The 71,096-nt window shown below is 47.5% G+C and overlaps 1 protein-coding gene across 4 annotated transcripts; it reads left to right on the forward strand.

Moving 5' to 3' along the window:
- The first annotated feature begins 16,082 nt into the window (after window positions 1–16,082).
- Window positions 16,083–56,282, forward strand: EHF (ETS homologous factor). 4 transcript variants are annotated; one of them, XM_014851059.3, is made up of 9 exons: window positions 16,083–16,328; window positions 36,972–37,071; window positions 40,750–40,995; window positions 43,029–43,091; window positions 45,770–45,838; window positions 45,957–46,025; window positions 51,284–51,346; window positions 52,590–52,785; window positions 52,892–56,282. In XM_014851059.3, exons 2-9 carry the CDS (start codon window positions 36,975–36,977, stop codon window positions 52,989–52,991), a joined length of 903 nt encoding a protein of 300 aa, XP_014706545.1. In that variant the 5' UTR covers window positions 16,083–16,328; window positions 36,972–36,974; the 3' UTR covers window positions 52,992–56,282. The 4 variants fall into 4 exon arrangements, with proteins under 4 accessions (XP_014706545.1, XP_014706544.1, XP_014706541.1 ...); XM_014851058.3 differs by having other exon boundaries at window positions 16,188–16,328; window positions 51,287–51,346; XM_014851055.3 differs by lacking the exon at window positions 16,083–16,328 and adding an exon at window positions 18,947–19,002.
- The last annotated feature ends 14,814 nt before the right edge of the window (window positions 56,283–71,096 follow it).

Raw genomic sequence — 71,096 nt, forward strand, 5'->3', positions numbered from 1 at the left:
GATGGGCAGGGGACAGCAGGGGGACAGGTGTGGGATTAATGCAAGCGTTGAGCAGGGACCCTTTGGGCTATCCTGACTCTGGTTCTGATAAGCCAAGAGCGGGGTGGCACGGCGTGTCTGGGTCTCGAGAAGCAGAGGTGCCCTGGGCCACACTCTCACACACCAGTTCAAATGTCCCAGACGCCAGGCGCTGGGCCGCATCTGTGACCGCTTGTCCCATCAGCCTCTTTGGTCCTTCTTTAAAGGGACTCACTGATGAAAGGATTTACGTTTATTTAAAAAGCGACCCCATCACTACCTTTAATGGAAGTTGAGCCGCACACACGTAGGCATTAACTGATAACAAACAGGACGGAAACGGAACAACGGGATTCCCTTCTCACTGGATCCCGCAGCCAGGCCTTTTGTCAAAAGAGGCTGTCGGCGGACCGAGGCCTCCTTTGAAGTCTGCGGAGGACGAAAGGGGACTGGAGAGGGTGCGAATTTCCAACTATGCAATTCAGTAGCGTTGAAGTCCAGGCCCGGGTGTCATCTGAGATCACACCGCTTATAAACTCCACAGCCCCAGAACGTGAGCTCCACGATGAAACGGAGTTTTAAAATAATCTGTTTTGCTTGTTGCGCTATCCTCGGAGCCTGCAACAGTGCCTGCAGCACAGTAGGCGCTTATGTATTTATTGAAAGCGTGGACGTGGGGCGTGTGGGCTGTCTGCTCCATCCATTATCTTCTTTCCAGACTGAGATGCAGAATATCGAAGTGGGGCAGGTGTCAGACAGGTTCTTTGATTGAGCTTGCTTAGGTCTGAGCACTCTGGGAAGCCACCCTGCAGCCTGCCCCGGCCTCAGGGTCCTTGCGGTCCTGGGCTGCTCATGCCACCCTGCATTGTGAGAACTCTGGGAAGCCGCCCTGCAGCTTGCCCTGGCCTCAGCGTCCTCGTGGTCCTGGGCTGCACGTGCCACCCTGCGTTGTGAGGATCCCATGAGATCACGGCGCGAGCGAGGCCTCGGTGCCCCAGTAAAGCCCTGTGCACAAGGGAGGAGTGAGCCTCCGTAAATGGCAGGGAGACGCTGATCGCGGCTGGTGACTGTGCACCCACAGCCTGACCCTCGAACATTTTCTTTGCCGTCTTCGAAGGCAACCTGCTGCTCCCCTGCTCGTCACACTGGGCATCATGCTGATGGGAGGGATGCGGTCAGACCTCACACTGTTGAGACCCGTCCGTGTCCTGCTGACTCCCGGGAAGGGTGACCTGGGGAAGCCGTGACACCATCTTCCCCGTGTCTATTTTCAGTGGAACCATTCCTATACTGCTACTAATACTGATAGTAATATTATTCCTACTAACAATGTAAGGGGACATCCTGGTCTGTAACTAAGCCAGTCCTGCCCGGGGCAGAGAAGGGCCTCCCGGCCTCCTGACCCAGTTGCAGCCCTCTGGTTCCACTATCACCCGCTGTGTAAACCTGAGGGTGTCTTGCTTTTCCTCCTAAGGAGTTGTGGTTAGAACCTGCCATAAATTTCTCACAATACGCCTCTCAATTGTCACTGCCCTTTGCAACATATCTTGTCATTCCAGGCTTAAGATTTCCCAGACAATGGCAGCGAGGGACCGGCCCTGTGGATGAAGCCTAACTTCCAGGGCTACAAAGCTAAGTCCCATTGATGAAGTCTGATACTGTCGTCCACTGTGAGGTGCCAGCCATACCACGTCATTCCCCATTCATTAATGACGTATTTAGGGATTCCTATGATGCACCAGCCACTGTGCTTGTCCAGCCAGGGAGAGAGCCAGCAGCTCAGCCATTACACGCATGTGCAGTATGGTAAATGCTAGAGAGAGGAGGACCCGGGAGAAGGGAGCCAGCAGCTCAGGGCAGGGGAGGATGGTGGCAGGCTGAGCCGATCAGGAAGGCCCCGGAGGCAGCTGTGTTTGCATTGGGATCTGAAGAACGAGCATCAGTTCGCCAGCAGAAGGGGGAGTAAATGTGCTCTGGGCAGATGGTGCAGCATATGGAATGTTTGTGGGGTTGGTGGGGAGAGAGAGAGAGAAATGGGAGAAAGACCTGCCTGTTTGGGGTACTGAATGGAGTCAGTATGTAGAATGCCAGGCTAGAAACGGCTGGAGATGAGGCTGAAGAAATAAGTAGGGGCCGGATCCCGGGGGCCTGTGAATCATGTTATGGGGGCTGTATTTTCTTCTCAAGGGCATGGGAGCCATTGAAGCGTGTTAACAAGCAGATGCGTGTTCTAGAAAGGCTTCTGAGATCTCTTCTTCTCCCTCCTGCAGCTCTGAGGACAGATCCCTAAGAGCCTCTTGGGCAGAAGTTCATGTGACATACCTAGGATGGGAGTGGTCCCACTGCCACACTGAGTTTTAGGCCCGGCTCACATACAGCTTAGAGCAAGATGGTGACAGATGACTCATCCCCAAATGACACGACGGAGCAGTCATGGGAAGGAGGCACCTGTGAGCGTCAAGCTTACCTGGTTTGCTGGTGGACTGCACGTTTAATTGTGGAACAGGATGCAAGCCTCTTGTCCTTCTAAAACCTTTTTAAATCTCTCTTCTGCATCATGCCCTCCACCTCCTCTCCACTCTGCTCGTCTCCCTTCCACTCTCAGCTTTGTTATCCAAGCCTAGGTCTTCTGGTTTCCACCGTGTGCCAGAGAAGATCTGAGCCCAGCATCACTTGATTTTGACCAGGGAAGAAATACTGCAGGTATCAGCTGGGAGGGCTGGAAAGGCGCTGGTACTGGTGCTGGACAACCTGGGCCTCTAGTCCTGGTTCTACCAGCCTCCAGCCATCTGGCATGGCGCAGAACCACTTTTTGTCTATGAGCCTGTTTCCTCATCTGTAACATGGGGCTAATCTCACATGGATGGTGTGAGGATGCACTGAGGTTTTATTTGTGAAAGTGCTTTATAAACTGCAAAGCTCTGAATCAATGTTTATTCTGGGTTATTATGCACTGCTTTGCTAGAGGATTCTACCAGAGGGATGGCAGGGATAATAACAAAGAGATCTGTTGTCTGGGGATATTTCTGTCACGTAGATATAAATATAGATAAATATACACCTGTCACAAAATTTAGACAAAGAAGGATGTGAACTTTCCTCCCAATTTTGCCTCCCAGCAGCAACTATTGATTGTTGGTTATATATTCTCCAAGATATACACAAAATACATATATTTAAAGAAAAAATATAGTCATATCATAAGCCTTGTTCTTTAGGTTGTTTTTTTACTATATATGGACATTTTTTAATGTCATAGCAGGTAGATCTAATTCTGTCTTTCTAATATTACTTCGTGGTATCAATGCAACATAGTTTAAGCATTCCCCCATCGATGAACGCTAACATAATTTTCAATTTTGCATCATAAATTTCTGTGGGCTTGTGTACATAGGTCATCCACGGGAGAAATTCTGAGAAATGGGGTTGCTGAGTCAAAGGATGCAAACATTAAAGTTTTACAGGTCCCACCAAATTGCCCTCCATAAAGATTGCGCACACATCCCCTCCCACATGCAGCGCGCCTGCCTCCCCATGCCCAGACCAACCGTGTGCGTCACCAGCTCTGCTGGGGCTTTTAAAACTAGGAGGCCTCCCCCCGCGCTGGCCACGTGGGCCCCGGCAGGGGGACTGACGAGCAGATTGTCTGTGACGGCAGTGGGCACGGGCTGTCTGAGAAATGGTGGCCCGACAAAACAGTAGGACGTATATACTTGGAAATACCTGGAAAGCCTTCTCGAGGGTAAATGGAACGCCCGTACTTCCAAACGCTAAGTCTAGATGCAACGGCGCAATCTACTCTGAGCACAGCGCTGAGGCAGCACGTTATCGTCGTCGGTGTTGTCATCACGATAGGAGCTTCCGACACACAGATCTTTGCTGTGTTTGGAGGGAGGAGGAAGGTGTGGAGCAGATGTGAGGTGTTACTTTAAAAAAGCGTGACTTTGTCATTGTCAAGCTGTGACTGGTCACACGTCCTGGTCACAGCCGGGCCTTTGGTGTCACAAAATGCAAACCCCAGGGAACCAGATAGCATTTCTGTGGAAAGAGCCTGTGACCTCCGGGTGCCATGTGCAAGTGGGAGAGTGAGTGCTCTCAGAGGGGGGCGGGGGCAGAGGGCGGGACAGAACGGGCCTCTCCTGCCCCTGAAATGCAAAACGAGGGCCCACCAGAATGCGACTACTGACACTACAGGCCCCACTGCCAGCATGCCTGGGTTAACAAAAGACTTAAGAACCCAAGATGGGGTTGGTTACAATTCGACTGGTCCCGTATCCCAAAAAGCAGGCGCGACAGGGTGTCAGGCCCGATGGACTATAGGGAGATGGTGATCAATGGAACTTGTGTAAGACAGATGGCTGAGGACTGGGGAAGAAGGCAGAATTGACAATTGCAGAAATAATAAGTCAAATAACTGACAAAACTAGCCTTTTACATGTGTTAGCTAATTTAATCCCCTAATTACCCTACAGAGTTAGCACTGTTATAGTCCACACACATCTAATAAATGAGGAAGTGGAATCTCAGAGAGGTCAAGTCACTTGGCCAAGGTCACACAGCCACAAGTAGTGGATCTGGAATACAAACTTAGGTCTATCTGACCCTAAAAAGAAATACTGAGTCCAGCGTCTATTTAGGCATGGCAGGGCTCAACTTGGGGTGGAGGTCAATGTCAAACATTTCTGGATACGATAGTGCTAGGTTTTCATTTTTTATCTTGATGAAAAATGAGCTATTTTAACCCTTTGGTAAGACAACACGAAGAACCATGACTTCCATTTTCCCACCGTGTTGCTGATTTTTGTATATTTGACAATGCTATCGTACTTCCAACAGCACACCTTTCTCGCGCCCTTTCTGAGAATATGGGGCTAGTGGGGGCAGCGCTGGGGTCTTGGGCGTGGACTTGTGGAGAGAGGAAAGGCAAGGTGATACTGCGGTGTGCTAGTCGGGAGGCGGGAGGTTATTTTTAACATTCTAGTTGGGTCCCCAGTGGCCTGGTGCAGCCTCTAGAACTGCTCAGTCTTTGAGGTTGTGAGTCATGACAGTACAAACTGGCCAGCCCTTGGCCCGCGAGCTGCCCTTCTTCTGTCTGTAGTTGTCTTGCCTCAGGTCACCTCCCGCCTTTGTTCTGCAGTGAGATGCTCTTCGTTGGTCCCTCTGGCTCCTGAGTCACCCTCAGGCTCCTGCTGCTTACCCTGGTGAGTTATTTGCTATCAGCTTGGGGGACCATGCAGTTAGAGAAGGAGGAGGTGACCCTGTGGGGAGGGTGCTCCCGCCGTGACCCCTCGCTTCTTTCCAGGCGTGAGTAGGGAGCAGTGGGCTGAGGCTGCCGGAGAGAGGATGCTACCATAGGGTGACCCGTGAGTTGGGCACATTCACACATGGCGTCTCATTGAAAGCTTTATAGGACATGGTACGAGAGATGGGGCACAGGGGTGATGAAGTGCAGAGGGGTAGAAGGCCAATTTTGGCCAAATTTCCCAACTTCTCTGAGCCTCGATTTCCTCAGCTGTCAACAGAGTTAAAAACAATAACTGCATTAAAGGGCTTTGGAGAGGAGTTGGCACAAAGATGCAGGCATAGTGCTTAGCATACTTAAGCGCTCCACGAGGGGTGACGAGGATGACAATGATGATGATACTGGGACAAACTTTATGCCCATTTCATAGATGGGAGAACTGAGTCTCAAGTTGTCCAAAGTGGCATAGCTAGTAAGTGGTAGAGTTGGGATGAAAACTCCAGTCTGTTTCCAAGTCAAGAACCCTTTTCTCTGTGACTGACAGTCTACAGGAATGAATCCACATAGTGGACTGTTGGAGGCTGAAAACAGCGTGTCCAACTGCAATGGTTTGTTGGCCTGGGTTGGTTCCATGTGTTTCCTCTGTCTGAGCTGGAGAGCAATGCGATGAGATTATGTAAATATTTACCCAGGTTTCAGGAAAGCCATCTCCCGCAAGCAAGGGTCGCCTGCTAACTCCTCTTGTCTCCAGGGCTGGTCAGATTGCCCCGTGCCTAGTCAAACGCCAATTTCCTTCTCTTGGGAGGGGAGAATGGCGGCCAGCTCCTGCCGAGGCTCGGGGAGAGGATGTTTCCCCCACACGGTGAGATGGGGGTCAGAGATAGCGGCTCTGAGGTCAGGCAGCCCTGGTTTCTGTCTCTCCTTCCCGGGAGCATGACCTTGGGCAAGTCACTAAATCTCTTGGATCCAATTTCCTCATCCTTGAAATGGGGGTTATACTGCTACCTGGAGGGGACGCTGTGAGGATTAAAAAAGAAATTGCACGTAAATATTAGTGTCTGGCATATAGTAAGTGCTGAATAAAAATAAGGCAGAGCTGGGGAGATTGGGGGTTTGGTTTACAGCCCTTTGCCAGCAAGTCTCTTGTTTCCTGCCAATCAGAGAGCCTGGCGAGACTACGTGTTGCGGCCACGTGATCCTTGTCACGTCAGCTTCCAATAGAGAGCCACTCAGCAGGCATCAACCAGCTCACAGGTCCTTTGATTCAACCGCAGCCCTTCCTTTTTTGCTGCTCTCACTCCAGCTCCCAAAGGTATAGTAATAGCAATAATTTGTGGAACACTGGAGTGCTCCCTAATCACACATTACTTCTTTAATCCCCACCACAGCCCTGGGGATGGCGTTATTTCCCTTCACAGATGAGACAATAGGGACTCAGAGATGGTGGGTACCTGCCTGAGGACACACAGCTGTTAGAGATCGGATTGGAGCACAGTCTATGTGACATGCAGCCAGACCAACCAATCTTCCTGGTTTTCCCGGAACTGCGGGGTTTCCTGGGACGCAGGTTGTTTGGTGCTAAAACTGGGAAAGTCTGGAAGGAGTTGGTGACTCTACGTGCAGCCTCCCTGCTGAGGCCGGGCCGCAGTGCGAGAGTGGAGAGGAGGGAGGCACAGGAGACAAAGGCGGGTGCCCCTCCACACTGTTTCTTTCTGGAAAGGTGTTGGGGCTTCTCCCACTCTTGACAGTGTTCTCAGGGGTCCTCTTTCCAGCTGTCACTGCAGAGCCTCGCTCCGTCGTTGCTCAGTGTCACCTGTGGGTCTGACTTCCGTTGGGAATTAGGGTTGTCTGCGCTGGGAGGTGCCTCTCCCTGAGCAGCCCCTGGGGCCCATGAACTTGACCTCAGCCCTGCCTGCCAGGCTCTATCTGCATAATCTCTGGAGAGGTGACAAGCCCCATGGGGTTATCATTTCAACCATCTCGTTTGCATCACTTGTCCCAGGGGCATTGGGAGATCTAAGAAGATACACAGAGGAAGTAGTTTCTAAAATGCCAGAAACACACAGGATGTGTGTGGGTCATGCATAGCTTCTAGACCCCCGAGCCCCAACTCTGGGGTTTCAACCTCTGAAAAATGTCACTTCAACATCCCGCTTCTTGGGAGGAGTCATGTCTGTCTGACACGACTCCTTTTCCCCTTTTTCTGGGAAAAGGATGATGAAGACCCTGTCTGCCCGGGCTACCGAGGCCGGCTGGGGAAGAGCAGCACCCCAAAGCTGCCCCACGTGGCAGAATAGGCTATGTGCTGACGCCTCACTTCATTAGAATTTACATTCTGTGATGGTAGGAGATTTTGGGTTTTTTTTTCTCCTTTGGCTGAATCTGCATTGCCTATCACAGTGCCTGGCACGGAATGGAAGCCCAATAAACGTTTGTTGAACGTTGACCATTGAGTGGTTCCAAGTACAAGCAAACTGTTCTGGGAGATTTATACTCTGATGAAGCAATTGGGGAAGACCGAATGGAGAAAATGGGTTGGGTTTCACTGGGCAAAGATGGGGGAAAGGACGGTCCATGTGGTGGGACAAGCAGGAAGCAGGGCCCGTGCAGAAAGGACGTGGGTCCACCCATGTGTCTGGGATGCACCCTGTGAGGTACAGTTGGAGACCAGGGGTCTTAGGACATGGGTGGAGACCACGTGGTGGAGGACTGATCAATGGTGTGCCCTCAGGGAGTGTGGCCCGCCTTTAAGCCAGTGTTTCTCACATTTCAAATGTCAGTCACTCACATTTTATTGTCACCATTTTGCCCCGTCTGTATACCCGCCTATATTATTTACTCAATAATTTTCCTTATATTGACTCTCTTTTTCAGTTTACTAACTTTGTTTTCACATCAAAAACATATAAGTGTTATAAAAATTACTATTTGTACTTAAAATCATCTTGTGTGTGGCCCCTGGCAGGCGCACCTCCCTGTGAGGAGCGCTCTGGGAGTGAGGACCCAGCAAAGAGCTTGAGGAGGGAGTGACCTGGTCGCTTTCTGAGAAAGCTGCAACCACGAGGAATGGGAGTGAATATATCAAATTCTTTTTCAATTGTGACTAAAATGGTAAGAAATCTTACCCAGGTGAGTTTCGGGGGCATTTCACAGTCTCTCTATGGGCATCAGGTTAAAACATGCAGGAACTGCTCTTTCTCTGTTGCTTTCCTTCTTTCCCAGCAACTCTGCCTACTGCCTCGTGCTCGTGCCGAGAGCTCTGAGGAATGGAGAGGGCCTGTAGCTACAGGAAGGAAGGGTCCCCTCCGACCGAGGCTCTGGGTCGTGCAGGGAGCTGTGGTGGGTCTGGATGGCTGGCGACGGGTCCGTGTTGGAATAGTGCTGTAGCTTCCTGGGCTCATTTTACCTGGGCGTTCAAAGAATGTTACTCCCAGCCAAGGCTCAAGCTCACAGAGTGTTGACCCATCCTCTGACAAGCCCATTTTTCGCAGCTGTGTATGGAGCTTCCAAGTTAAGGTGACCTGCCAAGCTGGAAAGAAAATGAATTAGCAAAAATGAGACACTGGCCAAATGAACTCTCCCCTGTGCCCCCGCAACCGCACACAATCGTGAGATCTAAGGTTGGGCTCCCTGAGGTTTTCTGCTCTGGTGGTTCTGGCAACTCCTAGAGAACCACAGACTGGTGACTCTGAGGACCGTAAACCTTGGGCAGACTTCGAAGTCTTTTGGTGTTGACAGCAAAAGTCCATCGGTGTGGGACTTGGGTGCTGATGGGGAACTTCCGCAGCAAGCTGACCATGCCCTTCTTGCACACGCAACGTGTCAGGGGCAGCTGCTGCCCCTGGGCTCCCGGACCCCATTCTTTCCAGCATCACAGAGCTCAAGGGCCCTCATGTTTCTGCTGTAAGAGAGTGGGTACCCTGGCTGGTCCCTCTCACAGCAGGGCTGTCTTCTCAAGAGAAGTTTTCAGATGAACCGACTGTGCAGATTTTTAGTTCAGTTTGCAGAGAAGTTCCTTATTTCAGTTTTACTGTACATCCACCTACACAATACTTTTTGGTTCTCAGAATTTCAAAGATTTAACCTCCAACCTTAAATCAGGATTCTCATAAAACTTTCCTGGGGCACTGTCATAAAAGAAATAGTTCTCAAAATAGGACTGTTCGGCCTCCTGTCCTTGTCCAGGAAGACAGATTGACTAATTCCAAACCCTGAACTCACATGTGGTTGCTAAGAATGGGGGTGGGGGAGAGAAAGGGAGAAAAATCATAGAGATGCCATGCTGCATGAGGGGAGATTTCATCTGGATTTCCCCCAAATATGGAATTATTCAAAAATAATCCCAAGGGCTTCTTTCCTGACACTCCACCAATGTGCAGGTGCGTATATTTTGAATGGACTGAGTGGATAATTTATTTATGCAAATGAGTTTTTTGCTTAGTCCCAGTGGATGAGCTTGTCAACTCTCAGCTATCATTTCCAGGAGTTTTCTAGATGCATTCTTTCCAGAGGCACGAGTAGGTCCAGAATTCCTAATTTCTGTCTGGAAGGCATTTAGCAGCAGAATTGGTTGATTAACATTTTACGTTTTCTTGAGTCACTCTCAATTGCTTATGAAGGATGGGAATTGAGAAACTGATGGCAACCTCCTCCCTTAATGAGGCTCCACTCCTGCCCTCAACCTTCATGTCTAATGCCTTCAGCATTACTGCAACCCTTCACTCTATTTCTCTGCCATTTCTGGATCCAGATGCCTAAGGGCTTCTCACTGTGGCAGTGAGCCTCCCCAGTACCATTAGGCCTGGAGGGTGGCAGAGTGACCTTTGTGTCAGAAGAGTCTCATGACTTCCCAGGCAAGACCAAGTCACAACTTTTTCCAATGGGTTTCCCCTCAATTCTTATTCTGAGCACTTAGCTCTTTAAATATTTGGTATTAAAGGGCAGGGGCTGAGGACTGTCCTATAAGACCCAGACCTGTCTGCCTATTTCATAGTTTTTTCATTTCAATTTTACAATCTCACTCTTCTAAGAAACATTCACATTTCCAATTGGCTTCCAGAACCGAGCATGGTTTTCTACGTCTATGTAAGATATTAGTTCCAAATTTCAACACGCTGTCGAGCTTCTCTTTTTTGATCAGGGTTGTGGTTAAGAGATCTTGTTTTGGGCTGACACTGACTTCGGGCTGAGCTCCGGCCACACTTTACTGTGTGCCCTTGGCCAAGTTACTTACCAGGCTGGCGATGCTCAGTTTCCCCATCTGTAAAGAAGGATAGTAGCAGCACCTTTCTGACGGAGTTTTGTGAGGATTACGTGAGCTGATGCAAGTTAATTCTTAATTGAGTGACAAAGACATGCTAAAACTTAATAAATGCGACTAGACATTATTACTCGTTCTTTTTCCTATAACTTTTCCAGCTTCACCCCTTTCTCCTACTTTGTCTTGGAAACAAGGAGAGTTAGTTCTCTGACCACCCATATGTGGCTTCATATATCGCTAAGGGGATGTCTTGGGGTTCAACTCCATACTTAGAGGAGAGAGTGAATCTTTCCTGAGAGCCCACCAAATGCCAGGCTCCCGCTAATAATGGCTTATACAGTTTCTCATTTAACTCCCCAAACAGCTCACTGAGAACATTCATATTCTCAGTAAACAGATGGGGAAATTGAGACCTAAAGTTTAAGTAAACGTGACGAGGTTGTCCTGATCTGTCTGCCTCCAAAATCTAGGTCCTTTCCACTGTACCAGGCTGCCTCTGAGAAAGCTGGGCCATCTCATATTTTTTAGGGTGAGGGAATAGCTTCCGAACATCCCTAGTCTTCCAACACCACAGGTTCGCCCAAATAATTAGACATTTGGATGGTGATTTTACACATTTTCTACTTGGGGCTGAGAGTTCGCTGTCTCTCCTGGTCCCTGGGTGAAAGAGACCAGGCGCTAAGACCTTCACCCAAAGTCAGCTCCATTAACATGTCTGCTTGGACAGTAGGAACCGAGTCTTCTGGTTTATCATTACTGGAATAATATGGGAACCCACAAAATATAAATAGTGATGGACACAAAATTGATTATTGTTTCTTCTATCATCCACCCCTGGAGGTCCAATTTGATAGGTGTGGGGAGGAAGTCCTGAATGGCAAAGGCGATTCTGATGCTCCACTGGCTTAGAGAAGGACACTGAGTCAGGATGATACAGCAGAGAAGGCTGAGAGTCTGTGGGCACGGGGAAGGCAATCAATCAGGGGAGGCTGCAGCAGCCTCGCCTCCAACCCAGACGCAGCAGCATCTCTATTCTGTTTTATCTTTTGGGGTTCCATGATAGTGGAAAAAGAGATCTTATGCTTAAATAATACACAAAAACAACTGCTATAATTATTAAAAACTCTTCTCCACACAAAAAAAGAAGAAAATACTGGCTACAAGAATGTTGCCTGAAAGTGGCCAACCTTGGCCTAGCCTTCCCTCCAGCCTTGAGACTGAGAGACGAGTCTTCTTGAAGACCCTGATGAAAATGCTGTTTAGACACTCAAAGAAGTTTGATTCAGGAACCAAAGTGCTTATCACAATAGTTGAGTTGGCATCAAGTCAGGGCACCATGTAAAGCTGTTTGTGAGGAAAGATAAAGCCAGAAAGAGAATAATAAGATACAGGTGAGGCAGAAAGGGCAGGGCAAGGGTGAGTTAAGTTTGACAAGAATGGAGGTGTCTTGAGAATAAAGTGTGAAGGGGGAGTTCAGAAAATTCATTGTTGGTGCATAGGTAAGATTGGTGACATATTCGGATGCCCGAGGGGTATTTGTGTATTCACGTGCATGCGTATATGCCAGGGGTCGTTCTTTACAGAAATGGCGAGCCACCCTCTCCCATTCGAGTAGCGAGGTTGTCCCCCACCTCAGCAGCTCGGTGGTACGTGCCCTCAGCAGAGGACTTGCACAGCACGTCAGGGACAGATGCGATGGCAAAAGACACGTTGAGAAGGTGCCATGCAAATCTGTCAGGACAGCTGTCAATGTTAGAGCTCTCAAACAGAACGCAGGTACCACCTCTAGTGCCCACGAATCATCTCCTCAGAGGATTTGAAGATTCCCAGGAATTTAATCTAATCCAAAATGTACATCTTGGAAATGTGGCTTATAGAGGGGTGTAGGGTAAGAGGCAAGATGCTATTTATTAGCCCCAGTTCCTTATTTGACTTTAGCCAAGAAATTGATGATAATATTCTGCTCTAATTCCCCCCCATCCCTCCCCCTGGCCCCCCCATCCCCAGACAGAGGTTCTTGCTCCTGTCAGGCTGACAATAGCGTTTTTGTGTGGCTTTCACGGAATGGTCGGCATCTTCTGCCCTGGAGGTAACTCCACGTCATCAAGAGGGGATGACAGACAGAAACATACACAAACACACACTTGCTTTCAAAAATAAATATAGGGCCTCTATTTAAAAGGTGCTGTGTAAAGCAAGCAAGCATCCTCTTTCTTGCAGAGCAAGCACGCAACTCTCATTAATCTTGTAATCGCAGCCCGTGTTGGTACTAAGACTCAGACCCCTCAGGGCTTGATACCTGGCTTAGAGAGATTCTTTGTCTTGGCCTTGATTTAGGAATTAAGGTCCCTAGGGTTCTTTGGTTCTGTGATGTGGATCTTCCAGTAAACAATTCGACTGAACCCAGGGTCCCCAGGCCACGGCACACAGCTGGCTTGGTTTGCTCCGCCCCCCTTTTCCTCTGTGGGCATCAGAATACAGGGACTCCACTCAAATGCTCACGTCTTTGCCCAGGTCTGAGACAATGACAAGGCCTTTATCTGCAGGGAAGACCAGGAAGATTTCCGTGCAGAGTAACTGGGTTTGCAGAGTGGGTTCCAATTCCCAGGATTATCTTGACCTTGACTTGAGGGCAAGCTGCTTTGCCTCTCGCTTCAGTCTTCCTGTCCAGAAAACCCAGGCCAGCAGCCTTGTCTCCTCACTCTGTCTGCTTCCGTGTGTCCTCATCCGTCTCCCAGAGCATCTGGGGAGCACGGAACAAATGGAATCCGTGCTGGGCTTGGAAGCCTAACACGATGTGAGACTCCTGCCTGATTCCTCCGTGTGAAGGTTATGACTTTCAGGAAACTAACAATGTGCCCATCTAAAGGCTCTGGTGTGTTTGATGATTTTGTGGTTACATTTTTAATCTTCTTACCCAGGAGAGACATGCTTGATGTAGTCAAGACTCTTGCAGTAGAAGACCTCAGCATCAAATCCAACTTTTAGCATTCTCAGTTAAAATTCAGGACTTCCATCCATTCCATCTATCTATCTATCTATCTATCTATCTATCGCGTGATCGACCCATCTATCTAATTTGATGCAAGTGCTATCTTGTTGAAGTTGATCATAGGATAAAAGACCACAGACTTTGAAAGAATTTCTCTATAGATGTAACATGCCTAAAATTCTAGCTTTTTTAGGGGAGAGGGAGATGCTGTTTTTGTTTTTGTTCTCCTTCTAGGAGGTTCAACTAAGTCCCAAGTAAAGAAAAGAACCAATACTCAGTAAGAGCACAGTAAGGACCAGATCCATTGCTAGGTATTTAATATACATAAAGACTCCACGAACAAAGAGGCTTGTGAGTATGAGGTGACATCTTTCCATCCCCTTTCACCACCAGCATTCCAAAATGATTCTTCTCAGGAGGACTTTAGAGGAGCAGTCCTCTGATCTAAAATGGGCAGGACAAGGGTGGATAAAACAATGGAGAGGTAACTGGAACTCTTCAGCTAGAAATTAAAGGGCTTATAATGGGGCCAGCTGGCCCCGTGGCCAAATGATTAAGTTTGAGTGCTCTGCTTCTGTGGCCCAGAGTTTCACCAGTTCAGATCCTGGGCACGGACACAGCACCGCTCATGAGGTGGTGCTGAGACGGCGTCCACATAGCACAACCAGAGGCATCCACAACTAGAATATACAACTATGTACCGGGGGGCTTTGGGGAGAAGAAGAATGAAAAAAAAGGGCTTATGATGAAAGCTTGTTGGGACTGGACCTGCGAGCCACACCACTTTTGGAGTTGCTTTTGAAGTTCACCATCTCTTGACCACACAACTCCTTGCTCTCACCTACCCCCTTGCCCACCCCAACCCCCCACCCCCGCGGTCAGTTTATTCTCGGAAAAAATGATAAAGAAGGCCAAGTTTGCTTCCTGGAGTCACAGTGGTACTAACACCCACCCCCGCCCCCCTGCCCCCCCCTCCCCACAAACTCCCTGCAGTTGGTGGACCTGCTACCTCAGATTGCTCCTGATTCATCTCTCAAGCAAAATGTCACCAGTCTGTTCCCTCAGGGCCCTGCTCTCAGATTGGAAGCTGATACACTAATTGGGGCTAATGTGATAATGGGCAATAATGACATTTGCTGTTTTTATCAGATATTTGCATTTTAACAGGGCCCTGGGAAGGACACAGGTTGAAGACATGGCCTGGTGGGAACATTCACCGAAGGCTAGGGAGCCAGAGGGGCTTTTCAGAGCCTCCCTAAATTGCACTCCCCAAACCTTCAAAACCTTCCAGACCTTCCTGAGTTCCAAGACCCTCCCAAACCGCCCCCCAAGAAGCCTTTTGCACCTTCAAAACCCTCGGCATTCGTGTTGCACAGACTAGAAAAACAGCCAAGAAAAGAACTTCACCACCGCTCACTCACCATTCCACCTTAATGGGATAACCTCTCACTTTTTGTTCAGTGTTCTTTTCAGGCTTTGCCCATGTGCAGACTTTTCTTTTTTACACAAGGAACTTCTCGGTTTTAATCCCAAAATCTTTGTCTCTTTGCCAAAACTCAATTTCCCTTTCTTCTCCCACAGAGGGAAGGCCTGGTGAGTTAGAAGTCTGCTTGGACACTCAGCTCAGGCCAGGCCAATGTCCAGGAAGATCCAAGAGAGAAGTTAATGGTTAGGGGATGGCATTTTTCCTTGCCAGGAGCCGTCACTCACCTGCGTGGGTGGAAGTGCATTTGTGACCCAGTGAAGCATGCCCCCGACCCAGGCAGATGGGGATTGAACGGACATTTGAGATCCATGGATCCTTACCAGGATCCCACCTTCTTCTTACCCAGACTGTGACGCATGTCCAGTTTCAGCCTCTCCGTCTTTCCCTCTCTAGCACCCGTAGGGAGTGTTGGTAAATAGCAAAAAAGACCATGTATGTCTCAAGAGGAAGTAAAGAAGCTGGACAACCCACCAACTGGATAGTCAGCCCTTGCATTGCTGAGAGTTGACTGTTCCACCTGAACAACTCCTGGGACCCTCCCTTCCAACCTTCTCCCAAGGCTGCTACCCGGGGTGAGTGGGGAGACTGACTTTTCAAAGGCCCTTGAAATTGCCAAGGGTCACTGACAAAGAGGTGATCATGCGGCCTGGTGAGAGAACATGTGTTGCTGGCTACCTGGCCAGGAGCTCCTTCAGAACCTGGTGACTGCACAGCCAGGGCAAAGACCTTGACGCCAAAGCAGAGTGGACTAAATATAGATTAATACATGAGATAGAGATTTAAGAGGGCCCCTCTCCCCTCTACCGTCACCTCCTCCAGATGCGAACTCTGCTCACTTTGCATTTATATTTTCCCTTCCTGATGGTGTCTTTGGGGAGCACGCGTGGGCTTTTCACCTGAAACAGCCTCTAAGCTGAAAAGAACAGGCACCACCAAATCAATTCCTCATCCATTAACAGGTTGTCTCTGTTCTTGAGACAGGCATAACCTGGTTAGACCTGTTTTGTTTGAACACTAACGTGTGAGTTGGCCGCATGCAAATGAGCCAATGTTTGTAATCCTTCATTTTATTTTTTTAAAGGGCCCGGCAGCCAATCAGAAGAGGGGGAAGTGACTTAGGGAATTCCCGGTTGGTGGCTTATTGCTTAACATCCTACAAAATGACTTAAAATTATTGTCATATGCATTTATCTTCCCTCTGATGAGGGCTCAGAAGTGATAACACCCCTGGTTTCCGATCCCAGTGGGAGCTGGCGTGCGTGCTGCCTGCTGCCCCCCTCCATTAGCCACGGCTGTTGGATTTCCCACCCAGAATCTTTAGGTAAATGAGGTAAGTCCTTATTTTTAAACCTTCTTTTGAATCTGGAATTCAAACACCTGAGTGGAAAGAGAAGGCTGCCTTGAATCGGGCGGATGAAAATAAAGCAGACTCCCTGAGGCAGCTGGCAGGAAGTGGCGCTCCCTCACCTGTGCCCAACTCCCTGGGTCTCCTTAGAACTTCATTCTGGAGGGCAGCCGGGCTACTCCGGATGGTACCTGTGGATTTCTTGTGTTGAGTCTGGACTTCCAGTCCCTGTGAATTTGGAAGCCCCCTGGTTTCCCTCTATCTGTGTGACAGAGCTGTTGCCCTGGGTTGAATTCTGAAACAAACAGGCAGTGAGAGAGAGGTGGCTCTGAGAGAGCTGGTGAAGTGATGGTTGGCTACATAGCTGTGGGGCTCAGAGCACATGTCCTCACTCTCTAGAGATGTCGCCTGTTGGTGATTTTTCTCACTCATTAGTTGTAGGGAAAGGCAGATTCATCTTCAGCATATTCTGGTGTTGAAAAATGACTGAAAACAGGCAAGGTGTGCGAATGCACACTGGAAAAAGTGGTCAGGCAGCCCAGGTGGGCAAGGGCATTGAGGAGAGCTGCCCACCTGAAAATGACTCTGTCCAGAAAAAAGGGAAAAAACCCATCAATTTTGGCAAAGAGTTTCAACATCTCGTAAGGGGACAAACTAACCATTTGTCTGTCCCATAATGGGATACTGTGACCAGACAGGCAGACGTGAGTCAGCAGCACCACATGCCTTCTAAGACTCTTTTGAGTTTGTTTGGACACCATGGAGATGGTCCCAGTGTGGACAGAACTGAGAACAGTGGAGAACTAATCTTGTAGGTAAATAACAGCCCCAAGCTGGAAAAGCGACATTTTCACCATCTGTCTTTGCCAAGCTTTAGCATACGCTCAGTACTGTGGGAACATGTGTGTTTTCAAGAGGAAGTGTAAGATTCTGTGAGTGTAAGTGGACGGGTTTCTCTGCTGGTTACCTGCACTGACCTTAGGTGCAGGGAGAAAGGCAGAGTTTGGATTCTGAGAACTTTCTGATGGAAGGTCTTGTTCAGGTATTGGTTCTGTGGGCATGAGAATGAGGGTGTGTTCAGATGGAGCATTTCAACATGTAAAAGAGGACTTGGGGACCCTGAGCTTTCATATGCTGATTCCACTGAGGTCGAGGAAAGAGTCGATTTCCAACAGGAGACGTGAAGTCGCGTTAGTAGGAAGAACTTCATGGATAAGCGATACTATCAGAAAAGGCTCTTAAGAGATTTTAAGAATGACTTTAATAGCTGCATATGGAGTTTTGCAGAAGGCTCCACTAATCCTCTTTTTGAGACCTAGAATTCTGAGACTATGAAATTACTCATCAATTCCATCTTCTTCTAATCTGAAGTTGTAGGATCACGCCATTTGCACACCAATTGCTAATGGCTCATGGATAGATTTTAAAAACAATAATGAAACAAGACACGAGGATCGCTTGGAAGTCTGTGATAACATTTGAAAAAAATAACAATTATAATGAAGACAATCCTTCTCCGTGTTGCCAAAGTATTTCACAGAGGCGTTTTAAAAGAAAGTAACTTTGAGGGAACAGCTGTGTTGTAAGTTCCCTCGCGTTACTGTTCAAGATGGTGGCATTAGCCAGGACTTTTCTAAGGCGGTTGTGTGTGTGTGTGTGCATTTGACCTGGCCCTCTATACACAAAAGATCTCAAATTCAATTCTAATTGTTCTTTTGTGTTAAAAAGAATCTATTTGTTAAATTAAAAAAATCCTTTTTTGATATTCTTTCCATTTTTTAATATATTCTGAGTTCCCCCAAATGGAACTGCTATGATCCTTTCTGGATCTCTGAGAAGCCTTACGTTCACACTTATGATTCCACGTTTATGTTCCCATTAATTTACCAACTTTACCCAGATCCTCTTTCAATATCTTTTTGACTCCTTGAGAGACTGAGACAAAATGGAAACTGAGAGGTTAAAATATTTACTCAACTGGATTCAATTAGCTGATTGGAAAGTGGGGGGAACTCACATCAGGTCTTCGGTCAGAATGTGAGTGCTTTGGGCCAAAGTTCACTCATAGGAAGTAGAAGTTAGCTTTCTGGAATCTTGTAATGTTTTACTTCCTCCTAATTGCCCCCTCTGCCCCAAATCAGGGAAATCTATCCCGGGGTTGTGCTCTGCAGAGCATCTTGATTTTCTGAAAGCCCAGTGTAAGTACCATGTTTAATGTTAAAGCATCAAGCACAGTCATAGAGGTTTGTACAAATCATTACAAAGTTATTCAGTGTTTCCCCCTCCTCCAGATGGAGTCATGCCTCAGTCCTCTCAAACAGATGTGATTTTCAAAGACATCTGGGAGATAGGGTGGGGTGGATACCAAGAATGCCATGACGGAACCTGCTAACACACTTGAGAAGCAATGCCACAGTTTTAAGGAACCAAATATAAAGTTGGAACCTGATTTTCGGTGACACCTTTGGCTGCCGTTTCAGCCCATTTCTCTTGTTAAGATCGCTCTCTGGCAGAATGGAAGTGACAATCATTTCGGTTGTGGGTGGGGCCCTGGTCGGGAGGCATGGACTTCACTGCAGGCTTGGTGTTCAGAGACCACACATTCTCCCCCTGGCTTTGTTCCTGGGTAACTGACGGAGTGCGGTGGCTTTCAGCTTAGGTGAGCCGGATCTGTGGTGGGATTGTCATCTGGAGAGAGGCAGGAAGGCAGCCATATCTTGCCAGGGTTCTCTTAAATCTGTTGTTGAACAACTAAAGAGACAGGGAAGATAATAAACTTTATTTAACATTTTCTTATCTAATTTTGAACTGAGAACAGTGGAGAATTAATCTTCTTGTTGGTAAATAATAATGATTTCAAGTAATAGGATTTGTTCTAAGGAGCAGGCAATTATGCTCTTATTAGAAATATGTGACTATGATGTGTATTTAAATTGGACAGGATTTTAAAGGGCCAGACCATTAAGCTGTGCAGGAAACACTGCAGGGGGGAAAATGGCTCCCCACAGAAGCTAATATTAGGACGGGACATATGTTCAAGCCAAATGGTACTGATGTCAGGAAGCAGAGATGTGCTGGAGTAAAAATGTCTGTGGATCCCTCAGAGTTGATAAAAAATATATTGGTCTTCAGAGAAGAAAAAAAGGTCTTTCTTTAAGACTCTTCCTGAAGACTTTCAGACTCACGCTTGGTAGCAGGAGCACAGCATGCACAAGGCAGTGTGTAGGGCAGGGCTGGGACTGGCAGCCACGAGGCCTGGGGTTCTAGCCCTGGCAAAGCTGTGTGCCCAGAGCAACACACTCTGCCTCTCTGGGCTTTAGGAGTTTGAACCCGATCCTCTTTAAGATCCATTTCAACCCTCAGATTCTGATGACTGGGGGCGACCGGCTGTGCTTAGAGGTCAGCAGGTTTAGCTTGAATCTGTGACAGCTGAGACTAGGACGGGAGATGCCCTCCTAAGGACGAAACAGGAAAGATCAGTAGGAGCCCTTCAATGGCTTCCGTAGTGTCTTCAGAATGTTGGCTAATGGGTAGACCTTGTGGAGGTACTAAGATCGGATCCCTGGAGACTATTAGGGGTATTAGTGTCTGTTCCCATGACAACATCCCATCTTTATCAATTTGCCTCATGTGTCCAAAGTGAGTGAGAGTGTAGAAATGGATGAAGCCGACTGTTCCGTGGCCACAGGGAGCAGTCAGTGTACACGAGTAGGCACTCTTCATGACGTCTTCTCTAAGACACCAGCATAGCCTGCTGAAGAGTGAACATTCAGGCACCCACAGAGTCTACTTGGTTTGTGTGGTGCTGATCAGCTTGCAGGGCTGATTGTCCACGAATTATTGGGTAGATTGGATGGCTGTGGACTCATTATTCCTAGAAGAAGTTCTGAGGGTTAATCAGAAGGGGAACATGGCTGCCGGCCCCAGGGCAGCCCAACCTGGCGACTCCGGTATTCCCAGAGGGCCTCAGCCTGTATCTGGAGAGCGGGAGCTGCAACAGGGTTGAGCGGGGTGGCCCATTTAAAGAGGCTCCGAGGATTTTAATTGGCCTTTTTTTAAAAGAGACATCCTGTAAAAATACTCCTTTGAAAACTGATTTCACTAGCGCCTGACCACACTCTGCCTTTGGTTTGTTTTATGGGGCTGGGCCCCTTGTTCTGGTTCATTGGATTCACATTATCTCCTCTCTTCCAGTCTCCCCCACATCCTGGCCTTCAGAGCCTCCTTCTCTTCCTTTCTCAGAAGGATCTTAATCATTATTAAGGGTATCTCACTGTTTATTTCAAATAGGGCCAGCGTAGGCGTATTCAAAACATACTTTCTGAAGAAAACAAAGCCAAAAATAAAAAGAAGCCCAAATGCCTATTATAATATTGTGATTATTGGACTGTTAGATCACCTTTTAACCCCACCATTTTAACATAACTACTCATTTTTACTTCTGTATGACCTTATCCAGATGCACACTTTCTTTGATGTTGTTGTAATTGTGGTGAACTTAAAATTTCATATTCTGTCACTTCCTCCGCACTCTATATCATAGACACACACACACACAAAATCCTGGGGGCTGGAGCCTTGTTGGTTCAAATGTGGAGTTAAGAAATTTCAGTTGCCCTGCCAACCCTTTCTCAGCCTGCTGCAAACTTCCTCCAGAGTACCCTTGAGTCTTTCTTGGAATAGAAAGAAGTCTTCTACTTTCGTATATGACAATGGAGCTTGGAGAATATGGCTGTCTCATAAAGATCATTTTGGGATCCCTCTTAGGAACCTTTAAACAAAATTCCCTCAGGAGAGCTAATGATATATTCTGGTGGATGCGGTAGGTGGGGTCTGAAAGATGAAGGTATTTTCAGCCGTGTCTTCCTGGTGGCTACTGACAAGACTTGTTTTGTCTCTGCGGTGGGTTTTAGATTTGGCCCCAATTCAGCCTCTGTCTCAATTATGTCCAGTTAGAAAATCTGAGCGCACCTAACTCACCTTTCACCCATCTTAACTCCACTGACCAGAGGGCTGTGGGTTGAGAAACGCTGGTGAAGAGCAGACTTTGGCTGCTTATGTATCTGAAGGGGCAGGAGGCTATGAGTTTTTGTTGCCTGGAAGCAGCTGAATGTGGTGCAAAAAATACTGGGTTTAGAGTCAGAACAGCTGTGTTCAAATGTGACTCTGCTGCTGAGTAGCCAAGTGATTTTGGGTGAGTTATGTAAGCTCTAGAATCTCAGTTTCCTCATCTGGGAAATGGGGTTAATGACTTTTGCACCGGGCTGTCGTAAGGATTAAATTAGACAAAGAACCTGAAAGCAATGGGGCAAATGTTTGTGAATAAATGATTAGTAATTTGTGGAGTGGAAATTGAGGGTAAATCCCTAACATGGGTGTCTTCAGTGAGTGTCTGTTGCGTTGGAGTAGATGAATAGTTCTGGGATTTTGTTCTTCTAACGACTGACGTTGGTTTTATACTGTGACCCTGGAAAGACACACAACAGGGGTCTCTTCCCTGGGGAAGGTGGGCAGCAGGGAGATGAGGTCGACCACGTCGACAGTGGACCTCCAGATTGAGCCTTGTCTTGAGCTGACTGCAAACTGCAAACCATGGGGGTTCCGTGGAAGACTTGGGGTGAGTACACAGCATCTTGATGCTGCCAGATAGGAGTCTCAGAAGAAACTGGTCCCCTCCAGGTAGTTCTGTGACTACTGCCAGCCCCTCACTCCAGATGTCCACTGACCACTGCAGCTAAGGCATTACCCTGGGCACTCTGGAGGTTTTGAAAAATATTCATACTTAACTTACTTTTCCAAGACACTGTCAGGTCTGCCTCCTGGTAAAGTGTTCAAGTGAGGCTTCTGGCCACATAGACGTGGTTTCTAGAGGCTATTTGAGTTGAACAAGCTGTCTTTGCTATAAAACAGCACGGGTTCCTAACCCAGGATCCAAGGGTCTGTTGGTGTCCATGGAGAGAATTAAGGGGGTTTGTGAACTTGGATGTGAAGAAAGCACATTTTTATTTTCAGTAATCTAACATTCAGTAATGTTGAATCTAGAATTCAACATTTTCTTTCAATGCAAATATAGGCAAAACATCCACAGGAGCATTAGTTGTAACTGTGACTGTCACCAAGAAAAGTGACATTTTCATATCACATCACACTTGTTGCAGAATGTCTCAAAGTATCGATATTCCCCACTTCACTGATGTCATGGAGGGTATTAGATCTGCACTGGATATTCTTATCTGGTGTTAATAAAGAAGCACATATATTATTATGACATCACACACCTATTTTAAAAAGAATTTGATCATTGAATTTCAATATAAACTTCCCTTCTAATCTTTTGTAATTTAAAAACATTTTGAAGAGAGGCCCTTGGGCCTCACCAGATCGCAATATTGGTCCATGGTATAAATAAAAGGCTAAGAACCCCTAGTTTCTAGCATTTTCTCATTCAGGGCCAATGAAATGACCTCTGACCAGCATCAGCTAATAGATGGTCTCTGTCAAAAATAGGGCTCTGTGTTCTTCCCACTCATTGTTCCTGCTTAGGGGCAGCTTTGGAGTTGTGGAGGGACCTTGGCATGATGAAGATAATGACAATAATAATAATCGTAATAATGGTAATAATAGCTAACACTTGTTGAGTGCCTGCTGCAAGCCAGGAGCTATTACAGACAAGTTCAATGTCATATTTTGTTTAATGCTTCCAGCTACTTCAGGAGTCATTCGTGGGGCAAAGACAGAAAATCCCCCTCACCCCCCAACCTTGGTGATAGACATCGGGGCAGGTGAAGGTAGAGGATGAGGCCGACCTCCTGGACAGGACCTGTGTCCTGGGTTCGCATCCTGTGCAGCAGCTCAGGGCCCCACACTTAGAGAGGCCCTGTGCTTTGAAAAAAATCCTTACTTGCTTATTTTGCCAAAACACTATAGGGTCTGCTTCTTGATAAATTGAACGTTCTCTGTGGCTGTCTTGAAATTCTTAACACGTTTTGAACAGGGGGCCCCACATTTTCTTTTATACCCTTCCCTGCAAATTCTGTAGCTGGGCCTACCCCCGGCTGTGGAGAAATGTTTGAATACATGACAACTCCCCATGCTGGAAGCAGCTGTGCAGAGCCCCTGCCCGTTGTCACCTTGCTCGCCCAGCTGACCTCGGGTGGAAAGCTGCAGCCTGTTGAGGAGGGATGTTGTTGCTTTTGAATTGGTGAGTTTCATAATTTTGTCTGAGCATCAAAGGTTTCCTCCGAAGCAACTAGAGGAATGGCTGAATAATCAGCTGAATAATTGACTCCTTGGAAAACCTTTCTGGTAGGAGCTGCTTGCCTTGCTGATGGGTTTTTTCACTTTTCATTTTCCAGAGGGCTTACTCCATAGACCAGTGAGCTAGGAGAAGCCTTGCAAAGTGTGCTCTGGAAGGGAAAAGGAGACCCAGGGTGCCAAGAGTCTCCCGTTCTAGCAGGAAGGCGCTGGAAAGGAACGCAGCCTTCCTGCCAACTGCCGTGCAATGATTATCTGTACAAAAGAAAACCCTACTTCTTCTAAAAAGGAGATCCTCTAACTTGTGAGAAAATTCAGACATTATTTGCTTCGTAAGCTGCAAAGATGATAACAGAATAAGCCGTATGAGGTGCTGTCTGTCTTTTACAGTTACGTTTTTACAAACTGTTCAAAGGTTTCAATCAGGGTCATGGATGCGGTGGGCAAGGGGGAGAACGTTCCTGGATTTGTTTGTCAGAGTGATGGAATTCTGGCTACTGGAATGACACATCCACAGTCTTTCTCTTGTCGGTGTGCCGTCCACAACACACTGCTCTGTTGTCAGGACCCACCTGTGTATGATGGCTCAGACCTCAGGTGCTCTTCCAAAGGGGCCACAGTTTCCCCTTAATTTTTCAACAGTTTTTCCTTGTTATTAACTCTGCTCTTTTATCATGGCTAATAAGTCTGAGGTGGCTTCAGGCAGCCAAGCCCAACCCCTGAGTCAATCTGGGCCTTTCAACAGGAAGCCAGACTGAAGTTTTGACAGACGGGTCTGAGAGGCCGTGAACTGATGCTTCTGGAGCACCTGTGCTGACGTCCGCTGAAGGGAACTTTCCTATCAGGATTCAAGTGTGCTTAGTATGCCTCCTGCTCACATTTAGCAGGGAACTTATAGGAGCTATGCTTAAAGGATCTGAACTTTCAAAATAAAAGTATGAGGTCCTAGGAGATGTCCTCCTCTTTAGAAACACAAAGATCCACTTTCAAAGCTACGAAGAAGGATGTTGCTCTTCTCCCCCACCCGAGACATTTACTATAATGTATCCAGTCCATTTACTAGCTCTGTGTCTCTGAGTAAGTTGCTTAACTTCTCTGTGCCTCCTCATCTGTAAAATGAGGATAAAATAACCAATGTTGGGGGTTATTGCAAAGATTAAGTGAGATAATTTCATGCAAAGCCTAGCTCAATTCTTTGCACATCGTGAACACGCAATAAATATAAACCCTCCTCATCATCACAGTTTTGATGGTTGTTTTGTAATTACACAGTCTGTGAGATTCCAAATTGGTGTCTGTTGATCTTTCCGCGGCTGAATCATCTCGGTCTTTTCCTGGGAAGAAACTTGAGTCTCCAAATGGTCAAATCCATTGTCCCAGTCCATCCCAGCCCCTCCCTGGCTCCAGTCCCCGCCTCTCCCTCCCTCTACCCTTTCCGAATTCCTGTGCAGTTGGTCTTATTTATTTTTCAGTCAACTGAGGGTGTCATTAAGCCCTTTATTTTTCCGGCTGCCCGCTTCTCTGTGGAGGCACTTCTCTCCCTGCGCTGCTCAGACAAGAATGCCTGGGAACGCTCAGCCAGGCGTATCCCTCCGCGGTCGGAACACTCTGTTCTTTTTATCTTTTTTTTTTAAAGATTTTATTTTTCTTTTTTCTCCCCAAAGCCCTCCAGTACATAGTTGTGGGTTTTTAGTTGTGGGTCCTTCTAGTTGTGGCATGTGGGACACCGCCTCAGCATGGCCTGATGAGCGGTGCCATGTCCGTGCCCAGGATCCGAACTGGCGAAACCCTGGGCCACCAAATCGGAGTGCGGGAACTTAACCACTCGGACACCGGCCGGCCCCCCAACCCTGTTCTTAATGCTCCTTGAGAAGCGGCATTTCCCAGGCCTTTCCCGCTGTCGTGACTCCCCACTGAGCCAGTGGCCTGGTGACGCTGAAGGTCCGACATGAGGGAAAGCTGGGAGGGTGGGAGCCTGGGGGAACGCTGCGCCTTGCCCGTGTCCGCTGATTTCTTCTCAAGGCTTAAAACGAGACAGCAAGAGACTTCTGTGTGTGTGTGTGTTGAAGGCTGGGTGATGATGCCATTGCTTAATTGGTGTGGTCATGATCTCCACTCGAGTGATTTATTTAGCTCTTTGTGACACTTTTTGGCTTGCGCTCATCACGTGATATTGACAAACTGATGAGAAATGAGGGTGTGATGATGCTTGCATTAATGCAGTAATCACACCTTGAACATCTGAGGTCCTTTCCACCTGGGACCCGGGACCTCAAGTCACTTGCCAGGACGTGAGCAAGTATACCCAGCTAGCCCTTGAGGTAGGTGTGGAGCCTGCTGGGAAAACAATGGTCCAGGGACTGAGGGCTTTCCAGTTATGCTTGCGGCCCAGGGCTGGACATGGGACGTCTGTGAGAGAAGCTGGACTGAGATTCAGGCATGCTGAGTCTCTGCTTTTGGAGGTAACCCGTAGACCACACCTACTCCCTGAACCATATTGACTTTCGGAAGTCAACCGTCTGGAAGAGTATGGTTTGGGGTTTTGATCCTATCCTGGCAGCCCCTTCTCTGCCCTTGTTAATCTGATTCATGATCTTAACCTGGGCTGGCTGGAGGCTAGCCATGTCATTCTGCAGATCTTGGACACCCCTCAGCACCCTCACAGAGCCAGCCAATGGAAAAGTACAGTGTCTCCTGGCTTCTTGGCCCTGCCAGCTCTGGCTGGACGATGGATACCTCCTTTTCTTCTGAGGGAGTGGGAGGGCAGCAACCAAACTGAAAGCACAGGTTTTTCTTTGGTTTTTATAGGAAAACAAATTGGCATGAACTCTCAGTCGAACCAGCTCAGGCTGTTTGGGCAGATGCCTTTCTTTGCTTTTTTCTGTTTATTTTCCAACAAATCAATGCTTAACTGAGTTGTTATCAGAGCAGAGAAACAGGTGCAAAAAAATAACTTTGCTGCCAACTCAAATGAGAAGGTAGAGCTTATACCCTCTGGGAGGTATTCAGAAGACAACAGAAGCCCCTGCCAGCAACTGAATTAACAGCTCTGTTGACGGTGGGTTTATGTTAACCTACTCCTAACCCTCCAACACATAAACACACCATTGTCTCAGGGAGACACGTTCCACCATCCAGACAAGCGACTGCTTTATTTTGTCCTGAATGGAGGTTGGTTTTGGCTGAGGCTGCTTTGTGAAACCCAGGGGTATCACCCTGTTTGCCAACAGCGTGTCTCAGTAAGGGGGCTGCTAGAGAGAAGAGGATCAGTCTTGTGTTTAAATGTGGTCAAGTTCCTTCCAATACCAGAGCAGGTAACCTGGCTCTCTCTGCCCTTCTCCACTCTGCCCCCAGCAAGAGGTGGGGAATGAGCTCAGATGACTTCGGAGTGACCATGGTGTTGGAAGTGGCGTCCTTGCTGGATAGTCTGTCAGGGCCAGGCAGCATCTGGGTTTTGTTCACTATGGTATCCCCAGCACTGAGCTAGAGCCCAGCGTCTAGTACACATTCAATAAGTACATATTAATTGGAGGGAATGAGTACATATTTTCACTAGCGGGACTAGCTTTTCTTGGTGGTCGTTTCTCTCCACTGAAGGCTAAGACACCAATCTTCTTGGGTCTGAGGACTAAAATCCAGGGTGGTTAAGAAATCCTTTGAAGGGCTACGGTGGGGTGGGATTGGGTCAGGGGTGACTCAGCCAGCCATGAGATCTCTTGATGGACGTAGTCAACACAAAATTCCTCTGCAAGTGCTGTGTCCTGAGGCTGGGTCGGTTTGCTCGACCTTCAGAGACTCACACTTGTAAGTGGCTGAGCGTTGTTTGAATGTTAAAAATTTCGTGGCGCTGAGCATTAGGATCTGCTCTATTTCAAGTTGGCAAATAATATAGGGATAGCGTCTCCACAGATGGATTGGAGCTTGAGTTCTCCAGACGGATTGTGTTGTCTCTGACTTTACAAGGATTTCTTAGAATTTGTGGGTGTTTTCTTCTAGGCTGATCTCTCCTGGAGTTAGTTATCTTGTTGTAGGAAATTGAGGGAAGGCAAGTAGGAAGTTCTCAATGTGAGAATGCTTACGGACTGGTTGAGGGAGGGTTTTAGAAATGTAGATTCTGAATCAGAGGTGTGGAGTGGGACCAGGTTAACCCCTCCCAGGTGATGGTGATACCAGCGGTCCATAGACCAAACCTTGAGAAACACCTATATGGCCTCTTCAGCCAAGGAGGGAAATAAACATGGTAAGAGGAATCCCGAATTCTCCAGTCCCCATAACTGGGCCTTTCTGACCTACAAAGACCTACAGTTGTACAAAGGAGTGAGGCCTGGTTTTCTTGCTATACGTTCTTTACTTTATGATTATTTGGTTTTAGAATAGAGAGTGGGGATTAGCGGGGAGACAGATACTGAGGGTCAGGGTGGTGGGGAAAATGATGAATTCTTCACTGCATGGCCAAACAGAGGTCCAGAACGACCCTGCTGGATTCAGCATGGTTCCTACTTCAGCGGCCGACGGAGAGGGCAGTGGGGCTCTCCCTGGTATCACTGTAGGGGAGCAAGGCGATGCCCATGCCCAGTAAGAGAGCAAGACCAGCGTCTCTCAGGCCTTCTCTCATAGGTTGAGTAAGCTTGTCTCCCAATTCTGACCCCACTACAAAGTTTTCTTTAAATATCAATCCAAAATGAGTGCAAGAGAGATTTTTTAAAGATGATGGTGTCCGTGGATCTGGAGGGATCAATGGATGGTCTTCAGAGGGCCTGGGGCTCACAAAACACGTGCAAAACCAAGAGTGGATGTGCATTTTTGGTAGGAGAGTTCTAGTTTCTGTTGAGGTCTCAAAAGGCTCTGTGACCTTTTAAGATTCAAAGCTTCCCTATTCTTAGTTTGTCATATCTGAATGGGATTGATAAAGGCCCCGGGGGTCATGTAAGGAAATCTTGGCTTTTGATCAAATTTGGTGGCTGTCTGCTGTCCGTGTCTGTGTCTTGTCTGGGTCTGGCACCAAGAATGATAAAGATCAGCATAATATGTACATTTCCAAGTGGCTTATTGTCAGAAAAAGTGTATCTACAACGGGTCAACACTTGGCCTTCCAATACTGCATCATGGCTCGTGAAATGTCATGAAAGCCCAGGATAGCACCTCAGATGTTGCTCCTGGGAACGTGAAATGTCTGTTTCAAAACACACTGTGAGGGTAAGAAATTACCTGTGATGTAATCCCGAGAGGATCCAATACATTCCCCAAGCTGGATTCACATTTTGATTCATTTGAAAAACAGGAATTATTGTCTGCGTTACGTTCAGTTAGATTTCCCATGTATGTGAATTTGCCTTTCTCCTGCTGGGAGTAGGTCTACTGAAATGACAGTCATATTGAAACAGGAAGTCAGTAAGCCATTGCAACATCCTTAGGGCAAACACTGTGAATCCACCTGCTGGTAACTTTGATTAAGGACCGAGAATGGTCTGGATATCCCTGTCATCCCCAAAGTAATTATTTAAAATGTCTAATTGCTCCTCTGGCGGGACGAGTGAAAATACCCACAAGGCAGGCAGTTCCGTGGTGGTTTGGGGATGATGTGGTTGAATGAACAAAGGAACCGGGCAGAAGGCAGACCATGGCTCTGACTCTCGGTGCCCTGGGGCTGGGGATGCAGAAGGTAGGCACAGACTCTGCTTAGGGTCTCTCTGTGGCCCTGACAGCCCCCAGGGCATCTTCACCCTCACAGCAGGAGCAAACCATGTTTTGTGGCCTGAGGTCTAATTCGGATGAAGCGTAAATAATTGTAGACCAGTTTGTTTCTAAAACATATATTAAAAAAAAAAACTTCATTGAGTCACAGGGAGAAAATTTATATTCTATATGTATGGGTGCGTATCTATGTGTATATACATATGTATGTTATGTGTACGTATATTATATACACATAGATCTGTTTTAATGGCTAAAAGAGTATCATGGATAAAACTGGTCCAGCTTTTGAATCACTAACATATTCCTACCTGAGCATATCTTCTAAGTGGCAAAATGAAGGCTATTCTTTCCTCCTCAAAGGAGCTCTTGGATACACTGGGGAGGGGCGGCCTCAGGTTACTCTGGCAAAGAAGGGAAGGGTCTCAATTTAGGTCCCTAAGTTCCCAGGGTTTCTTGCTGGACAGTCCGATTTTGACTTCTCTTCCAGCTCCAATTCTTGCTAAGCTGTGTGACCTTGAACAAGTTACCTAACTTCTCTGAGCCTTAGATAGGCCATCTGTGAAATGACATAATGCCTTATAGAGTTATTGTGAGTATTGACTGAGATAATGCATTTAAAACTATTAGCACAGAGCCAGCACATTTCAAAGGTTCAATAAGCCCTAGATACTATAGTATAGTTATTATTATTATTATTATTTTTTGGCATTAGGTCCTGGGTCTCAGCAGACCCACCGTGGAGCGAAGACGAGCTTCCCTCCAGCTGACAGGTGCAAGCTGGGCTGCGTTTGTCTCCGCTGGCAGGTCCGTCTTTCTCTTTAAGAAGAGAGGCGAGTTGAGCTGTCCGCCTTTGCTGGATCCTGAGCCTGGGCGGGTGTCCCGGGCCCTGGCGTGCATGGATCCAGCTCCCCACCAGAGTCCCAGGGGTGCCTCCTTCCCCTCGCTTCTTTGTCCCTATTGGCTCAAGTCCCAGACCCTGCTCTTTGCAGGAATGGAGCATTCCTGGTGCTGAGGGGCCCTGTAGATAGAGAAACCCTCTGACCACACTCTGCCAGGAGCTCCCATTTCAGACGTGCTGCTCTCCTTTGCACCTGCAAACCACCGTGGGATGTGGGAGTGCACTGCCAGGGCGGTAGCCAGAGCCTGCAGAGAGTGCCCTCCCACTGCCCCTGGCGGCCGGGCACAGGGCGTCTGCGGGGGGGGAAGGGGGGCAGGAGGGATGACTTTCAGATCCTCGAGCAGGACCATGCCCAGAGGGCGCAGCACGGCTTCTGTGACAGGGACTGAGAGATGCTGGTCACAGCTCAGCCTAACGGCGCGAACACACAGCAGCCCAGAATGGGGGTGGGGAGGCAGGAAATTCAGCCCTCGGCTCGCCTGTGCCAGCTAGCCGGGATTGCAGAATATCGAGTAGACGGTAGAGGGTAGAGGTCTTGCTTGAAATAAACTTGGTCCTCCATTTCCTCCTTGGAGATTGAGCAAAATAATAGTAACATAATAAATAACAATTACTATTATTATAAAAACCAGCTAACGTTTACCAAGAACTTACTGTGTGTCAAACGCTTTTCTAATCATTTTACAAGTGTCATCTCATTTTGTCTTTCAACCACCCTTTTCATATCATCCCCATTTTATAAATGAGGAACACGAGGGCTAGAGAAGTTGAATTCCTCGCCCACGCTTGCCCCATCAGCACACAGGCACAGCTGGGATTCAAACTGTGGCTGTCTGACTCCAGAGCCTGGAGCTCCCAACCATTACACTATCCTGCCTCTGAAGGGTCTACCCCCACCCCAAGGATGCCCCCGAAGCCAGCCAACACAGTTGAGCAACCCGGGGGCAGACCCTATAATAATAGCTAAGATTTCTTGGGCACTTGCTGAGTACGAGCTATGTGAGGAATTCACAAATAGTTGCATTTAATCTGAACATCAACTCCGTTTTTTGTCATATGGGGAAACTGAGGCTTTAGAGAGGATTGTATTTCCCCAGGGTCCACGCAGCCCGCGAAGGGGCACAATCAAGATTTCAACCCTCGCCATCTGAGTGATGACCTCTTACTCTTAAGAGCTGCCCTCACGAGACAGAGCGAGTTGGGGCTGGGTTTGGAGCTCCTCACACCTTGAAGATGTCCTTTCAACTCAGATGGAGTGAGATCCAGTCGCTGTGGCTGGGCCTCGTGCTCTCTTGTTTGTGCCACTGAGAGGCCCCCGAAATGTGGGATTCTTAAACTTCACAATCAGGCCAAGTGCTCCGCGGCCCCCCATCCCAACTATGCATGGTGCTGGTTGAGCTGGCGGTGCTGGGAGGAATCCAGCCTCAGTGACGGCCTGGAGGAGGCGTGGGCTCAGGGACGGTCCAAGCCCTTAGCAACTTAGGGGGCTGTGGGAGCTGCTGTTTCACCTGAAACTGCCCGTTAACAAAATGGGAAACAGAGAGTGACCTGTCTCTCCCACCACGACAGGCTGTGGCCACCCCAGCACAACACAGTGCTGCAAAAATGGGTTTCGGATTGGCCAAACCCTAGGGACCCATCCTTTGCTAGGAAGTTGCTGCCTAAGGTCAAACAGGCCCTGGCTGGCAGCCTGGTGTGGGGTTCCTGTCGCGTCCCGTGGCCTGCTGGGTAGCCTGCCGGGCTCCCCCTCTTCAGATAAGGAGCAGACTTCTGTCTCCAGAGCTGTTGGTCTTAGAAACGACGTCTTGGGCGCATGTGAAAGCCTGGACAATCAACGGCCCGGAGTCCAATACAGTTCCTCTGATGTTCCGACACACGAAGGGAGGATCAGAGAATGTAGATGAAAGCATTCCTGGATAATCCACAGTTCATCACTCTTTGGGTTTGAAATAAAGTGTATAGATGTTTTTGTGTGTGTGCAGGGTTTTTTTTTTTTTTTGAGGAAGATTAGCCCTGAGCTAACATCTGCTACCAATCTCCCTCTTTTTGCTGAGGAAGACTGGCTCTGAGCTAACATCCGAGCCCATCTTCCTCTCCTTTATATGTGGGACGCCTACCACAGCATGGCGTGCCAAGCGGTGCCATGTCTGTACCCGGGATCCGAACCAGTGAACCCCAGGCTGCTGAAGCGGAACATGAGAACTTAACCACTGCATCACCGGGCCGGCCCTGTGTGTGCAGTTTTTAATAGCCCAAGTAACAGCTCACACTGTATTCCAAGAATATGTACCACCTGGGAAAAGACAAAATTGGCCCCGATACCCGGCACATTTTCTTCAACCTCCACATGGGAGGCAATTACTCTGCGTGTACCGGGCACTGTGCTGGGGGCTTTACAGCTGCTTAGCTCGTTTAGTCCTCCAGCAAGCCTAGGCTAGGTGCTAACGCCATGCCAGTTTCCCAGGACAGGAAATAGCACCTCAGAGAGGTTAGGGGACAACCCAAGGTCACCACACCAGCAAAATCAAAGCCTGAGCTGTGGCCTCCACAGGCTCCACTTCTAACCGGTGTCCTCAACTGGGGCGACCTGGCTCTAGGGGACATTTTGGGGGGTAGGTTGCTGCTGGCATCTGGTGGCTAGAGGCCAGGATTGTGGCTGAACATCTGCCACGCAGGGACAGTCCCCTGAGCAAGAAGCATCTCAGCCCAAACTGTCAGTCGTTCAGCGGTGGAGAGACTGTGCTTTTCATCTGGCCCGAGCGGATGAGCGTCACCCGCAGACTCCCCCGTGAGCTGGAGACAAAGATGAGCAAGGCCTTTCCCAGCTCGCTGTTCACTCGAAGGCGCAACCATTCTTACTTGGGCTCTGAATTCGATTTTAGTCCTGGAAGAAGTAAAGTGTGCCAGATAGAGAAACTCCTGAGAACTGATGTTTAAAGAAAGAAAAGGAAACTGAGTTTTACTGAGGGCACGTGTGCTGGCGCCAGATGCGGTACCTTTAAATCCACGATAGTATTAGGTTGGAGGAATCGACGTCCTCTGCCCCCAATTCCCAATTTGAAACCAGTGAAGAAACTGAGGCTCAGAGAGGTTAATATACGCAAGGCTACACGGCACAAAGACCCTGGATTCTAACCCAGGCCTCAGGCTCCAGTCCACTTCACATACTTGAAATATGTATCCAGGAAATAATGACAGTGATGCCAGAGGAGAAGTAGGAAGCCCAACGAGGAGCATGAAATAATCCGCCTGCTTTTCAATGAAAAGGAGCGCTGCGTGCCGTAGAAAGTCTATATTAGCGCACATGTGGGGGAGTTGGTCACAATAATGCTTTTCTTTACAATTCTAAGGCACTTTTCTTATTATCTGATCTTCTCAAGAGTCTTATGAAGCTGTGGGGGGGGGGGGCGCGGTGCGCAAATGTCCTCCTTTGACACCTGAAGAAGTGGGCCTCAGAGGAGGAAGGACCTGGGGACAGGCTTTGGGCCTTCTGGGCCCACCCTGAGGCACCATCCACGCAGCGCCACGCTGGGCTGGAGACGCTGACCTTCTTTCCACACAAGCCTGGGTGAGCTCGGCGAACTCTGACTCACTGAGGGTTGAGCCGCATACACTCTTTTATGAGTGGTGGCCACTTACTGTGCCCTGCAAAAGGGCACCTCGCCGTGCTGAATGCTCTCCCTACGAAGGGGGTGCCAGCGGGGAGCACGTTCCTGCACGCAGGCCAGCCTCTTGGGGGCCCAGTGGCGAAGGGGCAGCTGTGACCTCGTAGGCCTGAAGGCTTCTCTGTGGTTGAGGGTAGTTCTGGATGCCCCCAGGAGGTTATGGTGAGAAATGATGTCTGCACTGAGGAAAGGGGCTTGTGAGCACTGGTCACAAGCGGAGAATTGGCCCACGTGGTCCTGTGACATTGATCGAATTCTTTTTTACTGCCCACTGAGCTCTCTACATGCACGACCTCATTAGATTCTCACAGCCCTTTGAGTTTGGGGCCGTTCCCATTTTACAGGTGCGGAAAGTGAGGATCAGAAAGTTGTTGCCCAGACAGCCTTGGAACTTGCTCGCGCAGTGGGCATGGCAGCTGGGATGCGAGCGCGCCTCTCCCCAGCTCCGAGGCCGCTGTGCTGAGCCTGCACACGGCCCTGTCTTCTGGTTTTTGGAAGTGGTGAGCAGAAGCCAGGAGCTGACTGAGAAGGTAGCTCATGGCTGGCCCAGGCCGGTCTTCCTTCCACGGAAACAGCCACTTTGAAACAGTCCTGCAGGCAAATCCTTGTGAAAGAATTTCAGGGAAGTCTTGCCCGCCGACCCCCCCACCCTCCCCCAGCCTGAGGGCCCATCCCTCTGCACAGATGGGCTGGGCTCTGAGCTTCAGCCTTTTCGGGGTTAAACAGTAACCTTTCTACTGCTTGTGATTGAGCAAATGCTGGCAAGGAGCAAGCCCAGCCTTGAGCAAACAGGAGACTGGCCGTACTCCCTCCCTCCCCCAGCCACCCCTCTGGGGACGTGGAGTTCTCCTTTGCCTTGAAGTCCCCTGTCTGATTTCTTAGCTTCGGGCAATTGCTCTAGAAAGCTGGATGGGAAAAGGCTCCGTTATTGTGAAAAAGAGAGCAAGGTTTGGCTTGAGTTGTTCTTCCTTCTCTGAGGGTGAGAATCAAAGAGGTGTCTGGAAGGAAACTTAAGAATCAATTTGGTCCCCTTTAAATTTTCGCCTGGGGAAACCGAGGCCCATGGTTGTTTCCAGTTCGGGTTATCCACAAGGTAGTGACTCTCCTCAATATAACACCTGCTATGCACTCGCATCCTACTTTGTGCCAAGTGCTCAAGGTGTAGAAACTCATTTAATCTCCAGCCAAGGCGCCTGGTAGGTCTGACGATCTGCATTGTGCAGTGTGCGTATGAGGGAACTGTGCTCAGAGAGGTTAGTGACTCGTCTGGGTTCCTACTCACCTGAGCCAGTAAGTGGGAGAGCTTGGAATCAACCCCAGTGCTTTCTGGCTTCAAAACTCTTCCACATGGTGCCACCACAGAGACCCCAGTGCTCCCATCTTCCCGCGTGGTGGTCTGTTATGATGCTCATCATTCCAATCTTGTCTTTCCTCCTCCACCTTCCACGCAGGCTGGATTCAGACCTAATTATTTGCCAAACAACCATGATGATGATGATGATGTTAATAATCACTGTGAATGCTCCTGTCTAGCCTAGTTCAATTCTTAATTTCCACTCTCTCCCCGGTGCCTAGAACAGTGCCCAGCTCACTGTAGGGCTTGTGAATCTTTGTTGAATACGTGAAAACCTGAATGAATGTCTGTGCCTTCCCCACACCCCTTTTCTCCCTGCTCAGGCCCCACACAGAGCCAGAGGAGCGGTAGCTAAATTAGAGGAAGGGTTTTAAAGCCTGCAACTGCTCTGGGTGGGTAATTTCAATCCTGGGGACATTGGTGACACCTGAGGATGCAAGTTTTCTGCAAAACAGGCAGAAAAATTTTCATGATCTGCTGCTATAAAGCTGGCTTCCCCTCCCCACCCCGACATTTCGAAAGAGCAAGTTACCTTTCAAGACGGTGGGTAATGCTCAGGTGCCTTCTGAAACAGGCTGCTCTTCTTTTGAATGATTGAACGTACTTCTGGGGCTTGAGTCTGACAGGTGGGGAGAGCCCAGCTGGAGGGTAGGAATATTATAGATGGTGGAGGATTGAAGCAAATACCTTTGAAGTATAAAATTTTTATGTTGGGCCTAGTCATTAAATTTTGGCGTGCTCTGCTCTGGCAGCCCTGATTCAGTTCCCAGGTGCTGAACCACACCACTCGTCTGTCAGTAGCCATGCTGTGGCGATGGTTCACGTAGAAGAACTAGAAGGACCTACAACTAGAATATACAACTATGTACTGGGGCTTTGGGAAGAAAAAAAAAAAGAGAGGAAGATTAGCAACAGATGTTAGCTCAGGGAGACACTTTCCCAGGAAAAAGAAAAATTCAAACAGGCCTGTGGAAGAAAGTCTCCTCTCCCGGGTTCTACATGAGAAAGCGAGCTTCAGACTGAGACAGGCACCTTGGGGTCAGCTCGAGGCTTGTGCTTTCCCCAGGTCTCTGAAAAGAGTGGGAAAGCTGGTCCGAATTTTCACCGGGAGGGATGAGAAGAGGCAGTGTCTTGTCAGAGAAAGCAAGTGACTCCTGATATTATCACGGAGCCAAATCCTTGGGGAGCTCTGGCTCAGGTACGACCCAGGGCCTCTGACATCAGCGCGTCCCGAGGCAGGTATCTGTGCTGAGCGCTCACTGGGTGCCTGGTGCGGGTTGCTTGGGTGTGTTGGGATGCGAGCATGGCTGGGTTCTGCTCAGGGTTCCTGCACTGGGGGCCAGGCCCAGGCTGCCAGCTTGGATTAGTGTTGACTGCAATTCCACTTTAAATGAAGGCTTCTAGGCATTTTCGCTTTTGTAAAAGAAAAAAAAAAAAAAAAAACCAAACGTGGCTGCTGGCCAGACTCGCCCTGTGAGCAGGTACTGCATTTTCCTCCCGCTTCATTCCCGATCAGAGATTATTCATTTATGAATGGGTGGCTGTAAAAACTTGCCTCATACATATGAAAATTGAACCTGGAAATTTTTAATTGCCAGGGAGTTTTGCTTTTACTGAAAGGGCTGTGGCAACATGCTTTGGAGGCAGTGGTCGGAAGGACACGTTCTTGTTTTCTTCCTAAATTAACTCCGTAATTTGTGCTCTCAAGTGACGTTTGTCCAGGAGGCACTGACTGAACAAGCTCTTTGATTCCCTCACAGATCATGATTCTGGAAGGAAGTGGGGTAATGAATCTCAACCCCGGCAACAACCTCCTCCACCAGCAGCCGTCCTGGACAGACAGCTACCCCACGTGCAATGGTAAGGAGGCCGGGCGCTGTCAGGGTCACCCACCATGGGGATTCCTTCTTTGCTTTAATCAGGCTTCATTTCCCAAGTTACTGTCTGAAAAACATAGGTTTTATTCAGCAGAGGAAGTGAGGACCAGGAGGAAGGAGAAAGCTTCACACTGGAGGTCCCTGCAGCCCCCAGAGAGCCAGACAGAAACCCCTGTGAGATGTTCCATTGTTTCCCCGCAGTGTTCAAGGTTCTGGGTTGGCAGCCTGGCAGAGAGGGGGGTAGAAGAGATATGCAAAGGGAAGGCCACCTGTTGAAGCTTCTAACAGTGTCTGGCTGGGCTATCAAGACAGGAGAGGAGAGGAAGGGGTGTGTGTGTGTGTGTGTGTCGCATGGAAGCATGGAAGTTAAGGAGGAGATCAACAGCAGTTGACCTTTCTACTTCATCTTCCTGTGACTTCCCTTTGTAAGGGGAGAGGAGATTGGTTAGGAGACCATGTGCCCTCTTTTAGTGCTTTCATCCAGAACCTCCTGATTAGCAGAGGGCAGGGCCCGGTGGTGGGGCTTATAGAGGGTTTGGTGATCAAGCCCGTGGCTTACTGTTGAAGCTGAACTGAACAAAGTCGTTGCTGAATCAGGGCCCCACACCCCACTGTGAAGGCATTCAGTTTAGGCAGATTGCTGTGCATCTAACTGCCGTGGATTTAAGGAGCTCTGGGCCTTACCCCTCCCCACTCCCGCTGCCAACCTCCCCGCTGGAGACTCTGCTGCTCGCGCTTCCCTTGGAGAATTGAAATACCCTGTTGGTGAACAGAGTCTGAGAAGCAGGAGTGGGAGGATGACAGAAGGTTTATATTGTCCAGCGAGCAGCTGGCCCACGTGCAGCTCCACCCCTTCTAAGCTGGACCCCAGCCAAGCATAGCTGCAGGTGGGAACAGGCGACCTTCCTTTATTTGAAGGTCCCACCAAACTGCTGCCCTTTCTGGGCAGTGACAGTTTCTGTTTCAGGCCTCAGACTCCCCATGCGGACCTCAAAGGAGGATTCCAAATAGGGCAGGAAGGTTCTTCAGACTAGAAAGTCTTTGGCATCCCCAGGCCCCTGGACCCTGGATTAAGGCAGCGTTCCTCCCGTCTGCTTTGGAGAAGGCTGGGGCAGTGAGCTGCACAAGGAGCAGAATTTAGGCACACTTTTACTTCTTAACTTCCAGAGGCCCCAAAGAAGGCCCCGCTCCTGGTGATGACTGATGGGGTAGGGCAGGTCAGTTGAATGACAGAGAAGAGAGGAACTCATAGGATTTTCAGTGTTCCTCCTGAGGCTTCAGGAATCTGAAGTGTCCCCTGGCTGGTGGGGAGAACCCCCAGTCTACTTCAGACACAGTCTCCTGGCTCTCCCAAGCTCTAACAGGATGCGCTGTCAAGAACTAGCCTATGACCTAGGTCGCGCAAAGTTGAGAGAAGAAATTACCCCAGGCCTGGTGTCCAATGGTTGAGAGCTGTGGCTTCACGGTTGCGAACCCAGAGCAGCACCGTCATAGCAACACAATTATTTTAGAAAAATGAACAAAGACTCAGAGAGCCACAAAAAATATCTCTCATCCTTGGGGCACCCAAAAATTGGGGGGAAATGGAAACATCCAGTCTAAGCTCTCTGTGTTTGTATGTTTGGGCATACTTCTCTGTAATTAAGTTTTAGACTAGATTTTTCCAATCCTTGCCCCCATTCCCCTCCACGATTGGCTGAAAGTTATGGGCTGCTCCCTCTGGCTGTGAGATATGAGGAGTAAAGCACGTACTGTGAGTGGTAGGTATTACTCAAGGCAGTCACCTTTGTGCCTAAATGGTCTCGGCCTCCTGTTCTTCGTGCTCCTGAGGATGGACTCTGAGAGGTGGGGAAAAGTGGGATTGGGTTGGAAACATCCCCCTTCAGCCTCTCCTCTGGGGGCATTGAGGGCTAGGCTGCAGGCATTATGGGAATCAAACCTTTTGGCGTTCTTTAGCCACTCGAGCTGTATCCACAGGCCAGCATCTTCATCATCATGTGGAAGTTTGTTAGGAATCCAGAAACTCAGACCTCACCCCAGACCTCTGGAATCACAATATGCATTTAAACAACATTCCCCAGGATTCATCATCACATTAGAGTTTGAGAAGTACTGATTTAGCATGACCTTGAAGAAAAAGTTAGGGACAGTGTCCTTGCGCTGTGGTTTCCTCTATTGGTCCATCCTTGAGTTTGTGGAAATATCTGTGGGTCATATTCATTTGGATTCCCCTCCCTCAGCTTGGAGGGCGACAAGTGTCTCTGCCTGCTCCTGCCCCTCCCCTTTCCTGGAAGAGCGCTCCTCCCTTCTTCTCTGTTTTCAAGGGGACTGTAAGATCTCAGCCCTGTTACATGCCCCCAGAGGCCGGCTCATTTTTCTCCATCCCCCAGAGTTCTGAGCTGACTTTGTGATGTTCTCTTAAGTGAGCCTGAAAGAGTCACATACATGGATGGTTGGCCCACAGTAAGCTCAGCAATATTTATCGGCTTTCATGAACTTTACTTGTTCACTGGTATCCGAATTAACCATTTTGTGAATGTACCTCCCAACTCTTCCAGATTCCTACATCATTTCTTCTTCAGCAACAAATTCCACTAAAGAAATATACAGAGCACCACTATGGCAAAGTCCCTGAGATAGTCTTTACAGGAGATGCAAAGATGGGTAAGACAGTGTCCACGACCCTGAGCATACGCTCTACAAAGGAGAATAAGATGGTACTTAGAGACCCACAGAAAGACAGAACGTGACAAAAGCCATTAGGAGAAACACCAAGCGTGTCTCCCGGAGAGTCAGAGGACAGCAGCCCTTGCAGTAAGTCAGGGCATCTGTGACGGCATCATGGGTGGTGAAGTCTGCAGGCTGGGCCGGAATTCCGCACGGAGTGGTTGGGCTGAAAGAACAAGCCAGAGGAAAGGCACAAGTCACAGGGCGCTTGACGAACAGCCCGTGAAGAGCCTCAGTGCCTCGCTTGGCAGTTTTGTACTTCATTTCAGGGGATAATGGGAGGTGCCTGAAGGTAACTGAGCAGGGAAGTGACATCATAGCTGTCATACCGTGGGGGGTGGGGAGCGGAGTATCAGCACAGTTAGCACATGAGTCATCTGGACCACTCTGGGGAGAAGCGAGGGCGTCACAGAGAAAAGAACCTTACTCTCAGGCCTCACTTTTAGCTGAGAATGGTCTGAACTTTGGGTATGTATGTGTCTGTGTGTGTGTGTGTAAGAGAGAATGAAAAATGGGAGAGAGAGGGAGGGAGAAGAGAGGAGGAGAGCTGTGTGGGTGTGGGCAATGAACTTATAAATTGCCGGGACTGGAGCAATGCTGGAGCCTTCGCGGCCATTTGCAGGAGGCGGGGAAAGAGCTCCTCATCTCAGAGCACTTCAGGTCTGGTGTCCTCATAGCACCCAGGGCTAAGTATCACCCTAAGGAGGACATGGAGATGGCCGCAGGCTAAATGACAGCCCCCGCCACAGCTGGGAAAAGAACCACATTTCCCAGAGCCTCCTCTCCAGAGCCTGTCTGTGCTCCACCCCCATGCTGACGCCCACGGACTGTGGCTGTGTCCCCACGACGTCCGGCCACCAGCGTGCCTCCCCGTGTCTGAGATTATGCCCGGGAACAGCCACGGGTCACTCACCGACCGCTTCCTGTTTTGCAGTTTCCAGTGGGTTTTTTGGAGGCCAGTGGCATGAAATCCATCCTCAGTACTGGACCAAATATCAGGTGTGGGAGTGGCTCCAGCATCTCTTAGACACCAACCAGCTGGACGCTAGCTGCATCCCTTTCCAGGAGTTTGACATCAACGGCGAGCACCTGTGTGGCATGAGTCTGCAGGAGTTCACCCGGGCGGCGGGGACGGCCGGGCAGCTGCTCTACAGCAACCTGCAGCATCTCAAGTGGAACGGTGACTATCATTCTCCCTCCCCGTCAGGAGCCAAAGCAGGGCCTCCCCTCCAAATTACTGTTTCCCGAGGGAGGGGAGGAGAGGGCCGTGAGAACAGGCACGAAGCCTAAGGTCTAAGGTGGGTCTCACACCCTAGAACTCAGTGTAATTGAATTCTCTCCTAATGGTTACCTTTCCAGGAGACAAGGGCTACCTGAGTATTCACAGAATACTTGCCACTCTCAGAAAAACTTTTCTTCTTTCTCTTGCAAACAGGGTTTGATGGTTTGACTTCCAATCACTTCCTTGTCAAGATCATCATAGACTTTTCTTTTTTTAAACTTTTCTCCCTAGGTTCTTAAGATGGGACCTATGGGTGGTAAGAAGATGTGCAAAATTAGGTCTGTGTTTCGGGAGGGGAAAAGGCTCACGGTATTTAGCAGATTCTTAAAGGTCCGTAACAAAAAAGAAGGTTAGCGAGAATGGTCCAGACACATGTGGGATCTTTCTGCAGCGAATTCGGGAAGTGGTGTCGCCCTAGTACTCCAAATGTGCCTCTCTCCAGGCCTCACCTAGAACAGAGGCGAGCCAACATTCCCTGTGCTGCCCATCCATGACAGATTATTCACACATGCACACATGCCTGTAAAAAATTAGCTCCTCTGAGAACTGTGGGCATCTTGAAAAGCAGCAACACATAAGAGGAGTCAGCTGGCCTGTCCACATCAGAACGGGCATGTCTGTCTTAGCAGCACCTGTATTGGGGCAGGAAGCTGGGACTTTGGGAAGCATGAGTTCCAGGGCTCTGACAGGTTCAGACCCTGACAGCTGTTGTCAACACCGAGCGGCCCCGGAGTCTGGCGGCCATTTTGGATGACCTCATTCAGCTCGGGGCACTCCCTTCTTCCCACCCACCTCACAGAGGCCATTGCTCATTTTTCTTTTACTAGAACCAAACCAAACAAGGCTCTATAAATAACCCCCAGGAATCTTCAGAAAGAGCAGACTTGTACTTGATGAATTAAAAATATTTAGATCCCCACCTCCAATTAAATCCACTTCTTTAAAGCTATGCCTGATTGAAGCCCGAGGCAAGAGGCCGGCGGAGTGACGTGGCTGTCTCTGACCTTCTGCCTTTGACCTTCTGTGACTTGTTTGGTCCTCCTGCATGCTGCTGGGGCCTCTGAGCGCCTCGTGACCAGATTTCTCACTTCTGTTTCCTTGTTCGCCTTTCTGCAGACATTCTATTAAGTCACATGTATTGATTGTTTACTTACACTAGGCATTCTAAGTGAATTGCTTCATTTAGTGACCTTATGGGAAAATAAATATTGTACCTATTTTACAGATAAGAAAACTGAAAGTCAGAGAGGTTAAAGGCATGACCTCTTCTCCTGAGATATTTATCATCTGTCTGGGCAGGAGAAACATGCGAGACTCATTCACATGCATGTATGGCTTTTACATACCGCACATGGAGAGGAGTCGTAAGGCATAAACGAGGGCAGCATCATTGCACTCATCCGGCCGTGTCTCACGGATTGGACCTAATCAAAATGAGGCCAATTAAATTTAAGATGAAAGAAGAATCAAGCTAGTTAAAATGGTTTTGCCTATATTTGTGTCTTCATTCCATATCCTATCTTAGCATGGGAAAGCACCTTAGAGGCTGTCTAATGACCTTCTCTAGTTTATTCCCCTAAGGTTACAGATGAGGGAACCAAGACCCAGAAAGGTGACGTGCCTGCCCTCTGTTAGTGGAAAAACTGGACTTCTGACTCCTGAAGTTCTGTTTCCACCACACTGGCTGCCTTCCCTATACAAGGCCAAAGTCTTTCATCTGATGTGGGTGCCCCAGCTACTCCTTTGCCGGGCCAGGGACCCCAGGCTTGAGTTGGTAGCTGCGGAGAGGGAAGCCGCTCCCAGAAGCAACGAGCGGTGATCAGGCCGTGGGATTGGCAGAGCTCTTCCAAGAAGCCAGCTCCGTCTGTGTTTAAGCATCGAGTCTGGGCTCCGCATGGGCCCGTTCTGACTTCCCAATCTGTTCTTCTCAGGCCAGTGCACCAGTGACCTGTTCCAGTCCACACACAATGTCATCGTCAAGACGGAGCAAGCCGGTGAGTAGCAGCAGAGGCAGGCAGCCCCGTTGGTGGGTGAAGCCCTGGGGAGGACGATTCCGAGGGAGCATGGGGAGAGTGTGGGAGCAGGACAGAGCCAACACAGTGGCAGGAGACCCAGGGACACCTCTTCCCTGGCTGTCTCCAGTGGCTACCCCGCCATGGGCCTCATTCCTTGACCTTGGGACCAGTGCCTGGCAACTGTTTCTGATGTCTAGACTGATGGTGCATCTAATTCTGCCCACACTTCTCTGCTTCCCACTGCTGGTCAGGGCATCACCCGTGCTCTGGTCCAGGAGCTAGGAAAAACACAGAGTGTAGGTAGGCCTCGTCCTCACCACAAAGAAACTCAGGGAATTGGACTTGGCCACGTTAGGAGAAGCCAAAGGAGAGAAGAGGAAATGACAGTGTCTCCTCTCCTCTCCTCCCGTAATGGGAATGTCTTTCACAGAAAGGAGAAAGATGCGGACTTGCTGTTGTCATTGCTGTGGTTTCTGGGGGTCCCTTGGAGCTTCCTTAGGGATGTCCAAAGGCAGCTGCAGAACCCAGCTCCTGCCTTAGTGTGCTTTTAGATTAAAGACACTATTCCGGGCTCTGAGGAGGGTCTGCAGTCCCATAGTATCTACATTCATTCTTGTTCTCCTCCCCCTGCCCCATCAGCCCCGCTTCCTCTGTCCCAGTTTCTCTCCTGGGGACTCTTGTCAGTCAGTTGGACTTGCAGCGGGCAGCAGCTGGCCTTGCACCAGTCGGAGCTCCTTGCATATTGACTTTTGGCCTATGCCCTCTCAGTCCAGGGAGAACTGTTCAAGTCCCCCAAAGTCCACTGGCCGAGATTAAACTGTGCAGCTGCCACTGCTCCAGGGCCGCTCCTGGCGTCCACATCAGTGAGACTGCGAGCCACGTGGGCTGATGGGTTTGCCACAGGCCTCCCTGAGGGTTGCGTGCCAGTCACCAAGGACAGAATTTGACCTGGGTGATTTGTGAGTCACCTGGGGCTGAAATTGGCTCCATGCAGTTATTTACTCCTTTATAAGGGGGTTAGTCTACCATTATTAAAGAAAAAACAATAGCTGCTAAGCATGTTAATTAGATTTTCTTAGCCTTGCCCTTCCCCCCAGAGACCAGGGCTTGGTTTACCCGGATGGTCTGTGCTGTATGGGCCTGACTGTGCTGGAGGCAGACACAGGACTTGGCCGAGAGGATGGTGCTCCTCACCATAACCTGACAGGCAGCCCCGTGAGAGGAGCCAGGGTAATATTGAAGAGGTCCCAAGTAACTTGATAATCCCTCCTTGACCGTCCAGATGTTCTTGTGCTGCCAGTTCAGAAAGGCTGAACCCAAGGGTGGAGAAGCAGGCCCGCCTGGGAGGGGAGAAGAGGCTCATAGATGGACCAACGCCCCCAAACCCTTTTGGTTCAGTTTGTTTTCAGAGACAACAACAGGTGTACGAGGTGACCCAACAAGGAGAAGAGGGTGTAACCCCAAGGGGTTGGGCTTGGGGTGCCCAAACATGTAGCTATTAGTTAAAATACCAGCTAAATCCCTATGTCCTAAACAGGAGGACTTAGCCAGTGACTCAGGTTTTATCCCATTTATGCTGTAAAAACAAAGGAAACTCAGCCAGTGGCGTAGCACCCCAGCCCTGAAGTTCAGGACCTGGGCAGCCAGGGAGCTCAGGGCAGACCCCATCTGTGAAGAGGGGGAGCAGGAAGCTCCTGGTGGGGACTAGGTGGGACTCCTGCCAGATCTAATAGCTCTTGGCCAGCCAGGAAAGAAAGTGCTTCTGTTGGAGGCCAGCCCAGAGGTGGGGGTTATGTAGAAGGTGGGCTTCATCTGGAGTAGATGGAGGGGAGTTTCCTTTGAATCTGAAATCTAAAGAGTCAGTCAGAGGGAGTTGTGCTTGCCCAGCACACTGAAGATGGATAGATAGAGAGAGAGATGGATTGAGAGAGAGAGACAGAGAGAGAGAGGGAGGGCTTCTTTTCCAAGCTGAGGCCATGGGGTCCTACTCTTAAAAACTGTTTGTTTGATTTGGGGACACTCTCCTCCTCTTCTCCTTAGTTTTGCTCTGAGAATTTTATGTCATCCCTTAAGCTAATTGGAGAGAACTCGGAGGGAGGGGACTGTCACCCAACTTGAGGAGAGACTGGATTTCAGCAATGAAGAAACTGTGATAAGACCGACTAGACTTTTTCTGAAGGGAACATCATTAATTTTCCCAGGAAGATATGACTAGGAAAAGATGTCCATTAATGATGAATTTATTTGTCCCTAACAAGGTGTTTTTTGTCCTCGTGTCAAAAATATTCTGGTAATTATATGATAGGATGCAAGACAATGTCAAGCTCCCAAACCAACCCCTGCCATGTGCAGACTGGGAAAATTCCCAGGAAAGTATTGATTAGGACAGGATCCCATGGTGGCAACTTCCCTACAAATGGAGCAGATGCAGAACACATGGATAGGGCCATAAGAAAGTCCATTTCCCCCAGGACACTGGAAGAAAATAGGATAACATTACTGTAAAGTAACACGCGGCTGAAGCTGACCCTTCTCCCTTCTCTCTGAGCACCACCTCCTAGACCCCGTGATTCTCTGAGGAGCAGTGAGTTAGAAAAGGCAATCTCTTAACCTGGGGAAGGTGATTGCTGACCATTCCCACTTTCTGTCTTTTCTAGACCCTTCCATCATGAACACCTGGAAAGAAGAAAATTATTTATATGATGCCAACTATGGTAGCACAGTAGGTAACTAACACCCCAATACTTAAGGCCCTTTTACATTCTGATTCTGTTTTTCTAACAGCTGAGAATTTATATTGTAAGGAGGGGGATCTTAATGTCCTTTATCTTTTTATTGCCATAGATTTGTTGGACAGCAAAACTTTCTGCCGGGCCCAGATCTCCATGACAACCACCGGTCACCTTCCTGTCGGTAAGTTGTCCTGACATCTGAGGCTGAGTGTGCCTCATGCAAGTGCTTATTGAGAATTAACGAGAATTACCGACATCCTACATTTCTGCTTTGCTGGAGTCTGTCTCATTAAAGGGCTAGGAAAGGAATGGGGTTCCTACTTATAAAAGATCTGCTTTTGAGTCAAAATTTGTACGTTGAAACTGACCAGCAAGGATGCCTCTAGGCAAAGTGTTGGTCTCTTGTGAAACCAAGTCGCTCTGTTGTAACAACAAAAACTCTCTTTCCACAAAAAATCGCTCTTGGGAAACTGTCTGATAAAATTGCTCATACGTGGATATTCTTACGGGGGGAACGAGGTTCTATTTGATTTTCAACAGACTATATTTGGCTTTAGAGAAAGAGTTCTAACAGTGGCACTCAGAGGTCAGTGAACCTGTGGTGACTGGGTAGAGGAGTAGCAATTGGAAATTTCCAGAACCCTGGGAATCACACTGTTCAGTCAGTTTTTAAGTCTGGCCCTGATGGCTCATCAGGACTCTCTAATTATTCAGACCACCTCACGTTAGTTGTATTTGGTTAACATTGGGTGCAACTGGGGGCTGTCCGTGACCCTCAGCCAGGGTTCCACTGAGTGAGAGTGCTGGCCTGTTGGGGTCCGGGCGAGCGGCTTTCAGTTGTATTGCCCTCCCCTTACAAACAGGTGCCCTGGCGGGCACAGGGCAGGCAGAGTGCACGGCGAGGGGAGAGGGGGTTGCATGTTATCCCTTGATCTGGGTGCAAACTTGTGATCTGTGTGGGTCTATGACATGGAGCTTACACTTGTCACAAGGGAATTGCTCTTTTCGTGGAATTGAATTTGGGGCAACTTCAGAACTGGGATTTAGAAGAGTGTTTGTGAAAGAAAGCACAGAATCAAACAACAACCCCTCCTCCCGCCTTTGTTTTTTTCTTTTGTTGATTATGTTTTGAGAACTGAAATAATGAAAGCTTTTGGTTTGAGGTTTTGTTCGGATCAAGCCCCTTGAATGAGACAGAACTGGGAGCCAGTGTAAATGCTTCTGGAATTGAGGTTAAGGAAGGAGGCCAGTTCATTTCTCCACTTCCCCCTCCCCTCAACGGCCCCTAGCATTATGTGTCACTGCAAGCATTTGTCGAACTTAAGAAACAGATCAAACACTGGAAAGGCTCTGCAGTGTGCTGGCCATTCTGGGAGAACTGAGCCAATTGCGGCGAAATTTCTGTGGCAGTCATTGCCACCCAGTCTCAGGGTTTCAGAGCCGAGGAAACTGCCCGCTCGGCTCCCCCTCTGACTTCCTCTCAAGCTTCCTAAGGTGTTGCCTCCCACGTCCTTCCTGTTGGGTCTTTGGCTTATGGCAAAAGATTCCAACTGAGAATAAAGCTGAACCAACCACTTCCTGAGCCTCAGGGGTTGTTAAGGTTTTGAGGCTCCTGGGAACCCTAAAAGCCATAGTCATAGCTCTACTGCCTTCACAGCCAGACCATCCTTCTCTCTTCTGTGTCCTGACTTACCTTCTAGAATCTCAGAATCAATAGGGGCCAGTTTCTGCTTTCATATTTGCAGTCGTAGGCCACTCACTACTCCTCATTCCACCTATTCTATTCTTGAATAGTCCTTCTTAGAAAGGGCTTTACAAACCCGTTCTTCTTCATCTCCCTTGATCCTTGATCCTCCACCCCCCATTCCTATCCTGCGGTTGCAACCCAGCTGGAAAATGAAAGAAGCAATCCAGGATCTCTGTCGGAAGTATTAAAGAACCAACTCACTGTCTGCGGTTGGTAAATTCTCTGAAGGAACAGCCTCCAGTAGGATAGTTAATTCCAGCCTTGTATGGGCCAATTCCTTTCAGAATAGTTCAGTCTCTACCAAATGGGACCAGAACCCCCGCAAAGACCTTTGTCATTTGTCTGAGTCTTTAGATTTCAAGTTCCCATTAAACTGAGTGCAGTTAAACATCTTTCTATGCTCTAACGCAAGTCACAAGCCCCAGCAAAGGCGAGGCCCAACGTAAACTGATGCCCTCTGCGATAAACGCAGCTGGGAAGCCGGCTTTTGTTTTGATTTCTCTGTCATCTGCCTGTTTCATAAAATGGCCGCCACCAGTGTTCCTGATCTGCCCGATAGTCCCGAGCCAATCACGCCAACTCAGGCTTGATGTGTTTATTCACTGACTTGCTGAGCCTCAAGCTAGGGCGGCACAGTCTATTATAACACTGAAATTTGTATATCCCGTAAAGAAATGGCTCACAGCTGAATCATATGCAAATACTTCTAATCTTCGCTTCTTGCGAAGCAGCCCGGCTGAAGTCACGCTCTGGGACTTTCATCATCAGCCCGTGGCTTGGTGCGGCCCCTCCGGACACCACCTTGGCCTGAGGTGCCTTGGGGGCAGAGCGAGAGAAAGCCAAGCCGGACAACTTCCCCAGAGCAAGCCATTATTTTATAAGAATGATTCACTTCACCACATGGCTAACTTCAAAGGGTCTGACTTTTATTTGGGGGCGAGAGGTAGACATGGGGGAGAGGCCATCATATTCAGGTGAGATTTCAGATCAAAAGATGTCAGACTAAGGAGATCAGTGATTCCACAGCCTGGCCTCGCACACTGGGGACGGGAAGGGGAGGCTGGCAGAAATCTGAGCTTTTCTCTTGCCTTTGGTTGCATATTCCTCCATATGATGGCGAAAACATTTTTATTTGGGGATTTTTTTTTTTCCTTTTGCTCTTTCCTATGGTAGTTGGAAGGAAGTCTAGCCTGGGTCAAGGGTTGACATCTCAAAAAGAAAATTCCCTCGTGCTCTATCTGGTCTGGGGTTTTTTAATCTAGAGACTGTGGACTCCAAAGTGAGCCACCAACCCCTGAAACTGTTCACCGATATTCACGAGTGTACACACATGTGCCTTTTTCTGGGGAGAGGGTCCAAATTTTCCATCTTATTCACGAAGGTAACCTAACCCCCAGTAATTGATTCTATGTCGGCTTGGAACCCTAAACAGTGGCTGAGGCCAATAAGCTGAAAGACGCCTGGGTTTTTCTGAGTTCACCCCTGGCTCTGAAATAATGGCCCTGCATCCCTCCTGGATGCCATTTGGAAACGGGCTCTGCTTGTGGCCTGCTGGGTAAATGCCACTCTTTGTCTGCAGAACAACGTGGCCCTGTCAGACTGATGTATCACTTGGAAACTGGGGTGCGTGCCAGACCTGTCGCAATATTGTCACATCCTGATGGGGTTTTGCAACCTCACCCTGAAACCTACAGGGAGGGAGAGTGGAGTCTCTTTGCATTTCCTGTGAATCTGTCCTTTGAGATTTCAGAGAAACCCAAGTCAGGTGCAAGCCCTCCTGCTGACAACGCTAGGGGAGAAATTCTTAACCAGAAGAAGAGGTTTTTCTTCTAACCAGATCTTAGGAAATCCCTCTCCTGCATCCGGCCAGAGGTTTTGGAGAAACTGCTGGGAGCGCTGAGTCGTGACAAGCTGGGTGATCAGATCCGTGAATGTGTCCGTGCACCTTGGGAAATATGGAATCATCAAATTGGAATTACTTTTTCTCACCAACCAGAGCATTATGGAACCAAACTCGATTGTTGGCAGGGAAGACTTCTGTGAAATCTGCTATGTGCCACCCTCTTTGGAAGTGGCACAGAATAGTGGCTATGAGTAAAGTGCCTCTGGGTTCAAACCACGTTCACATCCTGGCTCCACTTTCAGGCTGTGTGGCTTTAGACAAGTCATTTGACCTCTCTGTGTCTCGGTTCCTCCACAGCTGTAAACTTTGGCTCATAATAGTACCTGCCTCATAGGGTTACCGTGTGAATTAAATACGGTGATTCATGTAAGTGCTCAACCAACAGCAGCCATGCTTCTCAACCATTTGAATTAGTAGCTAAGGGCTGTTCAAACTGTTTTGGATAATGGACCCCTCTTGACAGTCGGAATGAATGCTATGGACCCTCTCCTTTTGCGTCCAGTTTCAGTCAGTCCAAAATGCCCTTGAAGACCACACATGGGTCAGCGAACCCTAGGTTAGGACACCCTGGAGTAACGGGCACAAAAGAGGGGCATTTGACTGGCCCAGTTTCTTTTTTTTTTTTTCAAAGATTTTATTTTTCCTTTTTCTCCCCAAAGCCCCCAGGTAAATAGTTGTATATTCCTCGCTGTGGGTCCTTCTAGCTGTGGCATGAGGGACGCTGCCTCAGCGTGGCTTGACGAGCAGTGCCATGTCCGCGCCCAGGATTCGAACCAACGAAACACTGGGCCGCCTGCAGCAGAGCGCGTGAACCCAACCACTCGGCCACGGGGCCAGCCCCTGGCCCAGTTTCTTAACAGGATTGGCTTGTGTTTAGATACTGCTCTGTATTAAAACTGGCAATTTTTGATTGTGAGATTTTTTGCTAAGATCTGCCTTGGTCCTCCTGACTCCCGAAGGGCCCACTGACACACACACACACAGTGCTAGATCATTTCTTTGCAAGAAGTTTTATTTCACAGATGTGCCTCTGTCATCCCCTCTTTGGTGTCAGTCACAAGGGTTACCAAAATGAGTCATTTGTTAAACTAATGTGTGTTTCCACAGTCCACCATGGGCCTCTGTACTGAGCTCAGGCCAGTCAATGGCCCCTTTGTCAGGCTGATTAAAATATAACTTTGCATACCAAAAATGGGCACTCCTCTGGTTTAAATGCCATCTTTCTTTGTTATAAATGTTTACATTTTTGTATTATGTAAAAACACCTCCAACCTTTCAATTACCTAAATCCTCCTCTGGCTTTCCCTCTCTCTCAGAATAAAAGCTAAAATCCAGAAACGTCCCACAAAGCCTTAGTGATGTGAACCTCAGCTCCTACCCGCTGCCCCTTACTCATAGCCTCCTTCTGTTCTGTGGGCATACCAAACACACAGCGACCTCAGGGCCTTTGCGCTTATAATTCTCACTCACAGAAGGCTCTTCCACAAGCTCTCTGCATGACTGCTTCCATCACATCCTTCTGGTCCCCTTATCAGAGAGATCTGTGATTGCCTTATATTAAATTGTAAATTATTCCCATCTCTATACTTCTATCCCCATTTCTTATGCTGCAATATTTTTCTCCACAGTACTTATCATCTCTGTTTTGTTTTGGCATACACCACATATGCGAACAGTGCCAGGCAGGCAGTAGGTACTCAATAAATATTGGTTAAATGAGTGGGTGAGTGAATGAAAATGATGATTATAGGAAATAAGTAAATTAAGCTGCTTTCATTTTTCCCCTTAGCAGAGTCGCCTGATATGAAAAAGGAGCAAGACCACCCCGCCAAGTCCCACACCAAAAAACACAGTAAGTTGGCTGGCTTTCCGACGGCTCTTGGCTCTTCCCTTCAAGCTGGGTGTAACTGGAGGCCACTTGTTTTTAGACAAATATCGCCTCTGCCTGCTGCCTCCATTTCTTTGCCCCGGACGAGGTGAGGCGAGAAAATGCAGGCAGCACTTGCTGGACAGTAGCTTGCCCCGCCCCCACTGTTTCTCAAAGCGGAGCCCCAGCGAGTGTTTCCTCTCGTGCTGTTATGTTTGTTCCACATCTGAGACACCCCGTGAATATGAACCTGTGGGTGCGGGTTAGCGATTTCCCTCTGTCTAGAAAAAAGGATGGGAAGAGGAGAAAGTTGGGAAGAAACAGTTGAGATGCATTATTTTTTCTTTTGCTGATTGTTCCCTTCCTGCCTTAGTGGAGTGATTGTCCCAAGAAATGACTGTTTATTCCTAAGATTCAACAGTGTGCTTGGGGAGTCGTTTTGTTATTTCCCCAATAACAAAACCTTATGACAGTACACGAAACGCCAGAGACGTGGAGTTGGGGGCATAAAAAGAAACCAAGACAATGGACAGTAGAAATTAGAGGGGACGGGACATCTTTACTATCTGCTACATGAGGTCACCCCACAGAACTGAATTAACACCTGGGGGTTGCATGTCACAGGTCTACTGACGGTGAGCTGAATTTGGCTCCTAATCTTACTACCGGCGCTGATTCATTTTCAAATGGGCCCCCTCGACACGACCTTCCTCCCCCGATATTTTCCAGAAGTTAAACTTCTAGAACTCCATGGACTTGTGTTTAGCTGAAGCACAGTTACTAGGTGGGAGCGATTCACTTGGTTGAGGGACTAAATAAACGTGGTCGAAAGTTGCTCTCCGAGGAAATAAAAAGCTGAAATGAATCCTGAGCAATGTGTCAACAGTACTTAGAAGAACCGTCCCCCGGTGCTGGAGGCTGTGTGCGATCTGTTCCCTAGTTTTGGCTTTGCCACTAGTTTACTGTGTGACCTTGGTCAAGTCAAGTCACTTAAATTATCTGTGTCTCAGTTTCCCGATTTAGAAAATAAAAAATTGGGCTGGCTCATCCTCAAACGCGTTTTTTTATATCTAATATTTGGTGATTCTGTGGTCCGGCTTTGCTGGAGGGGAGGGGAGGACTGAGTCTCTCCTGACCGATGGAAGACGTCCCGACTCTGCGCCCCCTCGGCTGCCGCTTCGCTGTGACTTCGGCCTCCGTGACCCTCTTTTTCTCTGCTTCTCCTCAGATCCGAGAGGGACTCACCTGTGGGAGTTCATCCGTGACATCCTCCTGAACCCAGACAAGAACCCAGGGCTAATCAAGTGGGAAGACCGGTCCGAGGGCATCTTCAGGTTCCTGAAATCGGAGGCGGTGGCCCAGCTGTGGGGAAGAAAGAAGAACAACAGTAGCATGACCTACGAGAAGCTCAGCCGAGCCATGAGGTGAGGAGCACGCGCTCGGGCCCCGCACACGCTCGGGCCGCACGGCCGGCCGTGTCCCTCGCAGTCTTATCTGACCGGCCCCCTTATGCCACGTCCTCTGTTACAGATATTACTACAAAAGGGAAATTCTGGAACGTGTGGACGGACGAAGGCTGGTTTATAAATTTGGGAAGAATGCCCGTGGATGGAGAGAAAACGAAAACTGAAGCTGCCAACACTTTGAACACAAACCAAGACGGACCCCAAAGGATAACAAACCCAGAACTCCTGGACATAAATATCTCAAAGACTACTTTTCTCTGATATTTATGTACCACGAGGGGAAAAAATATCTACTTCTAACGGGAAGAAGGAACACTACAGTTGATAAAATTATTTTGTTACTTTGAAGTATGTCCTATCTGGGGAACAAGCGTACACAGTTTTCTGTGAAATATGATGCTGTATGTGGCTGTGACGTGTTTGGCCTCTATTGTGAAGTTCTTTTCCACTGCAAGAGAAACAGGGTTTGCAGCCTTGTGCTTCTTGCCAAGAGAAAGAAAAAAAATCAGAGGGCATTAAATGTTTTTATCTGAAAAATGATTTAGGACAAGGTGACGTGTGCTCCGAACACCAGCATCCACGTGATCTCGACGAGAGAGGTGGGCGCGGTTGCTGGATGGACGCCGGCGTCTCAGATTGACGGGATGAACCAAAGAACGCTGGGAAGTGGAACCCGACCTTTCGGAGCCAGTGAGTGGAAGATGAGGACTTCCAAAATCCAGCCGGACTGTAATTACTGCATAATCCTGTGACTTGCAATGTTTAAATCAGCGAGAAGAATAATGGTGGGGGGCTTCATACTCATTCAGAAATGATTTACCTGATGCCAAGAACGTCTTCCCTCCTCCCCCTTGGATGACTGGTGAAAAACTTCCATTGCCACCTCTGCTCACTTCTAGTTATTTAAGAAAGGGTCCGGCCTTGGTTATTTTTATCCCAATTGCTTAAAAATAAATGAGAAAAAGGAGGAGGTGATGAGTTTGCTCTTGGATTCCTATAGTCCCCGGTGTCTCAATTGGCACAATTGACACTTTTGGCTGAATAAGTCTTTGTTGTGCATTGTTTGTCTGTCCTGTGCATTGCAGGCTGTTTAGCAGTATCCATGACCTCTCTCACAAGATGCCAGTAGCACTCCCATCCCTGAAGTTGTGAGAAACAAAAATGTCTCCAGACCTTGCCAAATGTCACCTGGGGGGAAAAACTGCCCATGATTGAGAACCAGTGATGTAGCCAGTTAAGATGAAGACGGTAGTTTATTCTCAGAACAAAAAGATGTGTGAGATCTTTTAGTCCCAAGAGTGAAGCAGAAGCAAGACTTCAAAGTCAACCTATTTTTAATTTTTAAAATGGTAGGGACAATGGGTTGAAATATCTAGAGGTACTTCTTTTCAGAAGCCCAGATGAGAGCCAAAGTCAGATAAATTAAACATAATCACGCAGCAAGAACTATAGTAGAAGACGTTTGCAATGGGATTAACAAAGCAGACTCAAAATCATACTGTAGGAGGAAACGCTGAGAGAAGAGTGTGTGTGTGTGCGTGTGTGTGTGTGAGAGAGAGAGAGAGAGAGAGAGAGAGAGAGGGAGAGGGAGAGGGGGAGAGGGAGAGGGGGAGTTGGTTCCGGGAAAGTCTTCTTTGCAGATGTTCATTCTTACAATCTTTCCTCTTTGGGAGCACCTCTTTCCTGTCTCATCAGCAACTCATCCTAAAGTGAATGCCCACATTTGCTTTCAGAGGGATGTTTTATAAAAAAAGAAAGAAATGGAAAAGAAAGGAAGGATGGAAAAGAAAAACAGAAAACTCAGCTCAGGAGGCTTGTCAGTAAGGAGGTGGACTTGGTCTTCAACGATGGCTTGTTCTGAGGCACCTGCAGAGTTGTCGTTGGGCGCTGCAAGCTGCGAGGAACAGGAGCCTGTGGACACTTTGGGTTTGACTGTCCAGATCCCTTTTGCGACTTTTCTTTTTGGTTCCCCACGTCCTTGGCTTTCTCCTCCCTCCTGCCTCTCCATCTTGAGCAATAATAGGAGGATGAAGACTCCTACCAATAAGAGGGAGTGCTCTTCACCAACTGATGGAGCACTTACCCAGCAGGGTGAGTGATTCACAGGCAAAGTTGCAAAGTGTTTGTCCTGCATTCAGAAGTCTTGAAGTAAGAAGAATTAAGAATTTGTTCCAACTATACTGAGAACCATCATGGGTGATGACCTTGGAAGCAGAAACTTAGTGAGATGGATGACCTTCTGAAGGTACTACCAAGCCTACTGTGATTTCTGTCGAGCTTGGTCACCTCCACAGAGGTGTTGTCAAGTAGCAGTTACTGAGGGACCTGAGAGAAATAACAATGAGCCGCACAGATCTGAGACATTCTTGCATAAAAGACACACCTTGCTTCCAAGCAAGGCTAAAGAACTATGAGGCCTTCCCAGCCTTTGACTGTACGTCCCACAGAATGAATTAAACATCCAGATATTTAAATTGCTGTAAACACCTAATGTCCGTGTGTCTCTGTGTGTCTGGATTGTGTGATGTTATTAGGGACATATGCTAATGTGCTCTCTGCTAGCCCTTCCCTGGCTTTGCCAGTTCACCACCTAAAGTGGCTAGATCCTTCCCTGAGTTTACCTTTCTCCAAACCAGTAAGTTTCTCACCTTCTTCCAAATTGGCCTTGGCTCTTTCTGCACCCTCTCTGTTGAAGAGCAAGCCTTGCTAGGTGGTGAGTGAGTCTGGGGAGTACCAACGGGGACAGTTCTGCAGGTAATCAACAGATTGTGCTATTTCTTGAAAGTGACAGTTTCTTGGCACCCAGTTCCTACTTAAATAGGCTGGAGTATAAAGATCTCAGCATATCTCTCTACTGGCTTGAGTTTGGTGCATTTTCTATGTGCTGTTCATGATTTGGAGAACTCAAGGTAATTGAGCCATGCCAATGCGGGGTGTGAACCAAATACTCCCCACCATGGTGTTGAAAGGGAGAGCAAAATCCCAAAGATAAGCCAGCATCGGGTGAAGCCCCCTTCTTTTGGGGGACACACGGCTTCTCACTTGAGAAGCTCATTTGTGCTGGATGCTCACATGGTGACTACACGTGGTCTTCTTGAACCCTCCTTAAGCTAAAGGCGTGGGCTCTTATTTGTAGTTTTCATGGAAACCTGAGGCAGGAAATGTACTGCTAAGAGTTTACCAGACTCAGATGATCCGAGGCTCCTAGATATTTGACTTGATGAAACTTGAGCAAGGCCCTGGCCCCCGGGGACATACCCACAGCTCCTTGAACTTGCCTTCTGAGCAGGGCAGACCCAGGTTATGTGTTTTCCTTTGGACATGCCGGTCCTTCCTCAATGTTTTTGCCTTGCTAGACTGTGAGCTCTTTGAGGGCAGGGACTGTGTCTTATAAATAATGTTTTCCCAGTACCTGGCATGAGACAGGGGCTCAATAAATATTTGTTGAGTTAACGAATGAATGTCTTCTGGAAGACTTCTTCGATTGGGAGCCACATCCATAATCAAGATGTGAACCATTTCTTCACTGGGGTAAGAACACAATGCCAAACCTTCAAGGATGTGTTATCTATTAGATGAACATTTTACTGTGAGACTGTTTAGTTTGCCTTCCTACCTGTGCTGAAATGAAACCAAAACAGCCTGTTTGGTTCTGCAAGTCAATATATGATGGATAAGAATTCTGTTGCCTTATGAGGAACTGTGAGAATTATCTGATACAAGAAGCCAGTAATGAACCTTTGTCATGTTTTAACCAATGAAGATTATGAATATGTTTATATGATATAAATTGCTATTTAAGTATAAAGCAGTTCTAAGTTTTAGTCTTTTTGGGTTGGTTTATATATATTTTTTCTGTTTGAAAAATACTGAGGGATCTTTTGATAAGGTTAGCTACACATATAAGGTTTTAGTTTTGCAAGTGTGTTGTTTTTCAAATGCATAAAATATAGGAAAAAGTAAAATAGTAAGAGGGAAAGGCAATTCTATTATTCTTCTACAGTTAAGAAAGCACGTGTGAGTGTCTACTCTGTGCACAGCACGGACCCACATATGTGAGGAGCTTGTCTAATTATACGGGGTGTAATAGATCCTCCACATGCACCTGTGGGGTGGACACCTACTGTGTGACAGCAAGAGCAGCACAGCAGTCACAGTGTCAGAGCTGAATGAACCTCAGCCTTAGTTCTCAGGGTTCCAAGAGTGGAATAAAGGGTAGGGCATTGAACACCCACTGAGACTGTGCCTTACGGGCCACTCCAATGTACGAGCCCTCACAAGTTTGGCTAAATTGGGGTTAATCTTCCTGTAGCTATCTGCACATTCTTGCTTTCTTCCCATCTGGCTTCCGGGTTGACCATTTGTGGGAAACAACCCTACTGCTGCCATTTTTAAAAGAATCAGAAATCTTGCCCTTTATGTTAAATTCAAACTGGATATTTCTCTTTTATGAAAGCATTATATTTTTCAGAATATGTTTTTTTTTGGTTTGATGGGTCCCGGAAAACACTAATAAAAATCACAGAGACCAGCCTGTAACTGTGTGTTTCGTGCTTCAACAAGCCATCCACAACTGGGCTTAGAAGAGCTGCATATGGTCTACAGCAATGAAACACACACAGTTCCCGCATTTAATGAGCATCTACTCTGTGCCAGGCACTGTCCTAGGCACTGAGTTATGGCAGAGAATAAAAGAGACAAAAACTCTGCTCTCATGAAGTTTACATTCTGTTGGGCAGAAACAGACAAGGAATAAAACTCTAGCGAACAAATAAACAAAGCATAGCATATCAGGTGTGTAGTCAAGAAGGGTAGAGCAAGGAAGAGGAGCAGAGAGATCTGGAGTACGTAAAGGTGTATTGCAAGTTTTGGCAGGATTAAGAAACATTTCAGTAAAGACCTGAAGGATGGAAGGTCAGGAGCCATGCAGATCACTGGGCGAATGACCTTACTGGAGGGACCAGCAAGTGCAAAGGTCCTGAGCTGAGTGTGTTCCTGACACGTGCAACGAACAGCAAGGAAGGAAGTCTGTTTGGCAGAGTGGATTAAGCAACAGTAGGAAATGATGCCAGAGAGGCACCAGCAGGCCCGATCACGTAGGACTTGGAGGCCGTTATGAAGGCTCTAGTTTTCTTTTGAGTGAGATGAGGAGCCAGAGGGGGTGTTGAGAATGAATTGCAGGAAGGTGTTCAATGCTGGAGGTCCATTCGTAGTGAACGATGAACAAAGAGAGGTGGAAAAGATCATCTCACATCCAGGTCTCCAGGGTAACACTAGCTCTACCAGTTTATAGCATCTGTCTCCCAGGGCATGGAAAGTCTCAGCCATGCAGCCACTTAACTTCATAAACAATGAAAATAATAATAGCCAATCATGTGGGGAAGATCCCCTTGGTCCCAGGAACTGTGACATGTTCTTTACATACGTTATTACCTGTAATCCTCACGGAAGCCTGTGCTATGTAAATATTATCCCCAATTTTCAAATGAAGGAAATGAAGGTCAGAAAGGTTAAATGACTTTCTCAAGGTCACACAGCTAGGAATGAGTGCTAAAGCTGACGTTGTTCACTCAGCCTCTTTTTCCCAAAGTCCATACTCTTAATGCTAATATTTCTCTAGTTCATCAGAATGCTAATGTTACACACACACACGGTTTCATGGTTAAATACGTTAGAGAAATACTGAGTTAAACAATGTATGACAGAGTTATTTACTGTAGGATTTCTCAGAGCCTTAATTGTGATGATGTGCATTGTGAATCTATAAGAGAGGCAGAAAACGTTCCGAGTTTCTCAAGCCTATTTGACAATGCACCCTTTTCGTCAAAGAAGCCTTCGTGAAACCAGTGCCCTTCAGAACACACTTAGGGAAATGAGGATCTTTAGAGATTACTTCTCTGACTTAGAAGAAGCAGTATTTTCATGTTTGGGCCAAATTAGTATGCTGATAGCATTCACGTACATCAAATTTGGCCCACTTTGTATATATTCCATTTTTTTCTCATGGAGAAGAATTTCCCTCACTGCCCTGGGAATTATTTATTTGCATTGACGCATTTCTCAGTAATCTCAAAGAACTTGCAAAATGAGTCCTCTTTGGCAACTATTAACTCTCCTGAATTTTAACTCTTTAGAATTTTCCGTCTAAAACTATAGGCACTAGCCACATATGACTATTTAAGTTTAAATTAGCTAAAATTATATACATTGAACATTTGCTTTTTACTCTCACTATCCACGTTCCAAGTGCTGAACAGCCACATGCGGCTGGTGGTTACCGCAGTGGGACAATGCAGATACAGGACATTTCCATAATCAAAGAAAGTTCTATTGGACAGCCCCGCTCTGGAATCCAACCTGGGAGGGTGGGATAAGGGTGGAAAGGGTAGTGAGGAAAACGAACGAACAGTGAAATAAGATCCAGTGAGCCCTGGAAACCAAAGATGATCTTGGATTGTAGAGAACAGCAACAAAAAAGCAAAGATCCAAACCAATGATGTCTGTGTTTGCTGGAACGGTGACAGTGTCTGCGAGAGCAAACACGCTTGATGCTGTCGGTGGAGCCTCGGAGGGGGAGGATTTCATTATTCTTATCTCCAAATCCCACAGATACCCTACAGTCATTAAGACAAATGTTCCAAGGATGCTGCTTTCTGGTTGAGAATATTGGCATTCTCAGTGCCAATGGGGGGAGATCACCGAAATGTGAAGTGAGATGAAAAGTTCCCAAATAGAAATGACTGGCACTGCCCACTGCCCACTATAAATGGCACTAATACCATTTTCTTCCTTCTGTTCAAGACCACCTTCCTAAATAAGTAGTCTACCTGTAGGCTCTCTATTTCCTTATGAGTCAATTCTTTTCCATTAACTATCATGATTTGGCTTCTGTTCACATCAAGTCACTGAAAAGGCCCTATTGAAGGTCTTAGTCAAACTCACTCCTGCCTCAGGGACTTTGCTTTGGCTGTTCCCTAAGCCTAAAATGCACTTTTGCTCTTCACGCGGCTGGCTCCTTCTAGTCATGTGGGTCTCAGTTCAGAAAGCCACCTCTGCTGATCACTCGAGCTTCAGGTGCTCACCCAACCCCCATCACTTTCCATTGTGTTATCCTCATTTTATCTTCTTCTTAGAACTGATACCAGCTGAAATTATATTTTATTCTATTATTTTACTTTTATAGTATCTATTTTCCCTGCTGGAATGTTAGCTCCAAGAGAACAGGGAGCTTTCATGCTCACCAACATATTATCAGAGTTAGGATGTGCCTAATATATGCATGTGACTCCATAAATATTTGTTGAATAAATGAAGGAACTTTTTACTTTAAAATTCTAAGGCTTTTCTTTTGACTTCATGATTTTTGACACTGGTGACCTCCACAGACTGGAAGAGATCTATTCCCTTGTTTTCTGCAGCAGTTTTCTTCTCCTGCTTTCCTGAGAACCCGTTCCTCAGTTCTTACTCCTCTCATCCTCCTAACTGAGTGTGCTCCCCAAGAGTGCATCCTCAGCCCTCTTCTCTTCCCCCTTTCTCTTCTTTCCCTCAAACTTAGTCTCTTGAAAGCTCAGCTGAGGGACTTCCTGAGGAGATGGGGAGGCGTAGGCTGTTTTCTTTCTGGTCCTGGCTTCAACTCTAACTGGCCAGAGACTGTGGACATGTCACTTAATTTCTCCATTCCCTAGTTTCTTCACCTCTTAAATGGGGAATGTTGTGGGAAAGGAGCGGACAGATTCCAATGCTTGATCATTCTGTAATTTATGGAGCGTTTATACCTGAAAGCACTGTGCTAAGCTTTTTGCTTTTATTTTTTTATTTTAATCTTTACTCTAACCCCATGAGATAGGTTCTACTGTTATTTAAATTTTGCTGATGAGGAAACTGAGGCTCATAGAGGTGAAGAATCTCACCTGAGTTCACCCTGCTGGTGTGTGGCAGAGCTGAGATTTGAACATCTGCCTGGCTGAGTCCAGAGCTGGGGTCTTAACCATGATGCTCTATTGTCTCTCTTGGGAAGAGTTATGAAAAGAATTGAACACTGAACAAAGTAAAGGAATTATTTCTAAACTTGTGACAACTCAAAGAGAGGCCTTGAGAATGTCTAGTCTGGGAACACAATGCTATCTAGCCGACACGGGTGTCTTTAAGCCATTTTACCCCGTGATAGTCATACCTGATCATCCCTAGGCAGGGTGTAAGATTCAAAGAGGAGTTGGTGTCTGATCTGTCTTAAAATCATAGCCCCAGAGATGCTTAGAACTGGAAGATCATTTGGTGCAAACTCCCATCATAAGAGCACAGAGAGCTTAATGCAAAGGCCCACGGTGGCCCAGGCTCTTAGCTACGAGAGGAAGCCGGTTTTCCCATTCCTGAATCCTTTCACCCAAGTTAGTGCTTCCCTGGCAGTGGGTTCCTCATAGTCACAGGGGTCTTCCACCCCAACATGGAGACATCCTCAAGGAAGCTCATTTTCCGCCTGGCCTCCATGGTGGTGCCATACAACCTTCTTATGTTGATTCTTCGAATCCAGCTAACGTCATCTCCCCTCGGGTCCCGAGCCAGGACAGGGAGGAAAAGCTGCATATCCTTGACATTAGTGGAAGAGAAGAGGTGGAACCAGAGGGACTAAGTCAGAGCTGCTAAGAAACGATGAATGCAGAGGTCCCTAGCACTGCTGAGGAAGGAGCATGAGAGAGGATGGAATCTGGTAAGAGGTCCCATTAATCCTCAGCTCTCTGACGTCCCTCCTCCGCTTCGTTCTGTGTGTGTGTGCGTGTGTGTCTTTTACAGCCCCCGTTTCTTTCCCATACCTTTCCTTCTTCTTGCTTACCAGGCCCTTTCAGACTCCTCCCTCTCCAAACCTGTCTCTCCGGGTTGCTGAAAGACAGGGAGCTGACAAGAGGACAGTCCCTGACCAGGACTGGTGCCACCTCTCTGAAAGTCTCAGCGGTGACAATAGCAAATGGTATTTACCTGAGTTATTAACACACTGATGTTCTTTCTCTGGCTGTTTAATCACGTCCCTCAGCACTAATGGACTTCTCCAGTGGCAAACAGAAGAGAAGGAACACAAACAGTGCATTCACACTCGAGGGCGTCAGTGATCCCTGCCAGAGCTGCGAAAACAGAGGCAATCTCAAGTTTGTCCTGAGGACACATCTCACCCGAATGGGGATACACAGGCTTCCAGGCCCATGTTTGACTCTGCAGTGAGGTTTCCTGTAGAGGGAAAGCAAGAAGTAAAGGATGTGGCAGCACAGTCCCAGGAAAAAAGTGCTTCACGCATTCAACGATTTTCAACTACATGCTGATCACAACCAAGGCATCAGGCACTGCACTGGGTGCCACCAGAGAGCACGAGACAGAGTAAGGCAAGGTCAAGTGACTGGTCCAAGATCACACAGCAGGTTGGTGGGAGAGCCCACTTGACTTCTACCCCACTGTGCTGTCTCCATTGATGCCCACTCTTCCTTTGGGAAGGAGGTATCTGTAAGTCACCAGGACCCGGAAGCAGACGAACGGAGTAAGAAAAGCACAGGCTTTTGACTTGGAACCATCTCAGTTTCAACTCTCACACCGTCACCTTCACCTACAGGCTGAGTGACCTTGGCCAAGTGACGTAACGTCTTTAAATTTCAACTTGCTCATGAACAAGCAGGAATTCTAAGTTGGAGCTTATGCTTATGGGGGAGATGGCCACATAGCCAGAGTGTTACATTGCGGTGTGATCAACAATAGGGGAATGTAGGAAGATGGGACCTGGGTTCCAGTGACGGGCCCATCACTAAGTCAGGCAAGTTTCTTAAACTTTCTCCCATGGGTTTCTTCATTGGTAAATAGACAGGTTGACTAGAGCATCTCTGAGGTCTTTCCAAATAGAAAGTTGCAAGAATTGATGAAAGTGAGTTCGATTCTAGTCCCAAATATCCTGAAATGTTTATGATTTTTGCCCTGGGATGAGTTGGGAAGCTAAAGTGAACAGGGAGTTGTCTCTGGAGGTTTTGTAGGACTGGGAGGTGGGAGGGGCATGGAGACAAAGGCAGCGGAGCCTGGATCCCTGGACACAGGTAACCCGTTCCACGCGGAGCGGAGTGGTTCTTCTGGATCTAAGAACCATGTCTCCACCCGGTGAGGCTGCCCCCTGGGGTGATGGCTCACCAGTAACAGCCACGGCTGATCTTTATATGGTGCTTACTCTGTCAGGCAGAGTACCAGGCACTTTTGCACTTTACTTGTATGATCTCGTTTAACTCTCTGAGGTGAGTAATATCATTATTACCATCTTTCCTTTGGGATGAGGAAACAGAGGCTCAGAAAGGATTAAAAAATTGGCCCAAGTGGCAGAATTAGGACTTGAACCCAGCTCCCAAGCAAGCACCTTTCTATCAAGTAAACTCCTAAGCTGCTAAAGGAAGCAGCCCCTCAGGTTTGAACAGCTGAGCGAAGTCCTTTCTTTGTTCGAGCAGGCTTTCTTAGAAGCAGAATTTTGTCAAAAGTGCAAAAATAAACGGGTCCCTGGGGCACTGAGAGTGATTTGAAATTCAGCACTCATGAGAGCCATGGCTTTTCCTTGAGTCTGATGGCCCCAGCCCTGCTGACCGCGGAGCCACAGGAAGGCATCATTGCCTGGCGGCAGACAGTGCCGGCCTCAGGGATGCGCGTGCGCTGTGAGCGCTGCCGAGCAAGGGGGTCCGGGCGACAGAGAAGAGAAAGGTACCTCCGCTCCTGACCGCCAACCCAGTCCTCAGGGCCCTTGAGAGAGAGGAAGTCTCTTCATTTTTAATGTAACTTTTAAAAAATAATGTTTGATCACTATTTGAAAAAAAAAAAAAGAAATATAGAAAAATAGTAGGAAAGTTAAAAAAATATCTCAAATTCCACCACTGAAAATAACCAGTGTGCACATTTGGTGGGCACCATTCCAGGCTTCTAGAATAATAAAGAGATGGATGGAGGCCCAGGAATTGGGAAGGTGGAGGACACGGGCAAAAGTAAGACTTTTCACTGTGAAACTCTCTCTGAGCACGCTAATGGATTAGGTATTTGATGGAAAAAGAATAGTGTAGAGACAGGAAGAATTTTATAAAAATAGGATCTTACACACTATTTAAAAATTTAAAACCATTCGATTTGACTTGAATTCAACATGAAGAAAAAGAAAGGGAAGGAATCTCTGAACTCAAATAAACGTTTGTTTAATATAAAGCATATTAGTTCCAAAAAGATGCCTTTAAGTTCATGAAAATAAAGTATGAAAGTATTGACACTGGGGTGATTGTGCTTTTTTAAAGTACACGTTTCCATTTTAGACAGGATTGAGCGACTCCTTGTTCTGAAAGACAATGAAATTAATGCACGTTATTCCTCACGTTTCTCTTCCCCCACTTACTGATTTGAGTTAGTTTAAAAAAAATTTTTACATTGCTGAGGATTTATTCTCCGACAAAATCGAGATCCCAATTCCACAGTTGTTTGGTCTTAAGTCTAAATTTGTGTTGTTTGCCGCCGGTTCTCTGACCTCGGTCGTCCACGTTGCATTTCTTTATTTTGACTCACCTCCTGGGTGTCTGGGATTCGTAATGTGATGCACTCCTATTGGTCCCTCCTGAGCGTACATCCTCCTCTTTAGTTCTCAGTTGCCACTGGAGATCCATGTAATTCCGAGGAAACCAGCTCTTCCTTCCACTCCAGGGGAGCGCGTGACCCAGGCTGAGCCAATCCGAGCGCTCTGCATCCTCGGGCGGTTGTCTCTGCAACCTGAGCTGATGCAGGCGGAGCGAGTCTGGGGACTTTTTCTGGGGATGTTGGGACACAGAACTCTCTTCCTCAAGATTGTGTGATGTGAGGATGTGAATCATCGAACTACTCAGTGGCCGCCGCATGGCGGAGTGGTTGAGTTCGTGCGCTCCAGGTCAGTGACCCAGGGTTTCACCAGTTTGGATCCTGGGTGCAGACAAGGTGCCACTCTTCAAGCCACGCTGAGGCGGCCTCCCACACAGCACAACCAGAGCCACTCACAACTAGGATATACAACTATGTACTGGGGGCTTTGGAGAGAAGAAGAAGAAGAAAAGAGAGAGAGAAAAAAAAGAAGATTGGCAACAGATGTTAGCTCAGGGCCAATCTTAAAAAAAAAAAAGAACTACTGCAACTATTGTTTTGCTTTCATAAGGGAAGTTAGCCTGAGGATAAAGTCAACACACTGAGTGGGGGCAGGCCAAACCTAATTTCAGAGAACTGGTGCTGAATCCTTGATAATATCATGGACTCCTGGATCAGGCTGCACCTGAAGCCCTCCCTACTACTAGACTTTTCAGTTACAGGAGTCAATATGTCCTCATTTTAGATTTCTGAATTTTCTGTTGATTGCAAAATGAACAGTACTAATTAATACAATTGTAAGGGTAGTTGGTGACAGGGGCTAAGGAAAAGAGTATTCCTGAAAAGAAAATGCCATAAACAAAGCTTCAGAGGCCAGAGAACAGAGAACGTGTGGCCTAGTCTTTGGGAGTTTCTCTCTTTCTCTCTGGGGCTTTATTCTTATTAAAGAGGAGTAGGACATTGTGGTGACAGCTTGCCTATCAGAGTATAAGTTATTTCCCTATGGGAAGATTGTACCTGGGGCTGGGCCAATGCAAGGGAGCCAAGAAGAAATCAGTGGGTGTGTTGGGAGATGGAAAAAAGACTTGTCCTGGCAAAGAGATGGAGCCCATTTCATCCTCTTGTGGAGTATTTTAAGGCACTGGGTACAGTTCAGTCCTGGGACAGGTAGAGACAATCCAGAGTAAGAGTAGGCTTGACTCATACTCATGAAGGTGACAAGGTTTTATCAGAAATGTTAATGGCAGTGGTCTGTCTATAGGACAAAGTCCTCTCCTGTCATCTCCTGAAAGGGTCCAGCTTTGGAACCACTGATCTCTGATCTGCTTGAAACTATGACCCAGGACAACTGCATGACACGGGTGACCTCGAGAGGATCCCTCTTGCCTCCCAACTGACCTGTGCAATGGAAAATATTGTCCTTTGGAAATATCTGACTTGGGGAATTTCAACAACCACCTCTGATTCTCAGAGAGGATGCATATATTTGTATTTAAACACTTGGCTCCAGGGCCAGATTGCTTGGGCTTAAATCCGGGCTTAACCGTGATACTAAAGACACATTTAACTTGAGAAACAAGTCTACATGGCATCAGTATCCTATTTTACAGGCAAAAAAATGAGATTCAGAAAAATGAGGTTGTGATCTTACCCAATTCATACACTCAGTTACTGGCAGAGATCAGATTTATATCAAGTTCTACCTGGCGTCAAAGTCCTTATTTTGGCCCCTGAACTGTCTTTCCTTACTGTGTTAGGAGATGCTGCCCATAAGCTCACTGTTGCAGGGAGAACACCTTTTTCTGATTTTTCAGAGCAAGAAGCAGGAGCCTTAAATGTTGGGTCATTTCTTAAGTAGGAACAAAAAGTAGGGAAACAACAGCTGATCTCTCCATTTTCTCCCTCTCCATCCCATCCCACACACCTCTGCCAGGAAACCCCGTATGACACACACCTCCAGTCACGCCATCTCTCGGCTTTAAGTCTTAAAAATATTTCTCTTATCTACATACCAGACTCTTCAGCTGCATTTCCTATTCCTACCCTTCATAAAAATAAAATAAAACCATGGTCCAATGAAACAAAAACACCTTCAAATTTTAAATAATGCTATAGACTTCTACTTCCAACTATAATACAGTAGCTCCTGGCAAAATGACTAGAAAAGTTTGAAGACTCTGAGAGCTGCTAAGGCAACTAGGACTTGAGGGGAAGAAGGAATCATGCAAAAAGATGTGTTGACATTTTAAGTGACTTTTTATTTTTATTTATTTTTTTTTGAGGAAGATTAACCCTGAGCTAACTGCTGCCAATCCTCCTCTTTTTGCTGAGGAAGACTGGCCCTGAGCTAACATCCATGCCAATGTTCCTCTACTTTTATACGTGGGACACCTACCACAGCATGGCGTGCCAAGAGGTACCATGTCCACACCTGGGATCCGAACTGGCGGACCCTGGGCCACCAGAGTGGAATGTGTGAACTTAACCACTGTGCCACTGGGCCAGCCCCTTAAGTGACTTTTTAAACTCAGGGCATTTTTCAATTTTGGATTTGAGACCAAGGCCCAGGCAGGAGGCAGCTACTGAGAGGCAGAGAAAGCATAGAGAGTTTGATAGTCTCATGGGGCTGGAGAGACAAAAAGAAGATCCTTGAGGAATTAGAACACCAATAAGAAGAGAAAGCTAGAGAACTGATGCCAACATCCCATCAGATTCCCCAACCCTCAATATTTGCCAAATTCTGAAGCTGCTTATGGCAGGAGACTAATAAACTTAGGCTATGAAAAGTGGAAGGAAATTTTGCTAGTGTCATAATGCCAAAGGCACAAGAATTAGGATTCGGGACCAAACAGGTAGAAAAATCTTCAATAAACACCTCAGGCTCTTATTGGGAATTCTAGAAAAGGAAGATAAACCGGAAGTGATGGATCCTTGTCATGACTGCAAATCTACTTCACATGAGCTTGATTGGCGAAAGTCGATAGCCCCTAATCTATCTGTCTAGCGAAGGGAAGGTGAGCCTTTTCAGGAGGAGAATGACGTTATTCAGAGTCTTGAAAATTTCTCATACACAATTCAATAAAACATTACAAGGCCAAACGAGCAAATGAGCAAAACCTAGAGAAGAACTAAACAATAGAAAAGACACATGGAGGCAGTGAAAAGGTCCAAAAACTGTGTAATTGGAGTCCCAGAGCGAGAAGAGAGAGAATGAGCTGAAGCAACACTGAAGAGAGAATGGGCAAGACTTTTCCAAAATGGATGAAACCCACAGGTTCAATAATTCCTGCAAACTCCAAGAAGAAAGACTCAGAAGAAAACCACACCTAGGCTTTCATGCCTGAACTCTGAAAAACAGACACAAAGACAAGAGACAAAGGGAAAATCATAAAAGTAAGCAGAGAAAAAGAAGAGGAGTAACATGGCTGTTCTTAAGAAACAATGGAAGCCAGAAGACAATGAAGTAACTTCTTTAAAGTTCTGGAAAAAATTTCCAAGTTAAAATTCTATACCCAGAAAAAATATTCTTCAAATGTTAAGGCCAAATAAAGACTTTTCAAGCAGACGAAAACAGACAGAATTAGTCGCTAGCAGACCTACAGGAAAATGAATACTAAAAAGAGTTTTCCAGGAAGAAAAAAAGCTATCTTGGTCTGGAAAGGACCTGAAAAGATCATGCATCCTTCCCTCTGCCTCTAGAAACACAAAGCTCACTGCTCTTGAGCAGCTCGGAGGCCAGTGACAATCTGTGGAAAGTCTGCACACTGCCTGACAGGGGAGCTCTCAATACGTGGAAGGGGTAATTGCACTGTCGCTGGATTTCATCTGAAGTCTTTGCCCTTCTGGTTTTGTTGGTTGCAGAATGATAGAAAAGTTACTTTGTTCAGATAAATAAAGTCTAGGAATCCCACAGTGTCTGAGTTGGGAGGGTATTGGTCTGGGTCGTCACTTCAGGGCAAAGGACTGAGGATGGCATCACCCAGCCTCCAGATGGCCTCCAGAGAGCCCCACTGCCTGGCACTACCATCCTTGTAGTCTGCTCTCTCAGGTACCAGGTTTGGTCCATGGGACAATAGACTGTGGCAGAGCAATGGTATGTCACTTCTAACATTAGATTACAGAAGATATTGAGGCTTCCCTCTTGGGCATTCTGTTTCTTTCTCTCTCAGATTACTTGCTCTGAGGGAAGCCAGCTGCTGTGTCATAAGTAGCTTCATGGAGAGGCCCACGTGCTGAGGAACTGAGGCCTCCAGACAATGGCCACACCAATGAGCTTGGAAGTGACTCCTTGCACCCCACTCAGACTTTCAGGTGACTGGAGCCCTGGCTGACAGCTTGACTGAAACTTCACGAGAGACTCTGAGCCAGACACACTCGACTAAGCAGCTCCTAGACTCCTGATCCTCAGAAACTGTGCGAGAAAATAAATGTTTGCTATTTCAAGATGCTAAGTTTCAGAGTAATTTGTTATGCAGCATTAGGTACAAGTGCACCCATTGAGGTGCTTGACAAATATTTATGGAGTAACTTAGTGCGTCTGTATTTGGTTTCTCATCCTAACTTCAAGACATTAAGTAACTTCCCAAGACCCCACACTTGCCTCTTCCCTACCAATGAGTTACCTTCTGCCTTCCGGATCATGTTGTGTCCCCAGGTCTTCTTCCTGTTTATATCCTGCGTTCAGCCTGATGGGGCAAGATGGTTAGACTGTGGGCTTTACCGCTTGAGTTCGTCCTTCTCCACCAGCAATGACTGGGCCTATTTTCTTTAAGAGATAATAATCTTGGCCTTGTTATTACATCCAGAAGCTATGGGAACACTTGTTTCCCTCTTGGCCTGTTTTCCTTACAAATTTCAGCACATTAGCTAAGAAAGCTTATGTCTGAGTCCCCAAGGAAAGTATCATTTTAAAACTGTTGCTCTGATCTTTATATTCCTTTCCAGAGAATACTTTGAAGGGTGGAAAGGGCACTCGTGGGAAAGAGGAAAGTCTTTTCAAGTCACCCTGTTATGCCAGGACCTGGGAAAACGAAGGAAGAAGTTGACAATGAATCCCAGAGTCAAACAAGATCCAGGAAAGATACAGATATGAGCCAGTGGGACCTTAGACCAAACCTGTCCCATCTGAGAAGACTCTGGTGTTTTTCCTGCTGTAACCAGAACCAGGACAGGGCTTCCCTGGGCCCGGAGCTCCGTGCCGCTACACTGTCGTAGTCTGCCACCCTGGGAAGGGTTTGGAAATTTCTCCTGTGTGTGTGATTGTACATACACTGGGCTGCAGGCTCCTCCAGGGCAGGCGCTAGTCATGTTGACTGTTCCATCTCAGTGCCACACAGCTCTGGGCACGTGGTGAATGCTGAATGAAGGCAAGGATGTGCATTGTTCAGCCTTTGTGATTATATATGCTTGTTTTAAGATACATTTTCTTTACTCATTTTAAGCCTTAAAAAATTTTTCCCTCCTTCCACAACAACAAAACAAAACAAAACAAACCACAAAAATAAAGCAAGCCAAAAGAAAAACCCAGATTGGTGATCTAACAGCTAACAGTTGTTTCCTTTCTGCTAGCCGTTTACTGGTGGAGCCCATTTTCATCTATTACTGCATTTTTCTCTCAACTGCCTTCTCAGGTTGGAGTCAGAACTCCATTTTACATAGGAGGAAACATGCTCAGAAAAGCTATTTTTCTTGCCCAAGTCACACACGTCATAAAGGGCAGAGATGAGATATGAATCCAGGACTGTCTGACTTCAAAGCCCCATGCACTTCCCACTACCCACACTGTCTCTTTCCACATGCCGATGACACGTCCTTTTACCCCAGCTCTCTGACTACTCTTCGTGAATTAAGAGGGGCGTATGTCAGCGCTCCAGGGGGAGGCGAGGCTCTGCACCTTCCACGCATTTTCAACAGAGCGGTTCTACTTCCGTTGACTTTACACTTTGGGCTTTCCTATAAAATTCCATTTGAGCAAAGCGTTCCAAAGCAAAATCAACCAGATCAAACTGGAACTAACCAATGAATCCACTGACCTTGATGATTAGGTAACCTCTAAGGACTCTGCTATAAAAACCCACTCCAGCTCTCCCTTCTGAGCTGCCAATCTTCCGTCTCAGAGGCTCCTGGCAGTGAAGAGTGAGGATGGAGCCAGACCTCCTTTGGCACGACACAGCGTCCTATTCTCTCCTGCTGTGCTCAGTTTCAGGGCCCAGGCCCCATAGGAGAGGGAAAACTCTGGCAACGTTAAACTGAGACTATTCCGCAGGTCACTGTTTCCACTGGCAGGCCTGTGGACCGGTATTATTGAAAGCACAGGCTTTGACTCAGACATATCTCATTTATCCTCATTTCCACTGATTGCCAGCTTTTTGACTGTGGCCAAGTTTCTTTATCGCCCTAAGCCTCTGTATCCTCACTGGTAAGCCAGAGACAATAGTAACAACCGTTTCATAAAGTTGTTGCAAAGACGAAATGAGCCCATGGATGCAAAGCACCAGCAACTACCATTTGCCGAGCACTGACTACAAGCCACGAGCTCTACTGAGCGTTTTAGACATGTTGTCTTATTGCATCTTCCCAACAACCTTGTGAGGTGGGAATGTGAGGCCTGTGACTGGCTTGGCGATAAGCAGTCAGTAAGTGGGGGTCATCGTTACATGGTTAGTGCT

Source organism: Equus asinus, chromosome 17, assembly GCF_041296235.1.
Source record: "Equus asinus isolate D_3611 breed Donkey chromosome 17, EquAss-T2T_v2, whole genome shotgun sequence".
NCBI lineage: Eukaryota > Metazoa > Chordata > Mammalia > Perissodactyla > Equidae > Equus > Equus asinus.

Excerpts from the sequence above, each read along its gene's own strand:
- EHF (XM_014851059.3), top strand. The coding sequence starts at position 36,975 with ATGATTCTGGAAGGAAGTGGGGTAATGAATCTCAACCCCGGCAACAAC. Across the intron at positions 40,996-43,028 it reads GCAGCATCTCAAGTGGAACG|GCCAGTGCACCAGTGACCTG; the intron begins GTGACTATCATT and ends TGTTCTTCTCAG. Across the intron at positions 43,092-45,769 it reads CGTCAAGACGGAGCAAGCCG|ACCCTTCCATCATGAACACC; the intron begins GTGAGTAGCAGC and ends TGTCTTTTCTAG.